At 40.9% G+C, this 72,089-nt stretch overlaps 1 protein-coding gene across 3 annotated transcripts; it reads right to left on the bottom strand.

Moving 5' to 3' along the window:
* Positions 1-22,104: 22,104 nt before the first annotated feature.
* Positions 22,105-47,675, bottom strand: CXXC4 (CXXC finger protein 4). Of its 3 annotated transcripts, XM_087437795.1 has the most exons (4): positions 47,445-47,675; positions 47,254-47,329; positions 43,615-44,854; positions 22,105-26,041 (listed from the first exon to the last, which is right to left on the bottom strand). In XM_087437795.1, exons 3-4 carry the CDS (start codon positions 44,623-44,625, stop codon positions 25,997-25,999), a joined length of 1,056 nt encoding a protein of 351 aa, XP_087293921.1. In that variant the 5' UTR covers positions 44,626-44,854; positions 47,254-47,329; positions 47,445-47,675; the 3' UTR covers positions 22,105-25,996. The 3 variants fall into 3 exon arrangements, with proteins under 3 accessions (XP_087293921.1, XP_087293920.1, XP_087293922.1); XM_087437794.1 differs by lacking the exon at positions 47,254-47,329; XM_087437796.1 differs by lacking the exons at positions 22,105-26,041; positions 47,254-47,329 and adding an exon at positions 26,082-29,222.
* Positions 47,676-72,089: the final 24,414 nt, after the last annotated feature.

Raw genomic sequence — 72,089 nt, 5'->3', positions numbered from 1 at the left:
AAGCTGGGACCAATACTGCTGATTGTGCACAGCTATTATGACATTTGAATGACCGCATATAAATTAAAATGCATATATTGAAAACCTTGAATAATCAGATTAAAAACACACAATTGGACAGATATTTGCCAAGAAATTAAAAGGATTAATATTATACTTAAAAAGTTTTTATAAGCTGTTAAGAAATAGACTGAAAGCCCAGTAGAAAAAGTAGACAAAAAATATGAATTGATACTTAACTAAGTATAAGAGACTGAAGCTGGGGGAAGGTTTTAATCATACTTATAACTAGACAAATGTCAATTAAAATATCTATGAGATATTATTATATCATAAAATTTGTGAATAATAAAATCCAGTATTGAGATGAAGATGTTTTAAACAGAAACACTAACTGTTAGGAGTTTAATCAGTACACTGTCTTCAACTTATTTACAAAAAATTTATGAGCCTTTGATTTTTACATTTTGACTTAGTAAATACCTCTCCAGAAAGCCCATACCATGGCATTCTCAGAAGTCTCCTTTCCTAGGAGAAAATATTAAGTAAAATATGGGGCAATCTTGCCAAGAAATTATGGCCTATGGGATCACAGAGCTAAAATGATTTCATCGCTCATGCCCTTCAGAAAAAAGAGCACTTTGAATCAACACTTAGCGTGCCTTGGTCCCTCTGCATGTGGTAGGTTTACTATGTACAGATCAATTAGGATCCAGCTGTGGAGGTTAGTGCGTTTATATGCATGAAACAAACTCATTTTGTTTAGCAGGTAATCAAGAGAATACTGTTCAAATATGTACTTTAAGCTGGGTTACGAGCTGTCTAGTGAAAAGAGAATATATCCCTGATGTCTGTCCTCAGACCTTTTTGCTGCAATATTCTCAGATAAACTTTTAACATTTAGGGTATTTGCTATTCTTTTACTTTTATTTTTTCACAATTTCTCATTCAATAATTTTAAAATTTAAGATGGTTATTTTTCTGATCCATCTTATTCTGTAGGGTAGCCCCACTCCAACAATTCTTTGAATCCACCACCAATTCAATCTATTAAACGCCCTCATTTTTACTAGCCAGGACCCTCATAACTGGCTTAGATTCAGTGTTACATCATCACAATCACTGCATCACATAAACTTAGCTCCCCGGTACCTCCGTCTCTTCACAGCTCTTTCCCGCTCAACCTAGCTCTCTTTACAGGAGATCACACTCCTCCGGTGAACTCGGATGGAGGAACACTCAATTATGTTGGCAGGTTTGACTCTTGATCAATGATCACAAACTTAAGTGAGGCTTCCGCAGCCGGATAACCTGCTGCATTCCCCAGTCAGTCCATCCCTGTACTCTTGAACTTCTGCTTCTCTGCATCTCCCCTCCTCTCTCTTCCCATCACCAACACCTTCGCTCTCCCTGACTCTCAGGTTACGACTTTGTTTTCTATTTCACTGAGAAAATAGAAGCAATTGGGAAGAGCTTCCTTATCCTCTTCCCACCAAATCTGCATCTAATTTGATGATGGAGGCATTCTGTTGGATTCATTCTTTTCATCTGCAGAGTGAAGCAGGCCCACATGATGAGTCTACTTTTATTCAATCTGTTCTTTAAAGTTAACTTTAAGGCTTCAGCAAATGACTCAGAAATTGCCATTAGGATATGTATAAAGGCTTTTCTGATTAACTGTTTTCCTTTAGTAAATCATGAATCTATGCAACGCTTCCTGTGAAAGTCAGCCATAAATTATTATATCATGGTATCACCTGTCCAACAGGAATATTCCAGTTTATGGGTCATGCTGCATAATGCATAACATTAACATTAACCTAAGGATGCTTATCTTTGCATTTCCCTTCTTAAGGCATTTCCAATTCATAGCCTTAGAGTGCGATTCACGAAACTGCTAGGAAGTGTGAAGCAGGAGCCTGGTACAAATGCCCTTTTCTGTTTCCAAATTAGTTTCAAGACCTATACTCCTGTGTAGTACTGAACTCTACGTTCTGAAGAAGCATGTGCCAGTCTTGAGAGCCCTGTTCCTTTCACTCAGCTACAATGTGCCACACGTAGGAGATAGTCAGACAATAGTGACAAATGCTACCATGCAGTCAGGCGAGTGGAGAAAGGATAAAGTAGGTTCAGGTCAAGGAAGTAAAAACAGGGGCCGCCCCGCGGCTTAGCGGTTAAGTGCGCGCGCTCCACTACTGGCGGCCCGGGTTCGGATCCCAGGTGCGCACCGACGCACCGCTTCTCCAGCCATGCTGAGGCCGCCTCCCACATACAGCAACTAGAAGGATGTGCAACTATGACATGCAACTATCTACTGGGGCTTTGGGGAGAAAAAGGGAAAAAAAAAGGAGGAGGATTGGCACAGATGTTAGCTCAGGGCTGATCTTCCTCACAAAAAAAAAAGTTCTAAAAAAAAAGAAAGTAAAAGCATAAAAACGTTAAACAAGTAAAATTTAAAGCTCAGTTTCCAAATATGTAAAATAAATAAGATTGCATTCCTCAAAACAGAATGTTTTAAACAATGGCACATTCTAGACCACAGCAGCCGTTTCTATCACTAACACCATTTTTATGGATCCCAAGAGGCCCTGGTCTATATTTTTTCCTATTCTTTATTCCTTGCCCTATGTTCATAAATATTGCTCAAAGAAAGTAGTAAGGAAGCAGTGTGATGTACTGGAAAAGAGCTAAAAGGTTTGAATTCCAGCCTCATTTTTACTGGTCTGTGGTGGTGTGACCTTAGCTTAACTCTCTCAGCCAGAGTTTCTTTATTTGTAAAATTAGGAAATTAAGATGTCTATAACCCCGCTGGGTGGTAAAGATCTGATAACATAGACGAGAAACTGTTGAAATGCTTAGCGTACTCTGAATACTCAACAACTGTTTGTTCTTTTTTAATCATTAATTTTGCTGGTAGTGTCCTCGTCCTTCTCCTCTTATTCAGTGAAGCACCTTCCTGAGCAACCTCAGCCATTTCCACAGCAGCAACTCATTTATTTGGTGGCAACACTCAAACCTACGTCACTGGTCCGAGCTCTCTTCTGAACTCCAGGTTCTACACGTGAGTGTCCCACGAAAACTCAACTCCAAAGGGGACTGTCTTTTCTTATTATTTTATCCCAGAACGTGTCCTTCCCTTACGCTGCAAGTCTCCTGAAACGGTGCTGCCAACAGCCGAGCAGAAGCCAGGGCTGTCTTGAGGCTCCTTCCTTGCGCCTCCAATTGCAGTACACGGACGGGTCCCATCAGTTCTGCCTTTTAACATCTCTTCATGTCGTTATAGCTTTCATCAGTCTCTTGCCTCTTCCCCTGTTTCTTTGTTCTTCTCCATGTCTCCGGGCTTGTTCTCCTTCTGGTGAGTTTCACTGTCACCAAAGTGACCTGTCTGAAGACAAACCTTATTTTTCCCCTTTTAGGGTACCAGGTTCTGTGGCTCCCTACAACATACAGAATGAGGTCCACCTTCCACAAGAGGATATATCAGACCCACTAAGATCTGCAGACGTTTCTGGACTCACGAGCTCCTCCTCCCACTATGAGTGCTGGCTGCCGTGAGTCTGCAGTTGTCTACACAGGTGATAATGTCCCGGTTTCCTTGCTTCGCCAGTTATGTTCTCTCGTCCGAGAATGGCCTTCCCGCCCCAGCCCGAGCCCAGTCCTTTCCCCAACCATTGATAACCAGTTCTTCTTTCCAGGCATCACCTAAGCATTACCCCCAAAAAGCCCTCTCTGATGTCTTTTTCCCAGATAGAACAAACCACTTGCTCTCCTGCGAGCTCTCTGTACCTTATACCTGCTTCTAACACCTGTGCTATGATTTGCAACTCGTTTATGTGTAACGTGGTTGACTCCACTTCTACAGTTCAAGTTCCTTAAAGGCAGCGACTGTATCGAATTCTTCATGGGGTACTCAAGGTCTGTATCCATCAGCTCAGAAGACAGAGGCTACACTCAGAGCTTGTGATGTAAGGAGTGTTCAGTCATGAAACTTATTTCAAGGGGTGTGGGCAGGAATCTGGGAGACCAGTAAGGGATAAGTCAGAACTTGGAAGCTAACATAGAGGAAAGCCATACTGAAAGGATAAGGGAGGAAGTAGTTACAGGACACAGAGAGTGTGGTCATATGGAGAGGGCTCCTGTGGCCCATGGGCTGTGGCCTTTCCTACAGGGAAACCGCCAGCCTGAAGCACACCCCACAGGGAGAGAACCGGGGCAGTAAATACTCTTGCCTCACTCTCCTCCCTCTCTGCTAGCTTCTCCCATATTCCAGATCTGACCCAGAAGCCAGAGGAAATGCAGCCCACTGATGCAGTCCATGTGGTTAGCTTGGGGTGGGGGGCGCCCAGAGCACACTGGAATAGCAAAGGAAGCTGTACAGAGCAGGGTCTAAAGGGACTGACAGATCCTAACTGCTTAAAAGGTGTGTACTGAGTGAAAATTCATTGAATGATTATTCATGTGCCATTGCAACTCATACAAAATGGACAGGAAAGAGTTAAACACAAAGGCTCTGAAATAGCATTTCTGCCAGCTTTATACGGGATTATGTTGTGCAGCCACTGAGCTGCTTCAGCAGAGAAATTCTTTAAAGGGAAAGAACAGGAAGCATTGGAGAGAAAGGCTTTGTCGTATTTCCTGGGGGAGAAATGCATTCCTGGTGGTGTTATCCAGAAGGTGGTCCTTTCTGAAAAAATGATGATGTTTATGGAGGATAGATGCAAGAAATTAGGAAGGCCTGCATACAGCCAGAAATGAACAAACAGACACAACAAGAGGGAAGTGTCAAGGATAATGCCACAGCACAGGATGAAGACAAGAGAGTTTCAGTGAGAGGAGGGGAGAGGCAGCAGCAGCATGACTAGAAAGGAATGAGAAAATGGAGAAATAACGTGAGATAATGAGGTTGACTCCAGGGAAGCAGGCAGGAGAATGGGCAGGAAAATGAGACATCTGCAGAAGGAATCTGTAAATCTCCCACAAAACTCACAACAACTGTGAGAGCCGGGGAACAGCACATCTGCCAGCTTGGAAAGATTGTCCAGAAAATGACAGCCGCTCAGCCAGCAGGATCTGCAAGGACAATGTCGGCTCTTAAGGAAGACAAGGACATGGGGCCAAAAGACGAGAAGAAGTAGCTTCAGACCCAGACCATCCAGATCTAAACAAACGCACTCCTGACAACTAGTTAGAGATATTTTTCATTAACTGTACATGTACAAATCAATGCTTTGCTAAACCAATTATCCTTTCTACATTCTGTGTATATGGAACTAGTTTTAAATAAATCAAATAGTTGATTAAGATTCTAATCACGTGGTGTCAAAATATCCTAACCAGGTATTGTCTATGAAAGAAATGTGTGACTTCATCGATGTTAGCAAGGAAAATTTCTACGAGGCAGAGGGACATAGTGCTTAAGAACGTGGACTTCACTTCAGACATAGCTTTATGTCAATTCTGGCTCTACCAACAGGCAGTTATTTAACTTGGTTTCAGTCCTAATTTCTTCTGTAAAATGAGGATAATGCTATTCCCTCCTTCAGAGATTTCTTATGAGGATTAGAAGAGTTGAGACATTTTCAATTATACATAGTTAATGCATGTTAACACAATGCATGGCATATATTATGTGTCCAAATTCTAAACTGTTATTATTTCTAATAGAACTTACTTTTTACTTCATTTGCATGAGATTGAAAGGAAACATAAAAGTTGTTACATTTTGAAGATTGCAAAATATTACACAAATTTAAGATATTTTTATTACACATAATTATTCATAGTATAGGGGAAATGATCTAAACAGTAGTTTGAAAGTAGCAATTTGTAGCATATTGAGACTCCACACCTATATTGGATTGTTGGATTATCATATAGCATTATAATTATAGTGACAGATTAATGCAGAATATTATTCTATGAATTAACTATATGTCAGTCACTAAACTATAATGTCATGAAATGTCCCAGTTTTTAAAATATTTTTCTTGAGTTATATGATTTAAAAAAATAACAGAGAGAGGAGCATGCCATATTTGTATCATTTAAATCTCAGTTTCAAGAGTTATTCCACTTTCAAATAAAGCAACCACTGGTGTATAACACTTAGTAGGTGCTTAAAGAATATTGAGATTTTCTGACTAAATAGGTGAGACTTGTTTCAATAAAAATTATGGTATAAGTTGGGAATCAAACACATGGAAATAAAATCTTCATGATTAATCACTTTTAGCTAAATGAAAGTCTTTGTAAATATAACTGGTGCACCTAACTGAGAAATGAATGGGTTTTAAATATTGAATTAATGAGTTTGAGCCAAGAAAAAACACTTTAACACACTCCACATTCCCAACTACTCCCTCCAACAAATGAAAATTACAGATAAGCCAAAATCCATTCCTGCATAAAGTAATATTTATCATTGTGGAATTTCTTTGCCATAACTTAAAAATTATGATTTTTGAGTTGAAACATTGGATTTTTTTCTCTTCTTTATTTCCATTTTCTCTAGATTTATTGTAGAAAAATGTTCAAAAAATATCACCTTTTTCATCAGAAACCAGCAAAGGAATGGCTTGATTATGGAGTATTTAACTAGGAGTCGTTGAAACTGCAGTGTGCTCAAGAGAGCAGGTGTGCTCCGTGGTAATTTTTCTAGTCCTTGCAACGACACACAGTAGTAAAACAAGAAGAAACAAACAAATTGAGCTATTTTAACCTGGAACTGGACTGCATTTCTTCAGCATCTAGAACATCTGTAAATTAAGTTAAAAACCATTTTTCTGCCCCCACATCCCTGAATCAAACGTCACACTACACTGTCCCCCAGGGCAAGTAACTAAAGTATTGACAGCATTTCTAAAATTGAGGTGTAGGAGGGAAGCCAAACAGACATGTGATCCCCAAATGACCACACTGAGTGTGCTAGGAGAGCAGACCCTTCTTCCGACTGTCTCCCCACTGAGAATCTCGGATGGAAAACAAGGATCTCAATGATGTTCAATGGGAAATACCTCTTATGGAAGCTGGAAAAAAAAGAAAATTATGTTTAATCGTCATAAGCTGAAATTTATTGAGAACTTATCTGTTAAACATACTTTTGAACACCTTAAATGCCTTGCTGCACTTGAAACTCATAACCACACTGAAAGGCGCAATTTCCAGCCTTCAGGTGGAGAGCCCGGGCACAGGGAGAATAAGATTTTAACTGAGATCAGGAGCACGTTAGCATGATGATGGAGCCAAGATTTACACCCTGCTGTCAGGCTGCCAAGCCACACTCTAAACTATGACCCTATGCTGCCCAGAGAAGGTGTTTTGGCTAAAATATAAACAAATCTGATTTTTTTTACATAAAGTATGTAATTTTGTTGCTTTACACCACCACATTTGCGCTGATGCTGCCAAGCCTGTCCATCTACTTCTTTCCTTGCCTGACCGCTGTCCACCCTCTGAGACTCAGCTTGGTCACAGCCTCCTTCAAGACTTCTTTGGGATAAACAAAAGGCATCAGCTCTGTGCTCCGAGAAAATTCACGCAAACTCCATTTGGGTTCTTTATTCATTTCTTCTCCAACAAAGTTGTCACGGCGACCATGAGTCAGGCTCTGTGCTAGACGTGTATGATTTTAATTGCTTGTTTTAGGAATCTCTACTTTGATGGCAAGGTTTACTCAATTTTGCATCTTCCAAGTCTGGTAAAATGGCTGACACACAGTGTGCTTAATATTTTTTTAACTGAAATAAAGATTTATGTTCTATGTATTAATATGTTACATCAATATCAATGATCCATAGCAACAGATAAGGCCTGTTCAGAAGACCATGAAAACATAGGTAGAGATTCAGACAGAATTGTAAGCCTTTGCTAGAATCAGCTTCCTGTAATTTGTTTAATTAATATGTTCAACATTTTTAAGTACTTCTGTGTGTCAAGCCTATGGTAGGTACTGAAGAGAACACAGCTCTCAAAGATGAATGAGGTCTGTTCCCAGCTAATGAGGAGCATGAAGTCTAGCAGGGAAAACGGAGTGTGTACCAGGCCGTTCAAGATAAGTGTGGCAGCATCCACCTGGACGAAATTAGAAGAAGAAAGCAGTTTGGACTGGAGTGATTCAAGAGTGCTTCCAAGGAGAGGAGGAATGCAAATTGCAACTTGAATACAGAATTCTGATTGGTAGCAAAAAGGAATTTCAGGAACAGAGACGAGCCTAAACAGAAACACGGCAGAGGAATGATATTTTGAGATATTAACTAAGATTTGCCTCTTGTAATGCATTTCCTTTTATTCTTTGCCCCCTTCTCTTGTCCTCCTCTCACGTTAGGGGAGAGAGAAAATACCATAATATACAAAGAAAAACCTTTTTATTTCCAAAAACTAAAGCTTTTAAATCTCAAAAGGCAAGGCTTTAGCAATGAAAGAAGCTAAGCCCTGAACCATTCACAGCATAAACAAGGAATAAAAAACCGGACCTCCCCACTCAGACTGCATAAAGATTCCACAGACCAAGGAAAAGGGAAGATAACCCAGGAGGAAGGCAGGGCTTAGATGCTGCTGGTTCCTGAGAAGGGCCCTGTACTCTGCCCTGCCCTGATTTTGGAAGTGTAATTAAACGCTTAGCACTGAGATACCACAAACAGGATGGACCTTTAAAACCCAAGGGTAAGAACAATAAGAGGCAGCCTTGATCAAGCACTTAATATGGCCAGGCATTATTCTTACCAAATTTTGAGACATAACCAGATCATGAGGGATTTACATTATAGTATCACCATTTTACAGGTAACACAGCTAGGTCACAGAGAGGTTAAATAATTTGTCCAGGTCACTCAATTAGAAACGGCAGAGTTGGTATCTGAAGACTGATAGTCTGATTCTACATAGTGCTCATAATTGCTGTGCTGTGTGAGGAAGACACAGAATTACCTAACGCCAGCCAAGATCAGGGGTCAACGTGAAAAGAAGTCTAGTTATAGAAAAAGAAGAAAGTTATATCTTTTTAAATGACAGAGCTGGGGACATAATCATAATAATAACAACAGCTTTTGTGTGAATTATCTCTCTTTTTTTTTTTTTGTGAGGAAGATCAGCCCTCAGCTAACTTCTCTTGCCAATCCTCCTCCTTTTTTTCCCTTTTTCTCCCCAAAGCCGCAGTAGATAGTTGTATGTGATAGTTGCACATCCTTCTAGTTGCTGTATGTGGGACACCGCCTCAGCACGGCCAGAGAAGCGGTGCGTCGGTGCGCGCCCGGGATCCGAACACAGGCACCAGTAGTAGGGCACGGGCACTTAACCACTAAGCCACAGGGCCGGCCCCCTGAACTATCTCTTTTAATCCCTCCAATGGCTCTATGAGTGCAACTACTATCACGAACTTAAGTGTGACAAAGTGGAAGATCCTACATTAACTTGTCCAAGGTACCAGAGTTAGCTGGGGGCCCAGCAGTATTTGGACTCAGGCAACCAGACTCCCAAGTCCATGTCCCAATCGCTGTGTCATCCACCTGTCCAGCAAATGGCACCCATGGTGCCCAGGAAAACGGACCGCATATGTCTCCACTGTGGGAAACTTGGCTGACTTCTAGGTCCACAACCACGTTCCTTCCAACACTGCACCTCCTACTGGCTGCTCCATCCAATGGCTGAGCGTGCAGGGCCACACCTAGGCCTCCCCCGATGTGGATTTTGGCTCAAGGACTCCCACTGGCCAACCAAATCTTCATTGGATCTGCAGCCTGAGACTCTTCCTACCCGATTCCCCTTCCTTGCCTCCCTCCTCCCACAGCTGTCAAACCTACATCACAGTCTGAAGTTTGCCCTCACCTGCTGTTGCTTCTTCCCCAGTAAACTTCTTGCACGTCTCACCCTCTTGTGCATCTGCTGCTCTGTGGATCCCGACTAATGCAAGTGGACCGAGAGTGGTCTGAGAATCCAAGAGGTAAAGGGGGGTTTGGTTATGGCTCTCTGCCCACCCATTCTGAGTGGAAGGTGGGTCACAGAAAGCCCCTGGGACAAGGCCCAGTTGCTGAAGGTTTCATTGGGTGATGACTTGCCTTTCAGGTGTAATGGTTCAGGCTTTTGAGTGACGTGGAGTTGGCTGGTTACTGCTAAATTGTATTAATATTGACACCCTACAGAGGGTGAGACACCGAGGGCCATTAAAAAGTGGTTAATAAGTATCAGAGCCGGAGGGACTCTTGGTGACCTCAAAAGACCTTGTCTCCTGGAATGGAAGAGCAGGACAGCTGAGTAGCAGCCCCAAAATCTGATAGAGTCACAGAGTTCCAGAGACCACAGAATGCTTAGAAAAGCCGGATCTGTTATACCGAACTCACAGACCTGGTTGGGAGAGCCTAGGATCTTGAAACATGGGATGAGGACCTGCAGATGGATGCCCCTGAGAATGTTGACTCTGAACAATACCCTGACCCCTCAGAGCTTGCAGAGGTGGTCTACAGCTTCCTCCCACGTTAGAAGATGCTGCAGAGGCCACTACTCTGCACGGCAACAGGTGTTCCCCTAAGGACCTATCCCCACCTCCTCTCCTGGCTTCCAGGACCATAACTAAAGTTAAACTCCAGAATCACCCAGCTAGCGGTTGCTGGGCTTGATAAGAGGGGAAAAGAACCGTATTCAAATGTACTTGTAAGAATTAGCTAGCATGCACCACCAAGGGCCCGGAAGTAGTCCCGGGATTGCATTTAGAAGTGCTTGATCGAGACGGCCAGATGAGATCCTGGACAAGGGAGAATTCATTGAATTGGGGGGAGGGGTCACTTTCTGCAGAGGTAACCTTCTCCAGATTTAGCCTCCTGACAAGGGCCCTCAGGGAAGGGAGAAGGACCAGCCCAGCAGACGTTTCTCAAGCTGTGTTGCAATCCAGCACTCACCCTCCGCAAGCTCCCACCTGCAGGGTCTTCACACAAGCATCCCATGTCCCCATGTTCTGAAGGCTCTCCCACCTTCGCCTGCGCCTTCCCATCACACCTCTTGCATCTAATCTTGTTTTATCGTCTGCTTCTAGGTGGACCTGTACTAACACGAAAGTATACACAGCCATGGGTTTTATGGGATCAAGATTAGGAAATGAGGCTGGAGAGTCAGGTCTGGAGGATCAGGCACCTTACACGCCAGGCTGAGAAACCCCGTCTTAACTCTCAGCGAGGGGCTGGACTGAGAAACTGAGGGAGGCTTACAGTGCTTAACATAAAGGCTGCTATGAGCGTAATGATGTGGGAGTCAGGGTGAGAAGAAAAAGGATTAGGAATCAAATCAAAAGGATTTGAAAATCACTTAAGTTTTTTTTAAACTTTAGGTAATAGCAGACACACTCTGTGTGGATGGCTGAGACACTTGTGCTAAAACACTTGACTAAGCAGGCACACGTAATGGGGTGTCAGCAAGTCCTTTTCAAGTTTGCCTTGGAGCAGACTCAGGAACCCGAGGACATGCTCCAGGAGCTCTGTCCTTCACCCTCGCTGTGCTCTGGTGAAATGAGCAGGGACAAGGATCCACTTAAGGTAAGAAGTGTCTCCTGATTGTACATGCATGGTCAATACACCTACGAAGGAATCACCACATGTGCTGACGTCTGGTAAACAATCATTAAGTCATAATTAAGAAGGAACTATGTGTCCCTGGAGGAAAGAGCTTCCAGGGCTGAAGGCGCTGGGATGGAGACCTCAATGGAGCAGGCTTCTTTCAAAGTTGCTAAAGTTTGTTTAGTTTAGTTTTTTTCAATAATTTCCATTTCTTGAAATACTTTCCTGCTTACAAAATAGAAAATAATGTATAAAGATTTCAGCCATTCCTTTGAAAAAGCAAAATGAACTAACATTAATGTCATGCCTATACTGACAACATCTAATATAGACAAGGCTTATTAAAATGTACGTTTGATTGGAGTCTGTTTTAACTGTATATTTTTTCAGTGGAAGCTTTTGAGAAGTATAAATATTTTATGTATCTATCTAAGTTTGTGAGCTATTTTTGACATCATGTCTAAGGAGTTCCCACCGTAGGAATGAACAAGGTAGGGGCTCCACTCAGCTGACGTCTGCGTCCTGAAGAAGAGACACGCAGGTGAGTGATGGGCATTGACATAAGGTAGATGTTACAGAACAACAGTAGCAGTAGTTATATTTGAGTTATCCAACATCAAATGACATAAGAATCCTTTCTGTCAACCAGTCAGTCAGGCTTTTAAATATGGGAATTTATCAATGTTGTCAGTGTTGTAAACATAACCATGTCACTTTCAGGATGAATATCACCTCTTTTTAAAAAACCAGTGTTTGTATGTATGTGTATGTATTCTACTAATGATAATTTGAAAATGCATAAATATGGATATAGATTGATTATTAAGTCTAACCACTTATTTTAAATAAGATGTACCAATTAGATAGAAAGCATTCATTGTCATAAATCAAACAAAGCATAATTAAATTTTCTGTGAGCATATTTAAATGTCACACTTCTCAGATTTCACAGCAGTGTCCCTGGATCAAACTTTTCATGTTGATATCTGTAATAAAGTTCTGTCTATTTTAATCCAAAAAATTGTCTCTAACTATTCAAATATAAAGAGAAACAATTCAGGATTTTACAAATTCTTCTTTCTTAGCATTACCTATTTTAGGTGTTTTATTTTTATACATACACATATTTTAGTCCCATGTATATTTTATATAAATATAAAAGGCTAAATTGTCTAAAATTTTACAATTTTTTCTTCTATTCCAAATTAGAGAGCAAGAAGAAAAACCATTTATATATGTACAAGAACCGACTATAAGCTGTATCTTCACAAAGTAAACAATTATCTGAAGAATGTTTTCCATGTTGAATGTTCCATGTTTCCACATTAATGAATAAGAAGAATTGATTGACCAGTATAACTCAAAAGCCCAGTAATAGGCACAGCTGAGCCTGGTTGTTTAGGATATGTGAGCTGTCTTTCCCTATCTGGAGTCTAGGTTTGATTCTGTTTGGGTTCATTTTCAGGCAGATTCCCACCCTCGGGAAAGAGCAACATGGTCAACGGCAGATACAGTCACACCTTTGCAGAAAGAATGTTTCTCCTTCTCCAGTGGTTTCCAAGAGAAAAAAAAAAATCCTGGTCTGGATTGGAGTGGATCTTGACCCTATCCCTTAGTCACCAGTCCATACAATCAAGATGGGCTCATGGGCTCTCTCCCCACCAAGGCTAGGGGTGTGACATCAGCCCACCGGAATCACAGGGACTGAGAGCAGAGCAGGGGTTGTTGGAGCGTGAATTCCAACACTTGGGAAGACTGCCTGTTTCTCTACAAGACCACAGGCCCTGCTGGCTGTGCACCTCTTCCTTCTCCAGCTGGGAGCCTGGAGGGGTTGGTGGTGAGCGCTCCCACCTCCCCATGTGCTGGGCAGTCATTGCATTCGCCCATTCGCCTGCCCTGCATCCACCCCCTTGTTGTGGCTTTGACTCCATGTTTTCTCCACACTGATCCTCCTCTCCTCTCAGCCAGGTTGAGAGTGATACACCTTCTAGCTCTCTATCTTCCCAAGTGAAAACTGGAAGTGCTGAATGCAGGATTTAGACTTCCCTCCTCAACAAGAACAAGCATGTTCAGCTATCACTACCACCCACGGTTCAGCTTCTTCACTTGTGCCAGCTTAGTCTTCACAGCAATGTTGTAACCACCTAAGTATCTTACTACGTATAGTTTCATTATTTGACAAAATAATAGCATAAAACAGGAAATAAGACTTTGCTATTCCAAGGAATAACAAATAAGAATTTTCTCATGAGCACGAAGTAATTGAGTCCAAGATGAAAAGCATTAAGTGTGCTGAAACCAGTAAACCTTTGGCTTCAATCATACTCATTGGGCTGAATACTGAGAAACGCAGGTTCAATGATGAGGCAGCAAATACAATTAAGTAATCTGTGTGAAATGCATGTTAAAGTCGGTGGCTAAAATTTAGTTTGTATTTTGAGATTTTGTGATCTTGTCTCAGTATATAAGCCTATAGCTAGTCTTCTACACAATCAACACTGGTACACATTTATAAGGGATAGAATTTTCCTGGAAAGTCTATAAAACTAATCGTAAATTGTCTTCATCTCAGAAGCAGTGTTGTGCTCGTGTAGACCCAACCAGAGACATAACGGTATTGTATGTGCCTGTGTGTTGTGTGTGTGTGTTTAAGCATACACATGACCAATTAATAAAAATGGATCTTTCAAGTTAACCAAAAAGAGTTATCACACAATTATGTGGAAATTATCCTATTAGAATTCCAGTGAAGATCTCAGTTTCTCTGCCTCCTCCCTCCTGCTGCTTCCCTGACCATTAACCCTTCAATAAGACATAATGTGGTGTTCATTTATCATTTCCCCTTCCTTCTCTCCTCCTTCCCGCCCTCCCTCCTTCCACCCATCTTTCCTTCCTCCCCTTCTTCCTTCCTTCTTTCCCTTCTTCCTTCCCTTCTTCCTTCTCTTCTTCCTTACTTCTATCCTTCCATCCCTCCTTCCTTCCCTCTTTCTTCCCTCCTTTCTTCTCTTCCTCTTACTTTCTCTCTTTCTTCTCTTTCTGCTTCTTCAGTCCTTCCTTGCTTTTTTTCCTTCCTTATATTCATTTTTTTCTACCCAATATCAATTTCCCTTTTTGTTTCTGATAGTCATACCCCGATTTTCCCTGGAGAACTACTATTCTTTCCTTCTCAGTAAATGTGGATGGGAAAGGCTTATCTCCACCTAGATCTTAAGGGTAGGCTAAGATTAAGCAAAGCTTTGCTTATTGTATTTTCATCAGATTAACCAAAACCTTGCTCTTTGTGGTGCCTGGCTCAGTGTTGGGCACATAGTCCAGTTTAGGCCAGGTGGATCCACCAAGAATTAATCCTGGGAGTTTTTCTGGATTTGTCAGGAAAGAAAATTTTTCCCTTTACAGCAATTCCTAGTGATGGAAAATAAATGTTTAGAGGTGCTCAAGGCCACAACGTAAGCAGGTAAAGCCAACTGAGAGGACTATGGGGACAGAATAAGATCAAATAGTATGATCTGTGCTTTGGTCTTTCCTCAGGAATTTTCAGTTTTCTGAGATAACAAATTCCTCTTTTATTGTTTAAGCCGTTGTGAGTAGTTGCACCTTCTGCCTCTGTAAGAAGTAGTAAATGACCAACCATGAAATAAAAGATCCTGGACAATGCCATTAGCAGAGAAACCAGAACTTCATTGACTCTTCTAGAAAACAGGAAGGGTCATTGTACTGAACCTAATCATCTGATTTGGTGATTCCAATGCAGTAACTCAAGAAAAGACTGAGAAAGTTGAGAATAAGGTTATGAAGATACAGATACATTAGTTTTTTTATATTATCTGTTATTTATTTTTTTATCCTTTCCCTGTACAGTGCTGGTATAAATCATAATTTGACTATGAGCATGAAGTAAGGGGTGACACACTTTACCTCTTTTTAAATGCTTTAGGGCTTCTGGTGAAACACCTTTTTCAAACTATAACTTGTCATTTAAAAACTTACTTACTCACTAGTCTCTGAATAAACCAGTAAGTAGTCTACTAAATTAGGCTCACCTAGAACTCATTTTCCACTTACTTCTCTTTTTAAGGTAAGTGGATGAGACAGTCCCCACAAGGCAAGTATCAAAACAATCAAAGGGCCATTAAGGGACCCTGATGGCCTCAATAGTTCACTGTCTTAAAGTTCACAAAGTAAGACATACTATCTTCATCAGGAATAAAATGCAAATTTATCCTCCAATTACAATTGATATTTCAGAGTTTACTATTGGTGGCAGCTGCAGGGACAATTAAAGAATTCTAATTAAAGCTCCTTAAAGCAGATAAAGCCTGTACCAGCGTCTTCCATCTAATTCAGCTTCTATCTTTTAAAGACAGAGAAGGATCAACAGTCATTTTTATTCTAAATCAGGAACAGGTTTATTTACCTATTGCATGCTGCTCCACTAATAGCATAAGGAATGCATACATAGATTATGTAACAGAGAATGTAAATGTACAGCATTGGCAGCCTGCACGATGATTACCGACAAGAATTAATCAGCATTCCCCATGCCATACACAATGCAGCTAGAATAGAAACAGCAAATCTGTTCAAGAAATGCAAACAAGCTGCATACAAGGCTAAACAAGAAAGAGTTTACCCCAGCCATGACTCAGACGGAGCTTCCAATTGGGTGCCAGCTTCCCTTACATTCGCCACTGAAGGCTCTATAGCCTGGAAAGTACTATGACCTCTCAGGTTCCCAATTTTGTTATGGTGTGAGAACACATTTACTAATTCAGCATGTAAATTAACCCTTACTTGATGCAACAGATATGGCGCTGTGGATAATTATGTGATGTTTTTCTTAGTGATGGAATCTGTTGATAAACCTCAGTTGTACAACCATCCATGGTGACAATGTGGCCCAAGCTCCTAAAGAAAAGTGTAGATTGTAACTTTATTGCTAAATTATTTTCGACTCGATTTTTTTTTATTCTTGACATTTCATAAGATTTTCAACATTTTCTACCAAACTGTGAAATCCAGCATTCCAGTTTTTGTTGTGGTCATTGCTTGCTTGTTTTTTTGGTCTGGACATTTTGGGGGTCCTTGGGATTTTAATAGACTGAAATAGTTATCATTCAGTTCTTTCAGGTTTGGAGCTACTCATATTTAGTCCTCAGAACTCTAGTGGTGAGGAGTCAATGGGGAACTTGTGGTATGTAGAGATTTCCATCAAATGGTAGGTTTGAAACTGAAACTTGAGTCGAAGGAAATTCTGGTACAAATTGCTTTCTCTTGCATACAAAATGTAAAGAAACACTTCTCTCCTGACCATGCCCCCTGTAATGCATTTAGGCTATTAATGAAAATGTGCATGACTTACTCTGTAAAGAATCAAGGATAAAGAACAAAGAAATAAATGTTAATAAGTTTGCACTCTAATATTTTTATAGTCATGAGCCAACTCCTTCCCTTGTAAAGGAAAGTTTAGGAAATCTGAAATTATTATTATTCTTTGTGACTGGGAGTCAACAAATCTGAATTTCAATTCTCAATTTGTAGTTATAAAATCTATCCATTCTCTGCTCAAACATTTTAGACCTGAGATGTTAAATAGGAGTTAATGATTTCATATCCTCTAATGGAATTGCCACAAAGAATATAAGAACAGAAAGATCAACTATGTTACAAGTGTGGTAGAATTATGCTTAGTATTTTTAATGCACTAATTCTGGTCAGCATTAAACTTTGAACTTGTTGGAAAGTCAGTCCCCTGTGGGTGAAGGATAATGATTGGGGTCACTAAAGGTCAAAAGAGTGTGGGTCACTGGCAAGAGAGGGAAATGGAAGAAGTCACCTGCAGGACTTCCCTTGGGTTTCCATTTCTTCTCTACCTTGGTCAGGTGGGAGATGGGCACTAATCAAATAATGATCAGCGTGAAGGTGAGAATTCAACAGTTGTAGGTCAGTCCCAGAGATCTGTCCTGGCCCTTCCTCTCCCTATCTATCCACACTCACTCCTTTGATAAGGTCTTTCAGTCTCATTATTTTTAAATACCATCTATATCCCCTGCCTGTAGGTCTACTTGAACTCAAGCCCATATATCTGATTGTATGGCAATTGTATTGACACCTTTACTTGAATGTAACTTAACTTGAATGTAACTTAAGCTTAACTTGGAGCAACTTAAACTTAGTAAGTCCAAAACCAAAATTCAGTGTTCCCCAACTCAGTAAACGGCAACTTCACTTTTCCAGTTATTGACATCAAAAACCCTGGAGTTATTATTCATTCTTCCCTTTCTTATATTCCTAATGCCCTACTTGTCTACAAATTCTATTTCCTCTATTACAAACTATATGCTGAATTCAACCTCTTCAACATCCACTGCTCCCCCTCTGGTTCCACCACTTTCTTTCACTTAGATTACGGCAATGCCCTCCCCAAGCCGGCTCCCTTCCTCCATTCTGTACCTCCTACAGTCTAGTATATTCTCAACATGGCAGCCAAAGTGGTCCTTTTATAACATAAGGTGGATCATGCCTCCCTCCATCACTCCCTCCCAAGATTTCCTTCCCCATTCTGAGTAAGAGTCAAGTCCTCAACATGATACTGCGCACTCTTGTCTCTCCCACTTGTCTAACTCTATTTTCCACTATCCTCTTTCTCACTCACTGTACTCCGGGCTTCTTGATGGTCCTTGACAACTCCAGGCCCATTCTCATCACAAGGTCTTTGTACTTGCTATTCCCTCTGCCGGGTGGCCCTTTCTAAGATATCTGCAGGGCTGACTCACTTACTTGCCTCCTTCGGGTCTTAACCTCAAATGGTACCTTGTCAATTGGGATTTCTTGAATGTCTCATTGAAAATTCCAACTCTCTCTCATCATCTCACCCCACTGGCATTCCTAATCTAATGTCTCCTCCCTAATTGCACCCATAGTATATATGACCACATGACATTTATATTTATTTACTTGTTTATGACCTCTTCCTTTCCAGTAGAATGTAAACTCAATGAAGGCATGATTTTCTTATTTTCTTATGAACATATTCTAGTTCCCTATATGAGTGAAGAGCACACAGCAAATGTGTAATATATATTTACTAAATGAATTAATTCATCAATTCTATTAAGAGGTACGTGTTACTTTGAGAGCCTGTTAAAGGTCAATTTGACATAGTCACAAATGTTAGGGAGAACTTCCTTTTAAAAAGTGAAGCTGTAGCTAAGTTCTGAAGAATGAAGATGCATTATGTAGAAGAGAGAAGGAAAGAAGATTCTAGGTATTAAGAACAACTTGAACAAAATGACCTGAGGTGAGAGGTAAACTCCATGTTGCAAGTGTAAAGATTGGAAGAAAGTTTGAGTGGCTGGAGCATAGAGAGAGAAAGGAATGACATGATATGGGATGAGATTGCAGAGCCAGACCACAAGATCCTTGCAGACCACATTTAGGGTTTTATTCTAAGAGCAATGGGAAATCATTGACAATAAGCATGGAATCACATGAACTTTGTGTGTGTATGTGTGTGTTTTAAAAGGACTACTCAGGCTGCAGCAGAGAAAATGTAAGGAAGACAGACAAGAGTGAAGGGTGGGAGAATATTGTGGTAGCTACTGAAGTCATCCTCGTGAGAAATAACAGAACCTGGGCTAAGGAGGTGATATCTCTCACGTCTTCTGAACTTTCCTCTTTTCCCATTCTGCCATTCCAATCTCTTTGGTTCACTACTTGACCCTCAAGTTTTACATCCCAGGAGTGCACAAGTCTTTTCCTCTTCTCTCCGCTGGGAAGAACTTGAAATTAAACAGCTTTACGCTGTCACCTCTTGCCACTTCTCCACATGATGCCTGCTCCATTCACAACAAACATTTTCCACTGTTTTTGTGTATTTATTTCAACCATTTGATTGAGTTCCATGGTGATGGTCAATGTATCAGGAACCATGTTTTATTCATCTTGATAGTCCCAGTAGTTGGTAAATTGAAGATACACAATAATATTTGTTGAATAAATGAGAAACCAAATCAATTGTTGGTTTGCTAACACAAAAAAATATTCACAATGTTCTTCTCACTGCTGCTCTGTAGACACCAAGAATTTTGGGGGGATAAAGGCCTTTTCCATATGGTCAAAGTGTAAAAGCTATGGATTAAGTCATCTATCAGTGGTTGGACATACACTCAAAGCTCAAATATACATACCTATAAATAGACATCTCAGTAGTATAAAATATACCTAAAATGTTCAAATTATATGAAGATAAATAATGCATTTGGGGAGCAAATTGTATACATAATTTACAACACAATCCCTTAAATGACTGAAAGTAGGACACAGCAAATGGAAGTGTTAACTCATTAAAGAGCACCTAAAAAACCCAAAAGACCCATATAGCTTCCCCAGATTCTGATTCCCAGAGAATAGGTTAAGTATGATAAGATGCTGAGTCATCAAATTCAACTGCAACTGTACAACGGTGACAGAATCTTTTCCACAAAAGATGTTTAACATCTTTTGATCCTTAGCCATTGTGGGGCATGATTTAAACTCTGTTGACTAAAAAAACCACACATGTACGAACACACAGATTGATCACCACCCACACATATTAATAAATAAACGTATAAATATGTATAAATAAATAAAATTATAAGGCAAGATGAGAAACATTCTTGAAGGATATAATGAATAAGAATTTTCAGCTACATATGTTTTATGATGGTATCAAAGGTTAAATAGAACCATTTAAATGTTGTTCTTTTCCAACCTCCCTTCCAACTGTGCAGTTTTCCTGAAGCCACATAATTTTATATAGAAGATCACTTTTCATAAAAGTCATAAGCAGACCATAATTCAAACCAGGCAACCAGATTCCCCTACCGTCTATCTATTAAAGAAGTCACGTAATTCAGTCCTCTATTAAAGATGCTTTCCATGTAGTTTATACAGGATAAGAGTAGCTTTTAGGAGCACTGTTCTTGGAAAGAGATCTTTACACGGCTCCCAATGTGTAAAATTACAACACCTGTTAACCAGAACGATTTTTGTCATAAGTAACATATTGTAAAGAAAGCACAGAGTTAAAGTAAAAAGATAATTTGGTTGACATCTCATTTTGTAGAAATACATTGAAAATAAGAAACATTGACTTAAAAATTGGTCAAAAAATCTGAATTCTAAAGGACACAAAAAGATATTAGAATAAAAGATTAGAAACAAAATTTCCAAATAAGCAAAAATTTCTGATATAACTAGCTACTTATGTAGTGTAGGCAATTACAACCTTAAACTTGTTTTCGTTGTGTTTACTTAAAATAACATTTTTTCTCCATTAGAAAAAGACAAAATAAAGACAAGCGTGGCAATAAAATGGAGAATAGCTTCTGCATAAAACATGTAACAAAAACAATGTTCACCAATAAATACTTAAAAAATATATGATTTTGCAGAAACCATCTGAAATTATTATCTGGCTCAATGTCTACATAAGTTATAGAACTTCTCTCCCATCCCTTTTTGGTTAATCCAAACCATTTTGAAGAATTATCCTCTTATCATCACATGTGAACCGTCAAGTATTTGTATCCTTGAAGATTTCAAGTAAAGAAAGTATTATCCGTGAAAACCAGGTTTAAATTTGTGCCACATCATCACTTACACCAAATACAATGAAGCAGCACAGAGACTCACCTGAAACACTGCTGGGCACCCAGGACCCCAGTAATCAAGTTACCTAGTTCTCCTTTCTCACCCTATGTAATCCAGAGCTGTTGTCATGGCCAAGATATTCTACATTTGCAATATTGCATTAACACAACACATCCTGAAGTTTATAAAACTGCCAAGAGTCTTCTAACGTGCTATTACTTTGTGTGGACACGATCTCTTCCATTGTTCCACGTTTGCGACCATATTGAAGATTTCCAAGATACAAAACCGTGCTCTACGTTTCTTGTAGTTTATGAGGCATCAAAAAAATTAGACCTTCGTTCTGAGAAGCAGTGAAATAAGGATTAAACACGTTCACCATCAAATAATACAGCATGAGTGAACAGCAATATTCCATAAAAATAAGTAACACAATGAAAATGTAATCTCCGAGTACTGGGGGGAACGGCTGGAGACGGAATTCCAGTGCTGCACCCTTATTCATGCCCCTCAGTGCGTCCAAGTGTCATCACAGGACTGCTCACTCAGGGCGCAGCAATTCAGGGGTGCTTTCTCCCGCACACTCATGATTGAGAAGGAAAGAGAGAAGCTTGGATACACTCATTTCTTCCTCTAGTTAGGTAGCATTTTAAAGCTTTCAGCAAAAATATGTTCTTTAGAAATGTGAAAATAATCATATCCTTCTGTTTTCCTTTCTTTAAATATATGAGAAAGACAAAATATATGAGAAAAAACAAAATGAACAAAACTGACATATTTTATGAAAGATTTATATACAGTATTCATTCTGCTGACAAGAGCAAATGTAGAATTATAAACTTTTTTATCATAAACAAGATTAGATTTTCAGGATCATATTTTTATTACTTAAAATCCCACAAATAAAAATCTGTTCATGGAAAAATAGAGATATTTTTGAATACTAAAGTCCTTTATTCAACAACACAGAAATTTCACAAAAACAACTTTACTGGGCAAATTGAATGTGGTCTTTTTTTTTTACTTTTTTTACAGTTTTGTACATGCCCCATAAGTAATTTTCTTTAATAAATACACTTTTCCAAAACTGCTTTTTCATAATTGCACAAGCATACATACACCTTACACAAATATCTATTAGAAAATTTAATAGATAACTGCACAGTTCAGAATAAGAGAACACTGTGAGAGGAGTACATTTGTGGCCTACATGCCTGAAATATCTCCGACTTCCTTGCAATTGTGAAAATGGAATGCCTAACGTTATAGCCATCTTTTATTCACTAGGAATACAGATCTCAGTGTGAAACTGCCAAATTTAATAAAAACAAAATCGGAAACATTTAGCCGTTCCATGAGAGCCGACTGCTTGGTATCACTGTGAATCTCGCCAGGATCAAAGACCCACCATGGCTTTTTGCTGAACATGTTTGACCCACAATGGTGTTTTCATTGAACTGCTTTCCTTTTTATTTGATTACAGATACCATCAGCTTAGACATTTTATGTGCCTTGGTATTCATTGCATAACTTATGTGCCAGGGTTCTAAATGAAGGGAAGGGAGACGTCCTTTCTTTCAGTGATCACTTAATATTACTTCATGGGAAGCCCACATCTCCCGCTCCCTATAAGTGTGTCCAGAAGAAGGAAGCTGGGTGTTGGGAACTAAGCAACCGGGGAGGTGTCTTTACATACTCTTAGACTGGAGGAAGACTGTCACTGTGCTCTCTCCCACGGATGGCTACATTTCGAGTCTGTAAATACGCCTCCAGTTGTACAGACAGGCAGAATCCATCCGAAAGCCACTTTGGTCTAAAGGCCTGGAAACAGACAGGCTTGCATTATGATGCTCTTGTGATGTTAGGGCGCTGAGCTACAGCTGACAAGGAAATTGGTTCACTGCACTGTGTACCAGGACCCCAGTATTCTCCATGCTCTCCCCAAATGCTGACAGAATATGGCATCTCCTTGTCTACCCCTAGAGAAAGCAGGACTCCTGTGCACTTGGACCCCTCCTACAAAGTTCTGTGTTTGGCTTATCTGATGTGTAATTTTTAAGTTGTATAGATAGTCTAGATGATCTATATTCTGATTGCTATATTCTGAATTTTCTTGGTATTGAATATGAAACATACAGTGAGGAATTTTTAAAAGTTACATTTCATTGGTATTTTAGAACCATGAAAAACGTAAACCTTTAAATCACTCCCTCAGGGCTATAATGATGCCCTCTACAAGTTCTCTGTAGATGGACTTAGGGGGAAGAGAACTAGAGGGGGCGGGAAGAGGAATGTCTTCTTTCATGTCACCAATGAGAACTTTATGTGCACCTTACATTATGTAAAGAGAGTTTTACCTAAAACGTAAAAAAATGGATGGTGTAAAAGAAGAGTATCAAGAATAAAAGTATGTAAGAGAACTAAAAAAAAGCCACGTTTCCATTTCAATAATCGGCAGATCTTCTTTCATTTAAAAAATTGAACTGACATGTAAAAACCACATTTTACAATATACAAATTCACTAGTTCTTTAAGAAAGCAAACAAAACAAAAACACATCAAGACCTGCAATATCAGCATGTGTTCTACACTCTCAGGATGCTGCTGTGAGATCTTTATTATATGCCACCGTATGCCTGATGTCGCCTCAGTGGAAGTCTGCTTCACTCTGTAAGGGCAATCATCATTTCCAGAAAGGGAGGAGAGCTCACCATTCAAGCGTCAAAGTAGGTTTTCACTTACTTGCAAGTAATTAGCAAATTGGTTAAAAAATAAGTAAAATAAAATAAAAATGGAACACAAAAGAACTCATACAGCTCTTGTTGGTCCCACAGCAGAAATTCTAACTAGAAACTTTCAAAGGAATACACACCAAGCAGCAGCTCAGAATTAACACCTTGCACGTCTTAGTCTGTGCTCATTCACCTCTCTGCTCTCAACACCGGGCGGCGTCACACAGTGAGTTCTCAGGAAGGCAAGACCGCCTGACCCCGCCTGGACCTCGCACTGACACCCCGGCAGGTGCATCGCACCCCTGTCCACGCCGGCTTCCTGTGGACCTTCTCCCCCCTCCCGCCCAGACTCCAGTGATGAAGCGCTCCTCTTGTGTTTCAAAATCCCCCCTGTCATACTATTTCCCACTCAAATCTACAACCAGCCTTTCAGACTTATTCCTCTGCCAGTCTTCCTAAAACCTAGAGTCCTTTTCATTATCCTTTCTCTTCTCCAGTTATTTTTCTTCACAGGGTCCGTTTTGCTAACATTTTTCAGCAGGCTCATGGATATCATGGGCTAAAACAGCCTCTGGTGGATAAAGAACAGAAAGTAACAGTAATGTGGCAACTTCGATATCCATGTATTTTTGCTAAAGTCCATTGTATTCCTCAAGCTGAAGATAGTCTTTATAATCTGGCAAAAAAACATGACATGAACTTCTTAGGTATCATGTCATCACAAAGAACATTTGTCCTAGGGGGACAGCCTTAGGAACCCTGACTGCCAGAGAGAACCGAACCCCCCTGAGAAGGTGGGGCAGGTCCCACGGAACACTAGATCCTGTCTGGGGGCTGTCTGCATTCAGGACCTCCACAGACTGTGCCCTGTCTTCTCGGGAAGGATGAGACGTTCCACTGAGGGCCACTGGGCCAACTGGGAGGCTCTGAGAAAGGAAGACAAAAGGAGATTTAAAAGCCCCACTTTTGTGAATGTATGTAATTATTAACTTAAAAAAAAACCTAGCCATGCCTCAGTGCAGGAGGCCTTGATGTGTTCAAATTTAAAAACAAAACTACCCATTTAATATCATACACAGAATTAAAATATTTGGATACATTTTATTAAGTGTTTATTTTTCCTACACGAAAAGAGGCAAAAAATAAACAAAAAATACATACAGCTTATGTTGGGCTGGGAAAAAAGTCAGTCATGGATTTCTCCTCCTAAGATCTGATATTTTATTCCGTATCCTAGAAAACACTGTTTTAAAAAAAAAAAATTATACAACTGACTCTGCAAGTTCCAACTACTCTGAGTACTCCGCCTTACAGTGCAACCCCCGACAGGTCAACTACACTAAGATTCGAGCGGCATACCCTCTGTACAGCTCATCTGCAAGCAATCCAAGTGCAAACCACTACTCAACTACGGTGCTGGAAGAGTGACCGAGGCTTTCATGGCATCTCCCTCAGGACACACAGCTGGACGTGACCGCCGGACCGTTGGCATCAAGTCTCTACGGAAAGACGCATTGCAAAACACGCCTCTACTGTGGCTGCTTCTAGAAACAACTGGCAAAAAACATTTAAAGCTACAATTTATTGCTCCAGATTTAACTCGCAGAACCATACTGTTGTGTACAAACTCTAATCTCCATAGATGCTCAGACGTGATTGTCTCCTCGTGCCTAACACACAAAATACAGGCTGCTATCTGTACAGTTTACAGTACCGAGACACAGAGATTTGAGAAGGAAGTATAGATATGTACTTTGCAAAGATACATGATTTTACAGCAGGGGTTTACCCAAACTTATTTTTTACAGCCACTTTAAAATAGACAACGACTTCACTAGAATAGCTAAATTACATCCAAGAAAGAATCAGTGTGTCGAAAGGAAACAGACTGGCCAATTCCCCAAGCTCCCAAATTATTTTTATATGTCTTTTTATTTTCTTTTCCTTTTTTTTTTTTTGAAGAAACTCCTATACATAAAATGAAAATAATATGTGGATATTTTCTTCAGTGCTGGACTAAGCAGGTTCTTAAAACAAGACATTAGTTTGCCCTTCACTTCCAAATGCCTGGAAATAAGATATACTACTGCTTTAAAAGAACCATCGGAATGCTTCAGCGCTGGGAACAGGTGTTCTCTATAAAAAAAGAGCAAGAAAACAAGTTAAGCTTTCTTTCTATGCCAACATAGAATTAGATTTTTCTCCTTTACACTTCAGCAATATTTTTAGTCAACAATACACAACATAATGACTTGTATATTTCAACATTTAATAAAAAAAGAAATGTTCAATCTTAAAATATTACAAAAATTAGGATATTGAATTTAATGCTAATTAACTGAATATAATGATTAAAACACATTGGTCTAAAAAACACAGGAAACAGCCTAGAACAGGGACAGCAGTCAGTCACCTGCACATCCTGTGAAAGGGTGATGGCTAGAAATCAGGAAAGTACTTTCTTTATTCTGGAGAATTTTTTTACATCAAATATTACATCAATATTACCTCTATCGCTTAACACTACTAATGCTAAACATTCCTACATATGATCTAATCAGAAATATTATGACAAAATATAGCACTATTTTAAAGTAAGTCTGTGTTTTCAACAAATTAACGTCATATATAGGAAAAAACTTATACTAACCAATGATACTCAATGGAGCATAAACATCCTTTTGTACCATAAAAATACCACAGTTTTCCAAAGGAGTAATAAGCTAACAATAAAAGTGTGAGCAATCCTTTAAACAAAAGTTTATAGTTACCATGTGTTTTTTTGTTAGATAAACAGTAGTTGAGCTATTGAATTTTCCTCTCTACATTAGCATTACAGTAATTCATCATACCACACTCTTCATTATAAAACAGAATCACATGAGTACATACTGGTACATAAGGTACATAAGAAACAAGCTAAGAGTAAATTTTCCTATGGGGCAAATGAGAAAGAGTTGACTTTATTCCTTAGACCAGTCCAACAAGCCATGTAGACTATAAGATGGATGCTAAAAATAAATAAGTACATAAATTGGTATATTGAATGTCACCGAAATATTGAGTAGGTATAGAGGAACATGTACACACACACACATCTTGTAAACACAGAGACAGTGTCAACAGCACTTGAATTTCACATTTCAGAAAATACATGAAAAAGTCAACTACAAACACTCTTCAATAATTGAGGTTAGCTTTTATTTACTTTCTCACATATGACTTATTTGGTTGACACAGTCCTACTGTAGAAATGTTGTCTAAAAATAAAAGTGTACTAATTGATTAAGATGTCAATTGAAATTTAAATGAATAATACAACCATTTCTGAAAGCAAAGCTGGTTTCAGAATCTGCACTAAAAAGAATTTTTAAATAATTGTCCTCACAGTCAACATAAATTTCAAAATGACTGTGCTAAGAACTAATGATATCTGATCTACGTTTGTATACACGTATATACAAAAATACTTAACTTGTGAAGTATTTTCTAAAAGCACAAACAAAAAGGTCCATTATTCCCATAAAAACAGTACTTATTAATATTTTACTCCTCACTCCTCTGATCTCATCTGTTTTCTTCTCTCCAGCTCACTGTGCTACTTGGATCCCCATCATCTGATTTGGTTGGTGAGAAAAACCCCTTTAACACATTCTAAAATTAACTTCTGAATGATAAATTTAATAATCAGATATGCTCATTACACTTATTTAACAATTATTAAAGGAATTATATGAATAAGAAACATGTTCATTCTAACATTCATGTTTGACACACACACGCACACAAGCAATAAATGAAAACTTAAAAGTTTATACCAGATGCTAACTTTCTGCCTGCTGCCAACTAAGAATAAATTTCATCTAAGTAGGCATACTTATATAAACGCAGTCGTTTTTAACAAGATAGTTAGGTCCAAGCGTATCCGTGCAATTACAGATTCACGTACGAAAAATAAACATGTGCACGTACATTCGTAGCTATTCACATTTACGTGTGGAGTATATGACACAGACATGCCAAGCTCTTCTCAGATGCCAACTGGAAACAAGACTGCAAGTATATACTTACATAATTTTGTATCGTGATGAACATACATGTTTATGAAGATAAACAGAAAAAGTATACGAGGTCCTTTTTTTAAATGAGATGAACTCCTTATGTCTTAGACACATTTTTAAATTTCTTTTCCAGCTCTTTGCTCTTCATGTGCCCCCTTCACTACTCAGCGTTATTTTCAATATTCCGAAAAAGCAGGCTTTATAAAATGCCACCTGAGATCAAAGGTCATTGTTGTAAGGAAAAAGATAATCACTTCTCAATGCTTGTTAGCACAAAAAATTAATTATATAATGCAAATGCAAGAAAAGCAGAGAGCTGGTTTTCTACTAACATGATCTGTAAAAAACAGCACATGATGTGTACGTGTCACTCTGTACACGTTGAGACCAGCGGTATGTCCACATACAAGGCTATGGACAAGCCACTGCTGTAGGGTGACAAGCAGGGAAGTATTTTTCAAAAATTATTTCTCTCTTTTATTAAGATCTTTGAGATCATGAAGCCTAAAAATGATTAGTTGGGAAAGCATCTAAAATATGTAAGAAAAGTTAGAAAAACCACTGGTGCACTAATTAGAACAAATTATCAAGGGATTCACCAGAAATTTGAAGAGAGCTTTCTCTAACAGTTTTATTTCCGGGTTAAAAAAGTAACAAAACTCCTTAGTTCCCACAGGCCACATGAAACTCACGATGCACAGCCAACCTCCGGCCCAGTTTTCATCAGGCTCACCAGAAGTCTACGTTAGGCCTGGTCTAAGTTCTTTTCAAGATGGGTGAAGCAACACTGTTTTCACAGGTAACGTATTGGGCTAAATTACAGGTTTTGATTAAGTCTGTATTAACTTGGGGGCATATCTTCTGTAATTTTGTTAACGAATGAGGTCGTCTTTGTAAGAGGTCCTCTGTTTTAAAGGGCTCGGGAGCTCAGCACGCCAGCACGGGCTCTAAACACCTGACCAGCTACCTTTGGGTTATATAAATTCAAGAGTCCCAGCCGGGGAATCAGCTCCTGATGAGATTATAGTGACTGGATCTCAATGATGCTCGCAGGAAGTCGTTATCCTGAGTGACGGGAAGGGAAGGGGATGGAGGAAAAGGACAGAACTGAGTCGCTCAGCAGTGTGTAAGGCGGCCTTCACTGCTCCTGCAGGTGTAGACACAACACAGCGGCCTGCTCCCCGAGGCCCAGGGGAAGCCTGCAGCCCCGCTCTCCTTCCGGCTGCTGGAAAGCATGGCGTCCAGAGAATTCATCCCTACATGAGCCAGATACAAGACGTCAAGCTTAAAGGAATGCCTTCTGTTTCTCTCCTAACTTTAAAAAGGGAGGGTATTTCCTTGAATAAAAGAATGATATAATCCAAGCCCAAGCAAATTTTACATTTACTTTTTAAAGAAATGAATACAAAAATTATCAACGTCTTTGGCAGAAATGTATCTCAGTTTTTCATTAAATCAGCAATGAAGAAATAAACAACCTACAATAAGTAAGAATCCCAAAAGCTACCACCTTAAAATTTGAGCATAACTTGCCCTTTTGTGGAGCCTGCTAAGCAGTCCGGGACTGTGCTACCCTCAGGGTGAGCAGGAGTCTACATGCTCCTGTTAAAATGAGTCAAGTCTAAAACAAACTCACCTCCTAAAAGCTGAAAATGGGCTATCTATAACCCTGTCCATATGAAGACGTGTGGGACTGGCTACTGATATCTAGATACAAGATATAAAATGTAGCAGTATTCAGGACACTAAACAAAAACTAATCATTTCTAATAAAGCTAGACATGAGTTTTCAAAGAGCAAATTAAAGGCAACTCCATGCTGAAATTTACTTCAGAATGCGTAAAGTTATAAATCGAGATAATAATGATGACACTAGCAGATTCTGTAACTAAAGTTAAATATATCTTTCTAATATTTATTCCTATAGTTTCTAATCCAAAAATCTCAGTGATTCACCTAGGCCTTCAGATTCTACTGTGAAACAGGACGACTCTAACACACTGATTCCCAAGATGAAGTCAGTATTTTGGGATACCATTATTCTTACACTAATGAAAAGATAATTTCCTGCTTTTCCATTTATTGTTAATTAAAGAAACATTGGTCATCCAATCCTTTTCTGATTCCAATATAATGATGTGAAAATGCTTTTTCCAACCAAAGCAAAGCAATTCTGAGCTGCAGCTCTCGTGGACTCTTCTGAATTCCTGCTCCACTGCGAGGAGCCTACCGCCCTGTGCTGACTGCTGGCCACCTCAGGCCTTGAAATCAGACCCCTCCCTGCAACCGATCGACCTCTTCACACGAGAACTCGAAAATCTTAATGAACCACTGAAATTCTGCAGTAGAAAGTATGTGAATAAATAAACAAAAGATAATAGAGGGTCTCATTGTTTGCCTTTAGATATTCGATTATATTTTGTTTCAGCTTCATATTAAACTTTCAATCTTCGGGGTGTTTGGGATGAACAAAAGGAAAAACATTCCTCCTTGGAGAAATGGAAAATTGTATCATATACAATGTTGTGAATGTGAGTACACACATGTACATTAATACAAATCTTTGTATAACTAATAATTATTGTCTAAAATGATATCCATAAAATGTTAGAGACTCCTCAAAATGTTTTTAGCAGAAATATTTTTCTATGTCCTATTTATAAATAACATATTTTAAAAATCGTAGTCGACTAACTATAATAGAATTATTAGCAATCACAGGTATAGCCTAGGTTAATAAGTCTGAGAGAACAATTAACATATGATAAATGATCATCTCACACTCCAATGATACACTATTAGTATAATCAAAACAACTTCATATTTTAATAATACCTCAATTTAAAAATATGTGGATTAACATGTGTAAGTATACACTGTTTCCACTTTTTACTTTCTTATTGTCTCCTTCTGTCCTGTTCTAATATGTATGTATCATGCACATCAGATAGGTCAGATTAATTTTTCCTCGTAATTCACATTCATTCATCATATACCTGCAGAAGTCTCTGCTAGACTCACATCTTATTTTGGCCATTATCCAGACGTAAACTAAAAACATCTATCAATATTACCACTAACTGGAATATTAGACCCCTCTTTAAAGGAAAGAAAGCACCAAATAAGTAACTGGATAACATTTGGGACCCAATTTTTTAGAGGTCTTAAATATGATTATAAGGAGCATTCCACGTTTTTGGTTTCCAAGTGGACATTTGTGGCCAGGATTTCTCTGATCAATGGTGGAGAACTGGAGACGGCTGTTTCTCGAGCATCAACTTTCTGTGGGCTGTTGCTCCTGCTGCCTAGAACTCGAGGGCTCCTCCTCTCCCCACCCTTCCTCACAACACACCACCCTCCCCACGGCCACTGTGATGCCCTGACTTTAGAGGGTAAACCTGGCTCACTTCTGTAAACGGAAAGATGAGGTCATAAATTGCATCGTAAAAGTGCTAAGTCTATCAACATGGTGGTCGAGCCAGTTGGGAAAACAGCTGTCCAAAGGGGAATCTGTGTCTGGGGTGGGAGACATCATGTAGGGAGGTAAGCAACACTGAACACCAGGACGCATGCTGGTCCAGAAGTGACCAAGGGCACCCGCTCTCAGCCCTGGTCTCTAATGTCGCCACTTGATGTAAGCAGGTCCCCTGACTAAGGCTATAGGAGATTATATTTCAAGTAATTTTGGGAAAAACACTTCAACCCACATTATTCCAACAATTAAGTAAATTTATTGTATTATAAATGGGTAGTTTGGTGATTAAAATGTCCTTGGACATATAAAAATAAACTATAATAGGATGGTAGCAGGGTAAGCCAAAAGAGGAAAAATTTTCAATGATCCACAAATTAAAATGGTGTTTTTGAAAAATTATTTTCTATAGTATTTCTAACCTTATGTATAAGAGGAATTGTGAAAGGAAATTAAAAGTAAAATTGAGATCAAAAAAGCAAAAATGAGGTTAATAAAATCAATACTATACTGTCAAGAATGATTAAAATATTTGGAGTTCAGTTTATTTATATTTGTTTGTATGTTTATGTGTCATTTATGAATATATATACAGATATAAGTGGTTATGTGATAAATGAATCTGAATGAATATATATATATGGCAGAGACAAAAGTTAAATAAAAAGTCACTCCACTAATTCCTGTTGAACACAGGAATACCTCCAGGTGAGATCATACTAATCAACTATCGAAAAACAACTGGCATTGTTTTCATGACCAAGTTGCTGGACAATTTTGAAAATTTTGGTTAATTCTAAAGCAGACAGCGAACTGTCTCATTCTTGTATTGGAGAGAAGAAGAACCATTCATGTAAAATGTGAGGAAATGAGAGGTCATTTAAAAATACTAAGAGGTGATTTTTAGAACTATCCAAGCTGTGATTTGGATAGCCTCTAACTTATGTTTAAATAAAATACAACAGTTACACCTAACCTCTATAAGCAATTCAAATTACGGTGCTTCTCTTTGATTATTATAGATCTGAGAATTTGAGAAATATTCATTTTTTCTATATGATATAAAAAGTGAAAATAAGTTTAACAGAATTTTTTCTCTTCACCTAAGTTCTGTAACATGGTGGACGCAGTCACTGAACCTCATTTTGTTCAGAACCTTCTGTCACAAAAGTCCAACCACTGAGACAGACCCAACCTTGAAACCAAAGCACGTTTTATGTCCACGAAGTACGTAGAGGAATTTAGAGAAAATCCCAAACATTTCAGTCAATTAGATGTTATCATCAAAACAAGGCGCTTGGTTAAAACTATACTTCTAAGAACAATATGTAGCTTTTGGAGTATTTCCTTTTTAAATTGTTTTTAATAACTACAATTGCCATTACAAGGAATGCTAAGATTCATAACCATTCTGACTTTTCGGTCTCTCTCCTTAATTTTGTTTTTAAATAAAAGTAAAAGGTACATAGTCAACAATTGCTAGAATTTTATCAATTACACGTTATCTAGCTCTTTAGAAATAGATGCTGGTTAGTTTCCCTCATTAAGAGGACAGACACCCCCCAGCAGTGTCCACTACGAGACATCAGCATGTCTGGTGCTGGAGCAAACCTGAGGACTTAGACTCAAGTTCTCCTCAGGGAACGTCCACGTACTTCTCCTTTTTCCCTAGGTATCACGTGCTCCATCTTTGTGCAAACATGGTCACTTTCACACAGTTAACTAACCGGCACAGTAAATTAATAAGCCTAACTTTTTTGGGGCACAGAATTTACAAGATGTGGTGATTAATATTCTTCTCATCATTTTTCTGGAGTCTTTTCTATATGTGCAATTCTATATTTTCCAGGAAGACCTCCTTACAAGCACTTAAAAATTACACTGATATTTTTCAACAATTAGTTGTTCACGGTTGCTGGGTGGCTTCTATCTCCATAGACACCATCATTAACGTGGAGCATCAGTTTTCCCATCCCGGCCTTTCTACGTTTCTAATTACAGACTTGAAAGAATTACTCTTAAAAAGGAATTAGAAGGAAAAAAAACTAGTGAGTTTTTCTGAAAATATTTTTTCCACTATGGTAAATGAAAAGAAACAATACTGAATGCTTCCATCAGGTCTAAAGCCAGACTCATGGCATCTTTCCAGAAATTTTGAGACATTAACCATTTCTACTCATTTCTTGTTTAAACCAGATTCAAGAAGATGACCTTGAGCATGACAATCCTTCCTGCCAACATCTCCTTCCTGATTTCCCTCTAATATATAACACTACTCTAGTCTGCCCACCCGCCCTCCCTTCCTTCCTTCGTGCCTTCCTTCCTTTACTTCTTTGTTTCAATAAAGCCCCTTCTCTTATTCAAGTCAAACAATGGTTTCCAGTACTCTATAAAATATGCTTGATATAACAAGTCATACTGTTGATTCTCACTACGTTCAAATGTTCAAGGCAAGTACTTTTTTTTTTCTCATTCCTTCAAAAATTCTGGAATACTAATAGAAAACACTACTACACCACATAACAACATGAGGTAGCCAGGCAGAGATCAGAGACAGCGGCCTGTACTTCTTATCTGGATCTGGGGAAGAACTCAGCCAAGAGCTCATCAAGGCATCCCAAGGCTTTTAAATCGGTGTGAGATTCCTCCCTGGGTTTCCCAAAATTTCAATTATATCATTTTAAATGTGTGCATTTCTTGGACTGTGAATTAAGGTGTAAGTAGTATCTTGGATGAAGGACTTAGATGTAGAGTCAGGGAATTACATGAGTATTGAAAAAAGGCAGTTCAGGAATAAAGAGAAGTTTGAGTTCCTTAAAGCCAAGGAGTGTGTGTGTGTGTGTGTGTGTGTGTGTATCCATGGAGCACTTACTACAAGTCTTAGAGAATAACAGTACGTACCTCAAGATTTGTTAAATTGAATTGAAATGATCAGGGGTTGACTATGTGCTTAGTGATACACCATGTATTCACGAATGTACAGAATAGGTATAGACCTGCCTAGGAGAAGGACAGACTCTATTCATAGAAAAACTTTTAAATTTTACTCTATCTTGTTAACATCATTCCGTTTACAAATATAATTTCTTTCCTCACTGCAGACTTGTTCAATATTGCTGTTGCTGTCCCTAAGCTAGTGTTTTTCAAACTTTTTTGACCGCAATCAGCAATTAGAAATATTCTACACAGCAGCCTAGTCGACGCATACATGTACATTTATGTGCACACACGCACATTTGTGTACACTGTGTACGAAACTGAAACAGGTCAACCACATGTACTCTTACTGCACGGGATGCACTCACATGCTTTCTGTTCCACTCTGTTCCATCCTACTCTCTAAACACCCTGGTTGTGAGCCCAAGCACTGGCTTCATGTACCACTAATGTGCTCTCACCTATAGTTTGAAAACAAAGCTCCACGTCGTACAATTAACATATTCACGTGAAGAAAATCACAGGAGGAAAATCCAAAACCATTCCACTTCATGATGAATTTAACCTCTACATAGCAGCCTTACAGAGAGGATCCAATATGTATTTTCTTTCGGATGGAAAAGGCCAGTGTTCTCTACTTTGCTTTTCATGAATGAAAATCAGAGCACATAGTATTCAGTGTTTACTAGCAGATTCCACATCTTCTCACTTCTCATCTTTCTACACACCACTGAGAATTTCATCTCTTTTCCCCATTCTCGACTCCACTGAAACCACCACTGATCTCATCTAACCTACAAACAAGAACACTCCCCCGAGAAGCCTTTCCCCAGCACAATTATTTTTCTGCCACTGATTCACCATCACTTATAATCACCATTTCCATACAATTAAATTTATATAGTCTATTATTCTTTTAAAAATTTATTTCATCTCTTTTCACTCTGTGAACTTTTGGAGAAAACACATCTTCTCCAGAATCTGCCAGATTTGCTGAAACACACAGACACACCCACGACTCTTCCTGATCTGTAAACGTGCACCCCTTCTCTTCTCGTCCTCCTTGCTCTCTGTCCTTGGGATACTACCAATCAGCCAGGTTTGGTTTTTCAAGTCCTTGAGCAAGAAAAGGCACTTTCAGCACAGTTTTCCCCATAGTTTGACACTTTTCTTCACTTTCTCAGAATGTCCTCTAAAATGTGAATTTAGATGCTGACGAGACCCATCTTGGAAGTGTTCTCCTTTAGTTATACTTTGGAATAATTCTACCAAATGTTTCAAAGGTGTAAGCAAAACAATAATGTCAGCTGTAACAATCTGTCTCCTTGTCTCTGATTCAGCCCTGACTCCACTGAGCGTGACCCTCAGCTCTGGCAGCCAAACCAGGTATTGAGTCGAGGCATGGAAATGTTATCCCCCCTCTTTTTATAGTTTCCTCTCTCTGCAAAACTTCTGTAACTGTTGAAGCAAAGCAGATATCCATTCCTGTCTGACCAAGTTCCTCCTGGACACTGCATTGCGTCCTAGCTCTAACAGTCCTTTCTCCTTTGTTTTCAATGCTATCTGGGTTAGCATTTCAAATCTTTTAGGGCTTATCACTATTTTATCCCCAAAAAACTCTAGTCTTTTCTATTATTTCTCACTTTCTTCATTTCATAAATATTCTCTTATTAAAAAGAAAAAAGAAAGCTCTGCTTAGTCACTTTATTTTTTATCTCAAAACGCATACTACCTGTTTTATTTCCCACACACACCCACGCATATCTTCCAAAACAAAAGTACCTCTACAATTTTACAATATTTGTTAAATATGTCCTCCAACTAGAATTCACGATAAGCATTTAACCATTTCTCTCTTACAATGATTTTCTTGAACTCACTAACTCACATTTATAACAACTCACTGTGTCTGTCCAAATCAAGAAAATAGCAGCTAAACAAAGGTGTAGAGTTAGTGAAACGCACACACACACTCGATTAAAAGATACGGAAACCAGTGGTGGTGGTGTGCCTCTGGTGAGGAAGGGGAGGAGCACCGACTCATCTGCACTGGCTCAGCACAGTCACCGACTCCACCAGGAACGCGCCACAGTTTTCCAGGCACAAGAACAAGGAAAACTTGTTTCTCAGGTTCATCTCTTTCTAAGTGAAATCAAGCCAAATCTTTGGTAAACTGTCTGATTAAAAACAAATATTCAGAAAACACAAGCCACAAAATAGTCTACGTGGGCTTTAATTTCTGAAAACTATAAGTACCTGTTGGTGTACTGAATTATCTGTAAATATAACTATCTTCTCTACTTTTTATTGATGATTTTAAAATAGGAATGAGAAATTGCACAGCATCTTTCAGTATGCAGAGAACATTAACCTGCATACAACATTTAAAAGTTGTATGGTAGGGTAATATCACCATCCCCATTTTATGGATGAGAAAATAAAATTCAGAGAAGTTATGCTGATGGACCTAACGTTACTCAACCGGTCAGTTACCCAACACAAGCAGCTCTTCCCACAACTTGGCATCTAAATGTGGCCACTTGGCCCAAATATAATTTTTAATTATAAAAGAAATGAAAAGCCAAGAAACTAGTGGTATATTTTCTGAAGATAATTTATATTTGGTTGAAATCAGCCCCAAAAATACATCTTTAGTATTAGTTCTTTAAAAAAGTAATTGTTTGCTTTGCCATTTTCTTTCAAGTAAGAAATGCAATGTGAAATAGATGGGTTAAATATTAAGAAATAGAAAAACAGAAAAAATGTAATAGGCTCCCTCTCATACCTGGCTATGGATTCTCATGCTCTTAAAATAAATTAAGAGAAAGCCCTGAAGTTTCACAGAGGAAAAAATACTTCTCATAATGTTTTAGAGCAGAAGTTAACAAGCCTGCTGGGACCCTCTTAGCCCCCACAGAGCTCTGTCTCCACATTATTAAATGGCTGTCGCATCTGAGGGATGGTGCAACATAACTCAATAAACAACAGAAAACATATGATGCTGAATGGAGGGAGGCTTTTCGATTACCCTGCAGAATAATTCAATTTCAGGACAGGTGTTTGCATGTGAGGGAATGAGATCTGACTGAAGGATAGAACCAGCCTGTGCCCCTCCCCATATTTTGAAACACCTAAGGAGAAGAGAAGGATGCTGGATGAAAAGGCAGTCAGGAAGGAGCAGAAGGACGGCAGCACGATGAAGGCACACAGGTAGGCACACACAAAATCTTCAAAATTTACACTGATTACAAAAAAATACTTTCTTGAAAACAACTTTTTGTAAAAAATGATCTTTTCTAGAGTGCTCTGCTTCCCGAGCCAAGATCATCTCATTCCAATCAGTGACTGAAAATCACAATTATACAAATGAAGGATTTTACCATTACTTTGGGTTCATTTTTGCTTTTTAAAAACTAATTTAAAAATAAGAAGAAAACTAAAAGAGAAGTAGTTCTTTCTCCAATTTGTGTATTTACATGGCGCTTTCAATAAATCTTGAATTTAACCTATTAATGTAATTAAATATTTTTACATGATGAATACCAATTTATTTTTAATATTTTGTATAATGTGATTAAAATAAATTAAGAAACGGAAGCATTTCCACTCTTGTGAAATTTATTAGATAGAAGGACATTTTGTTATGCTTTTCCAAAGCAAAATTAAAAAGTGAGTTGTTTTCTGGTAAAAGTGAGCTACATCTGTAGATAATCTGACAGCTGAGGTCGAGCAGCAAGTTCTAAGAGCAGCAGTTACTTCAGACTCCAACCTGCTCCTGGGGACACTCAGAGAGTTCTATGTTTTACTTTGTATCCAGAAAGAATATTCTAGCAGTGATTCCAGGGTCACCCCACATAGATCTTCAGTCTACAGCCTGGTAAACTGGAACAAAAATGATGAAATGCCCATCCTGTTTGCACACCTCTCAACGTTTAGTCTTACAGGCTAATTTATTAAACTGTTCTGTATCTATCACTCTCCAAGTCTTACCATGCAAAACTCCTAACTGTTCACCCAGGAAAACATCTGGCTCAGACTAACCAAAATATGCAGCAATACATCAGCAATCAATTCATTAAAAAGTTTAAAAATCAAGTAACTCTTATTTCCTTTATCACAGACACACTTTCCATTCTTATTTAAAATATCCAAATATTTTTATCTGACTAAAGTCTAAAGTTTGTTGTTGTTGATTTGTTCTGATTGTTTATTTGTTTGCATTTTGTTTGATGATGGCTGAATTTCAAACATTCTTATAGAACAATTTACAAATGGATTTTAACTGCTTTTATTTTACTATTCCTAATTGCCATCCAAAAGATTGCTTAGAACTTACATGATATTTGGATGGTTGGGGGTATTATTTTCATTTAGGAATTACTAAAAATATATGGTTCTTTTAAAAACAGCGTTGACTACCTTGTATTAAATCCAGCGACGGAAAGAGAATCTCACTGGACTTGTATTATTACACTTTGATGTCTTGGCTACAGATCTATTTTCTGACTTTAGTCAAAGCTGAACTTTTCTGAGCTTTTTTCTTACCATTTATGAAATTCAGGACCTTTTTCCTACATTATTTCTATGTTACATTCTAGTGTTAATACACTATCATTTGGTTTGAATTTATTGAAAAGTTTCCTCTTTCCCTTTGATAGTTATATATTTGCACTTTCAGACTAAAACAAAAATTTAAATTTTTATATTGGCATGTTTTTGATTCTTGAAACTAAAAGTTGAAAACTAATTTTTAAATTATGATATGAAACGACAAACTAGTAGATGTTTTAATTTAAGATAGGGAACATTTGTATTTTACCTACAAATTTTTTAAAAGTCATCAAACTCCAAAAACTTATGACATGTTCAATCATTGACTGGTTTCATTATGTAACTACACAGACTCTGAGTTTGAGTGACACACGATTTTATGTATCGTCTACAAATGAATGTCCTCAGGAAGTGGGTGCCATCTTCCTGCACAAACTGCAGACAACGCTTTGTCCAGAATTTTACAATTGCCATTTGGGTGGCTGGGCTCTTAGAACTTAACAGCATATATAAGAAATGTGTCCCTCCTCCCCCCTAAACCTCTTCTAAATCAAGTTATCAAGTTTGGGGCACTATCTGTGTGTTTTCCACCAAATCCATTAGAAGCTCAACCTAACATGTGTAAAATTATTTGTTGGCCTGCTCATTCCGCAGATAAATTTTAAAAAGAGAGAGAAGAAAAGAAAACGAATGGAACCATCCTTGTTCCTGACTTTCCGGTTTCTCAGTCTCTCCCCTGTAATGTGCCCCTGTCTAGTCCCTCCTCCGCTCACAGGAAGCCTGGGTGGTGGCAGTGTGCACACTGGCAGCAAAGCCAAGAGTGGGGGCAGGGAAACCTCCTGAGGCACTGCTTACTAATGTAATTCCATAAATCAGCTAATGGAAGAAAAACCAGAGCTGTGTGGTCTCTAATGCTGTCCCACAGAGATCAATCACATCACCTGAACAATGTTCAGGGACTAAGAGGCTGGGGTTGCCCATGGGACAATTTTATCCCATGAGCCATATCAGGCTGGGATATTTTAAAAAGTTAGATCTTAGTATCAGAAATGTAACTGCTTTGAACATAAAAACTGAAGGATTACCTTTGTATGAGACAAAGTACTATTATATAATTTATCATCATAATATAGAACCATATTTCTTAAATAGCTCAAAACTTAATATTGATCATTTAGGATACAAGTTTTTCAGATAAGTTTTGTCACACAAGGGGCATACAGCATTTGTAATAACTGCTTTGAATAATTAGTGACGATTTTTTAATATAGTAATTGACTAAATGAACAGTGTTACATGCAAATATACAATGTACAATATCATAGAAAAACCAAATTTGTTTTATATGCATTGTTATCATATGAAATATTATCAAGGGGGTGATTTTATAAACATATTTCTAAGGCTTTAAGATGTTCTTAACACGAGACTAAGCATGAAAATGTGGAAATAAGTAAAGCAGTTTTAAAAGGAATACTAGAGGGGAGGTTTTAAAAATGTAGGCAATCCATGTGAGTCTGTCTTAATTTCAGTTAACTCACCCTGAAAATCTGATTATGCTTCCAGACTTTGGAATGAGAATAAATCAAAGGAAAGAAGGGCACATAAGGTTTGAAGTGATAAATAAGAATGTAAGTCCTTATTATGATCCAGGTATTAAATAGTGTCTATAATTTACAGCCAACAAATCTTAACTAGTGAACTTACATCTGAAATCCACAGGTAACATCCACAACGAAGCCCCATCACTCCCCTCAGCTAAGGTGTCTCTCTGATCTCGGAAGCATCTCCACAGATGATGACTTACAGGAACAATGAGAGAGGGAAGCAGGGCAGCCAGGGGACTCTCCGCTGACCCGCAACCACTGTCTCCGCTCTGGTTCAGTCATGTAAACCCTGCCCCTGACAGGCGTCCAGCTGGTTTCCTCCATCCACAGCCATGCGGTTACACGTGCGCTTAAGGGAAACAGGCTGCCATGCCTTTTTTAAATGGCCTAGACAGAATCTTAGCCAATTACAGAAGAAAAACAAAAATTTTTTCTTTCTTTCTGCCAAATAGCATTCCACTAATAAAATTAGCCCTCAGGACCCATTCTCTGGGAGGAAGAGGTATGTTGTTAGAACATCTTCTGAGAGATCTACAGAGAGAAATGTGTTTCCCTTCCCATCCACACATCACCTTCTGAAGATAAACAGAACTTCTGTACACATGGAGTTTAAAAAAAAAAAAGAGAGGCCACCCCGTGGCGTAGTGGTTAAGTGCGAGCGCTGTGCTACTGGTGGCCTTGGTTTGGATCCCGGGTGCGCACTGACGCACTGCTTATCCCGCCATGCTGAGACGGGGTCCCACATACAGCAACTAGAAGGATGTGAGACTATGACATACAACTATCTACTGTGGCTTTGGGGAGAAAAAGGGGAAAAAAAGGAGGAGGATTGACAATAGATGTTAGCTCAGGGCCGGTCTTCCTCAGCAAAAAGAGGAGGATTAGAATGGATGTTAGCTCAGGGCTGATCTTCCTCACAAAAAAGAAAACCCAATACTATGGGATCATATGTGGTCAAAATGCCTAAGGAATTTAAACATCACAAGAAGTTTGTGGGAAAACTATCAAAAGGCAAAAAAAAAAAAATTTATGAAATTTGTTTAGACTGACAAGTCAGCATAGAAACTTGTGCAGAAAACCTATTGGTACTCATGTGAAGCTCCTTAAGGAGGTTATTTACTGAATAAATCATAACTATTCAGTGGTCCTGTCCACTACATAGCCTAGAGTGGGACACAGCCAGTGCCCTGGCTCTAGCCAAAGACGAGGTCTATCAGCAACACCAAATCTACAATGCTAGACAATTGCTGACACTATCCTCCAAGAGGAAAAATGACACTGTAGTCCTTACCAACTGGGCATTACCAGGAAATTTCAGTATGAATTGAATTTTAATCTCCCATGAGCCTTAGAGACCTAAAGAAGTTACAATAAATTAATCCAGAAAAGAGAATTCAAAAGCTAAAAACTAATTTTTGCTACCTAGGAAAATACATGGACCTGCATTTTCATAATGGTTATCCTCTTTGCTTAAGCAGAGTTGCCAAAGGAAATGTAATAAAGCGCCCCAGAGTCAAGTCCAACTTTGGACAGAGAGATGGATGAATAAATGCAATATTTTGATGGAACTGATCACAATCAATAATGATATCAATACAATAACTGATTTTTTTGGAATCCCAACGTGCTATTTGCTTTGATTTAAATTAATAAAACAAAAAAAATCTGTATCTTATTTGTGTTCACACTTGCAACAAAGATCTTTGAGTCTTCTATTTCACACTTTTAAAGACCAGACCTTTAAAGCCAGTGTCTCATGGAGAAAAGTCCTGTAAGCAGTGCTCACAATTTTTTTAAGAATGTGCAAGTGCCTCTCTGATGATAACTAAGAGCCACTCTCACCCAGCCATGCAGCCCACAGAACAATCCCAAACGCTAAATCCACCACCTACATTCTCATGTACATAGGAACATCTAGCTGCCCACTCTAAATTTTATCAGGGGGCTGAATATAGTTACTTGTCCATATTTCTTTGCTAAATATTCCACCAAAACCATTTACTTGTGATTTTCCATTTTTTTTCTTTTTGTTTTGATCAGGTTACCATATGAAACTTCCAGCAAGCACATGGATCTTTGTATTTAACATAAGAAAGAGCCTAATTTAACAAGAACTTTAGAGATAATCTGTACATTGTCCGTTTTAGGGACATATAGGAAAAAGAAAGCATTATTGACCATATAGAGGATCAACCAAGACTGTGCTTGCTGTATAATTTTGTGGACCACAAACAATTTTGTGGTCACAAAATTGTTACTTTGTGAAATGCAGAGCCCAAAGGAACTATTTTTTGGTAAAGTTTTAGGAATCATTCGTTTCTGAAACTATGTAAACAATTCTTAAATAAATTTACCATCACCTGCCCGAAGTGAACTAATAGTATCCTTTTATTCCAAGTCACATCTCCTTAAAAACTGCAGGTGGTGTTCAGCTTTCCACACTATTTCTGCTTTCTCAAAAAATGCTAGATATGCAGAAAATAAAATGGGAAACAGAAACAGTTTATCATGATGAGAAGAAAAACTATTCTAGAAGGGAGTAGAAAATCCCCTTTTGAATCCATGTATTTCAGCCTCAATGCTTACTCTGTGTGCCCGTGTGCGTGTGTGCGCGAGCGCGCGCGCTTGAATGGGAACACAGGCTTGTGTGCACACACTGTGTCCTCACTGTTGTAACCGGGCCACTAAGAAGTCCCTCTTAACCAATAAAGGTATAGAGAACGTTATGTGTGCAATACTTCGGGCAGAGATGCTTTTAAAAATAGTAAGGGGGCGGGGGGCATTTCAACCACCAAGGGAAATGGTTGACCATATTGACCGTGAAACTTGTGATTTTTCAAACCAATTACATTAGTTCTCCTCCGAGGTTAAAAGGCGGGGAGGGCGTTCCCCGCCCAGCGCACCGGGGCGGGCGGCGGGAGGCCGTGCCCCTGCAACCTAGAGCTATGCCTCACCCCCTGCGGGAGGCTGCAGGAAGGGGCACTGCGTCTTGAAGGCCGACAAGAAGCCCTGGAGGGGAGGGGAGAGGGGGGTGAGGAGGGAGGGGGGCAGACTGGGAAACAAGAAATCATCTCCTCTGACCTCTAGCGAAGTGCCGGGTTTTTTCTTTAGCTCTTCGCATTTCCTAAATTTGCAGATCTGGTGTCCCGTTTTGCGGTTCCTGCAGCTGCTGCAGACGCCGCAGTTGATGAGCCTCTTGCAGGGCACGCAGACCCCGCAGCGCTTCCTCTTCTTCTTGGCGGGGTTGGCCCCGCCGGCGCCCCCCGACGACGACGACGACGACGACGAGTGGCTCTGCGGGCAGTCCGCCAGGTTGGCGATCTGGAACGCGCTGTCCGAGACGGCGGCCGAGGCGGCGGCGGGGGAGGGGAGCGCCGTCATGACGATGACGCCCGGGGGCAGCGAGAGGCCCCCCAGGGCCGGCAGGGCGGAGAAGGTGCCCACGCGCTCGGGCAGGTTCATGATCTCGGCCTCGGCCGCGCCGCACTTGAGCTTGTTCATGCACTCGCCGGCCAGCGGCCTGCAGTGCTCAGGGGACAGGCCGGAGAGGAAGTTCGTGTTCGCCATCTGCAGCGCCGGCTCGGGCGCGCAGCCCGCCTTGCCCAGCCGCGGGGAGTCGTTCCGGTGGTGCACGGGGGTCCGGCCGCCCCCGCCGCCCGCGCCGCCCCCGCCGCCGCCCCCGCCCGCCGGGAGCCCCGCGGAGGAGGCGGCGGGGGCGGCGGCGGCGGAGGAGGAGGACTTCCTGCCCGCGCCCGCGCCCCCGCCCCCCCCGCTGCCCCAGAGCATGGCGGTGGCGGCGGCGGCGGTGGCCGCGTTGTCGCAGCTCCAGGGGGACATGCCGATGCGCGCGGCGGCCGCGGCGGCGGCGGCGCTGCCTGGGAAGATGGGGGTGGTGATGCGCGCAATCTTGGCGGCCTGCGGGAAGGCGCCCCCGCCCGTCTTGTAGAAGGAGCTGGCGAAGGAGCGGTAGCGCTCCATCTCCGAGTTGTAATCCACAAGGCTGTTGAGGGCCCCCTCGGGCAGGTGGCTGTCCTTGGGGAGGCCCGGCGCCTCCGGGCTCGGCCCGGGCTCCACGCAGACGTTGGTGTTCATGGCGCAGGGCGGGAAGAAGGGGTGCAGGGTGGAGGTGGGTACCGCCCGGGCCGACACCTGGGTGGGGGCGGGGCGGGGAGGGGGCGATGGTGTGGGGGCGAGGCGGGAGGGGGCGGGTCCCGGGGGGACCGCAAGGCGAGGAGTGTTTTATTCCTCTCTGGGGCGCATTTCCACAGACGGAGAATTCCCAGGCTGCGTCTTCTTTTGCATTATCCTCCAACTGTTACAACTAAAATAAAGAAAGTCATTCCAACGAGCTGCACGAGGAAGAAGATTACAAATAAACAGCCTCCGCAGTCCCCCCCGCAGACGCCGAGAGCTCCCACATTCTTCCTCGGCTCGTTTGCATAACAATCCAGACGTGACCCCCTTCCCTCCCCCCACGCTCCAGCCCCGCTCCCTCCCTCCCACGGCTCCCCACAGCTCCTCCCCCTATTCTTATAGCCCTCCTGAGAAAATGTATTAATAGCCGGGATACCCGGGGAAAGAGGAAAGACGGGGTGCCCGAGGCCGAGCGAAAAGGGCAGTTGGAACGCTAAAGACATGCAAATCAGGGGTTCGAGGGCGATACCACTGATCGCAGAGGGCAGCTAAACATTATGAAATGTGTGAGCAAGTGCTGCCCGGGCATGCAAATACTGCAAAGTGGGAATAGCAATGGCCCTATGAGGAAAATGAACAGGAAATTAGCAAATGAAGTCCTGAGAAAGTCCACAATACATCCGAGGATAAACTGCAAGCACACACAATACCACCGAGAGCTGAGCGCGGCCCACAGACAATCCCAACTAAAGAGCAGGGAGAAAAGAACGACCAGCTGCCACAGTGTCCTTCTGTGTCTGCGGTCATTAGTGTGGATCCCGGCACAGCTGGCTCTGTTAGGGTCTTAATTCAATGGACCAAGGACAGGTCTCAATTGGACAAGCCATTTGGTGGTGGGGCTTGGTGGGGGCCAGAGGGTGGTGTTCTTGTTTAAAAGAAAGAAAGATGGACTAGATAAAAAATTTTTTAAATACTACAATGTTACAGGTTTTAAACCAAGTGCCTGCAGCCTCTGTAAGAATATTCCCAGTAATTCCTAATGGAGACTCCTGTCTCGTCCCCAAACAAGAGGAAAGCATGGAGTTTATTTTTTTTAAGGATCTTTCATAGTCACTTGTTTTTACATTGAATAAAAGGGGGAGGGGGTCCCTTAAGGTGCTGTTTACCTGAAGAAATAATCATTAAAACGATTTTTTTCTTTTGCTCTTTTTAGGACGAAAGTCTAATGTTAACTGGGTATTTGCATTCATCCCTTTGCTTACAGGCCATTATTATGCTTTAGGAAGGGGTATTTTAGTTGTTTATTACAGAGGGAGAGGTACATCACAGCCTTTTAAGAAGTAAAGCAAAGACATAAAGTGTATATTAACCTAAAAAACCAGTTTCTTTGTTTCCAGATTTTTTGGGGCCAGAATATCTTTTTGTGACATCTTTTGAAGCCCACATATTGGTCTAGAATGTGGAGTTCAGGGGCTTCTAAATGGGGGCCTAGTAGTCTCAAATATTCATTTCAAAATGGATATCAATTATCGTAATTATGCTTATAATTAGATTAATGAACCATTTATGCCCAAACTCCAAGTGCAGAAACTTCAAGACCTGCTGATGAGGTGCCCTAAGAAGAGGGGTTTATGTAAACAAATGCCTATTAGGCACAGTAAATCAAGATAAGGAACCTCACCCCAGGCTGGATTAGAAGCTGGCAGGCACCTTTCAATCACAGCCAGTCCCTAATCACTCAGGAGCCTCCTCTGTGGTTCGCAGGAGGGAAAACTGCTCCCTCAGAGGTCTAGTGGCAATACAAAGGGTGCCCCCAAAATGCTCCCCGCTAAATATTCTTGATGCTCGGGAGGGGGAGGGGGAAGATACAGCAAGAATATGCATATAGCTTCAGTTTCTGCGAATCACATTGTAACTGCAAGACCATCATAACTGCTACTCAGTAAAAACTAGTTACCCCAACCATGCATTAAGAGTCATCACACTGAGTGCAGGGAAAAATTTCAACATTGTAATCTTTTGACCTTGTTCCAAATAAAGAAAGAATTTATGTCCCTTTTCAGAGTATTAGAGTGGTGTTTCCAGACAGAAGCTTTCCTTGCTTTTCTTATTGCCATCACCTCCCCCTTCCTCCCTCAAGGTTTAATGCCACCAGAAACTGTAGAAAATGATTGTGTCCAGTATCCAGGTCATTATTGTTTAATCAATGCTTCTCTGGAGCATGAACCAGGTACCTAGGCCACAGCTATTGTTTGGATTTTCTTTAAAAGACAAAATAAAACACACACAAATAACTATAGTCCTATTCCAAAGCTAAATTAGACGTCCATACTTCATGATCCTGGTTTGCCTGCAGACAATGTGACTGTACATGCCTAATATTGTACGTCTGGTCTACCAGAGACACAGAGATCAAAGGTCATATTTAACATTCAGGAGGAGGGGCGGTGCAGATTAATTAATAAATTAATACAGCGACGCCTTTTATTGCTGGAGTCCATCATTAATAATCTACTTTTACAATCCCAACGGACAGCAAACATTTAAGAGAAAAAAGCCAGAGAAAGAGAAAGAACAATCACTTACCAGTCTCTTTTTATTTGGGGAGCCTTAGAATTTGCAGACGCTGCCAGTCTGCCTTTAATTAGTTGCACATCACCCCCTAACACAAAGAAACACAAATCCAGATGTGTCTTGGCAGCTCCCCATTACAACTTTAATACTTGTAAACAAACTGTGGGGGGGATAAATAAATATGCAGATCAAAAAAAAAATACCTGTAAATGGCTTTTTTTTCTTGTTGCAGAGAGGAGGAGGAGGAGATGGTGTTAGTGGTGGGGGTGGAGGAGGAGGAGGTGGGGAGAGGAGCCGCTGTGGGTGTGTGTGCGAGCGGCTGCTCTCGGTGGTCTCTGCTCTCCCAGCGCGCTGCTCGCCGTCCGCCCGCAGTCGCCGTGTGCGCGGAGGGAGGGAGGGCGCCGAGTCTCCCCTCGCTCCCTCCCGCTCCCTGTTTGTGTGTGTGTGTGTGTGTGTGTGTGTGTCTGTGTGTGTGTGTGTGTGCGCGCGCGGGGGTGCGCGCGGGGTGCGCGCGCGGTGCGGGGGAGGGGCGAGGGGCCCGGGCGGGGTGGCGCCGAGGTGAGGACGCAGGACGCGGACACCTGCCGACGATTGGCTGCGGATCCCGGGGACCGCGGGAGGCGCCCCCACATCCTCAGGCGCGGAGGCCCGACTCCCGCCCCTGCCCCGCGCCCCCGCCCGCGCGCAAAGCTGGGATCAGGTCCTTCTGCGCGCGGAGATAATTGTTTGCAAGGGATGGAAAGAGGGCGTTTCCGCCACTCTGCCTGCGTGCGTGGGGGTGTGAATAAACTCGGCGGGGTTCTGGCTGGGTTGAGAAGAGCAGCACAAGAGACGGAGGAAAGGTCGTGTGTGCTTGAAGAAAGCTCTGAGTTCGCACCCGACCGCGTGGCTCTTCAGTGATTTTCCTGGTGTGCCCAGGAAGACTTAAGGAAACCATTCTCAGTGAGGTCTTCAAAGCAAGGGAGGACGGCTCGCTGCTCTGGTTGTCCAGATCTTTTAAATATTGTTGTGCCAGAATGCGAAGAATTGGTGACGTGATGCTTGACTGACCTCAGAAGCAACCTTACTCTCTCTCCTCCAGCCCCTTCTCTTACCAATCCCACCGGGTGGTTCCAGGGATTAATTAGGTGTTTAACTCACTGCCCTATTTTTAATTCCAAACTTTGCTTAACAAAAACTACTTTTATATTTACATTAATCTATTTTATACTACTATGACTTCTTGACATTTGGGAAAAATAGTTTAATAATTGAAAGATAAATCTTTTTGCCACTGGTCGAATATAGACAAAACTCACTTATGAATTCGGCTATGAATTAACTACTTCACTGCCGCCTTAAAGAAAGTGACATATGCCAGGATGCGTGCTATGCTACTATTGAAAAGAAGCATGCTCCAGTGGAAATGGTTATGAAACAAGATATAAAAATATAAATCTTTTTGGATAATTTTTTTCTAAGAGAAATTCCTTTCTAAAAGAAAAAAAATATATCGTAGCTAATGATAAGCTACAGAAGTAGAGAAGAAGAGAATTTTCAGATTGTTTAACACGAAGTCGAGGTTTTGTATTAAAACTCTATATTGTAGAATAATATGATAGTATAATTTCAGAGAAGGAAGAAAAGCATCATAATGAGTTTTCTTTTATAATAATAAAATGCTGAAAAGACTTTTTAACCATTTTGTATTTGAATTTTCAAAAGATTGACCTTGACCACATCAAGATTCTGCCAGCTATGGAGGATCTGTTATTGACAACGTGTTAAGGATGGTGATGTGCCTGCACACCTGAGCTGCTGCAAGAACCAGCAACTACTGAAACGGGGCAGGTTGTTTGTGACTCATTGATTATTTTGGTCATTTTTTTAAAACATAGTATAAGTTTGGTTATAAAATCAGTAAAACTGGTTATTTGGCATTTAAAGACAAAATCACTAGATGGTTAATAATTATTTAAGTTAATAAGGTATTTTTGTATTTTTGTTAGTGCCTTGTAAGAGTAAGGAAAGGAATTTTCCATTTGCTTTTTTTTTTTTTTTTTGAGCAGAGCATCATTGGAAATTTATCAGCAAAACGTAGGTACTTGTAATAAGTGAGAAGATACTGGAAAGATGATAGATTCTTCAACATCTTTTCAAAATATTTAAAATATCAGTCCATTGATAAAGTTTTGAAGTTTTTAAATAAATAATTTTTTAAATCAAATAAAGACATGCTTTCTTGTGCCAAATTTATTTTCCTTTTCAGAATACTTCAAGCTTACTTTCAAAATGAAACCTTACACAAATAAGAGAAAATAAGCTCTCAAGTCCAAAGAATTTTATTTTCTAGCTTATAAAGGAAAAACTATACAACATTTAGTCTGAATAATTAATAATAAGAGCTACCACTAATGACTCATCTGTGTCCGACACTGTACTAAGTAATTTGCAGGTATTTTATCTTATCCTTGCAATAGCCCTGTGAGGTTTGTTGTTTTCGGTGCCGTGGAGTGGATTCTGACTCCCGGCGCCCCTGTGCACAGCAGAGGGGAACCTGCTCCGTCTTCCTGCTCCATCCTCTCCCCTTCCAGTGCCGTGTCAGACAATGCTCTGCTGCTATTCGTAGGGTTTTCGTGGCCATTTTTTTCCAAAGGGGATGGCCAAATCCTTCTTCCTAGTCTGTCTTAGTCTGGAAGCTCCACTGACACCTGTCGACCACGGGTGACCCTGCTGGTGCCTGAAATCCTGGCGGCACAGCTGTCAGCGTCACAGCAACAGGCAGCCCCCACAGTGTGACCACCGACAGGTGGGTGGTTGCTTCCCTGACGGGGAATGGAACTGGAACCATGGCAGTGAGAGTAGTGGATCTTAACCCCTAGACCACAGAGGCTAACCCTGTAAGGTAGTTACTATTATTTTCATTTTTACAAATGAGGAAGTTGAGGCCCATAGAAATTAGACAGCCTAGATTGGGCCATAAAGTTAGTATGTAGCAGGGCTGAAATTCATTCCCAATCCTGTCTATCTCCAAAGCCTTATGCTTATAACCTCTACCCTAGTCTCCCTATCAATAATTAATCAATAAACCCCCTCTTCCTACTAGAACTTAGACCCCTCAGTAATATGACAGTAATTGAACATATGGAACAAATTATAAACATTGTAACTCATGGCTCAGATGTAACATCCATTGCTTTTCTACTAGGGAATTGATCACATCCTTAGCCAAAGGTAGTGAAGGGAAATATCCCTTTTCTGGTCTACCTCGTATCCTTTATTTTCTTGTACTAGTTTTGCCACTTGCATATCTGCCATGTCTCACACGACCCTGTGTCCTAGGTGGTCTTCTCCATGATGACGTGTCAGAGTTTTTGTAACAATTGCCGAGAACACTTAGCCCTCTGTTAATGTTCCTTCAGAGTCCACAGTTCTGTAAAGTACTAAAGTTAAGGTTGGTTCCCGTGCAGAATGCCTGCTACAGCTTCCATCTCCCTGGAAGCAGTTGGTGCCTTTACTCTGCTTTGTGTGTTCTGTGATCTGAAGTAGGAGTGCAGGATATTTGATATTTGATATTTTCATTGAAAATAAAAAATGCCAACTTGAGTACCACCTGAAAAAGTATCTTCTACTCTACAGAAATTTTGGGTTGTGGGATGAAGTATCTTTAAATCACTGCTACTTTCCATCATGATCAATATCCTCATCATTATCCCGGAATCTCGAAGAGCGTAGTTTATCTGTTGTAGCAAGTGGACTCTAAAATGTAACAACACAAAAGCTGTAGAGGTATATTTTTTGCTCATGTGACAATCCAGGGTGGGATTTTGATCAGAGGATGCTCTCCTCTATGAGTGATGCATGGATCCAGTTTCCATCCATCTTGGGACTTCGCCATTCCCAAGGGTCTGCTCATTGACTACATCAAGCTGGCAGAAGGGTGAGGAGGAGGCATCCTTGGTCTTGACGTGGCCCCTGGCGCTGCGGCTCACATGCCACAAGTAGCTGCAGGATTGCTGGGCAGTCACCTCCTAGATGCAGTTTTTCCTAGAGAAACAATTTTGGTGGACAGCTGGCAGCCTCCCCCACAGAGTAACACTGGGAGGGGATAGCGTGCTGGAGAGGTTAGGTGGACCACACAGCTCTGAATCCACCTTGAGATGGGATTCCTCCTCCACTGGGAGCATTTTTGCTGATTACTACCCTTAGAGATTACCTGTAAACGTAGTCTAAATGACTTTGGGGAAAGTGTGGCAACTATGAATAAATTATGCTTTCTTAAATACTTGTAGGACAGCCAAGCTATGGTTAAAATATTCAGACAAGAATTTACTAAAGAATAAATAAAGCAGAAGAAACACAAGCAGAGGAAATATCAATCTAAGATAAACTGACTTAGAAATACATCTTAGGTATTGGTAGCTTGTCTGCTGGTGTTTTCAAAACCCTGATGTAACCTTTAACCCCTCCAGCAATAAGGTGTCCCTACGAGTCGCAAAATCTGCCCACTATCTGGATTAGGAAAGGTGTGTAGACCCCTCTCACCTAAGGTCCTAAAACCCGCCTTCCCAGTTCCTGTCCGCAGCCTCTGAGGACCACGTCTTTCCATGGTAATTCATACTGGGAATAATAACAAAATAACCATGTCCTTCATAGAAGAAAGAGGCCAAAAAAACAAATAGGAACAATTTCTTTAACTCTTCTTGGACTTCCTGGGGTTTTTATTAATCTGTCTTTACCAGAATTTGAGATCCTGGACGTCAGGGAGAGTTGACTTATTCAGCTTTGAGTCCCACCTCGTACACTGCCTGGCGCGTGGCAGGACCTAACATTCAGTGCTGTGCACATTGAAGGACGTAACATATGTAAAATGTGGAAGTAAGTTCCCCACTGTCTGTAGGATAAAAATGCAAAATTCGTCAAATGGCATTCAAAGCCCTTCTCCAATTGGCCCCATCTTTGGAATCGCACCTCTTATTATACCTTTGCAAGAACTCTGCTCCAGCAGATCCACATCTCCCAGAAAACATCCTTCACCTGACCATTACCGGATGAAAAAAAGTCTTTAATTAATAAAGAACCATAAGCTAAGATGAAGGTACTGTTATTTACATAAAAGATACTCTTTGCTTATAATGAATTATTATATTATAATGAAATAATATTTTTAAATCTCTTAAGTGAACGTTTTTCCTTAAAAATTTTTCACAGATTTTCTTGGTGATTTAGCAAGCAGAATTTGATGAAATTAGTTTTTAAAATCCGTATGCTGCACACCTGTTGTTTTCTTTCAGTTCTAGTTAAATATCGATACATCATTATCACAATGCCGACCTTCATATTTGAAGCTGGTACTCTTCACCCGCCAACAGCAGGTCGTGTGCTTTGAGCTGTTTTCCAGCAGTAACAAATTTGTCTTAAGCTCTCTACACTCTCTTGCCTTGTCTTTCTAATGACTAATAGGATGCATTTATGGAATGGCTGGCCACCGTTAAGGATAAAATCTGTGACTTTTGAGGATAATAAAAATAATGAGTTCACAGGGTTAGAACCATTACCTTGGCCTCATTAGCACCATGTTCAAATCAACTACAGCAATCAAGTACACACATTCACCTGTTTTTACATACAGTTTGGACACTAGACAAACACGTGCCAAACACTTTCCTGAACATTAATTGTTAGAATTGTTCTTTGCAAGACCTAAGACCTAAGACCTCTTTGGTCTAGGCCCATCCTTATTTCCTCATGGCACTCCTTCTTGTTATATAAATTCTCATTTTTATAAAATTACATCTTTGATACTACATGGCAGTATAATAAGAGATGTCCCCAAACACAGAACCCCATGCGAATAAAATGACCACAAGCTAGAAAAGGAGGTCCTAGAAGAACACTTCTTCCATCGGCTCCCTGACTTGGCCTGGCTCCTTGCACTTTACCATGAACATTTGGTATGCTTGGTTCACTGGACTATTAGAAAACCCAAGCAATAACATTCCAGATTTTTTTGAAGTATTTACTCATGGAGGAAATAATGGGTCAATTTTGGTGCAAAACACCATGTCATGGTAAGTAGCTTCCAGACACTAACAGCTCTAAACACAAATTTGCAATCTGAGCCCCAAGTTGCTCTTGGGGGTCTCTCTTTTCCTGTCTGGCAGCATCAAGGTACCCTTCATTGGCCTTTCTCCCAGGAAAATTGCCTTAAACGTGGAGCTACCTGTATGCTTTCTTGAAATTGTGTGTTATTTACGATAGATACATAATGATGAAGTAAGATGAAGTTTGGAAATCTTGTGAAACTGGCGATTCTGAGCTGACCAGAAGACACTTGGTACAGCTCTGTGGGTAAGCACAGCCCCAGCGGCCCATGTTTCCTGGACAGCAGTGCAGAATGTGGCAGCTTTGGTCCTGTTGCTGTCAGCCGTTCTCTTCTGCACACACGTCTTATCAGACAGGATTTGCAGGACGCTGGAAAGCAAGCAACAGAGCCCCTCTCTCAAGCCCTCTCCTTATTCTCAGTCTAAACCTCAAACCCCATAACCCAGGTAATTAATGTTCTCCTTAGCTCAAAGGCAAGAGGTGGACTTTTGTTTAAAATAAGCTTATGTACAGAAACTGTGAATAAGCTTCTGAATCTTCAAATTACCAAACAGAACTTGCTCAATTATTCTAAATAAACAAAAAATCTCTGAGAGTTTTAATAATAAGGTTATTTCTAAAATTCACTTTTTAAAGATATAAAATTAGGCTTATAAAAGTCATACATTTTAAGCTCTGTAAAACTTTGAAATTAAATTTATTTTAAACTATTATGTATTAAATAATGTTGATTGAAATCACCATTTTTCAATTTGCCATTTTTAAATACAATGAAGAAATTTTTCATGCAATGTTTGCGATTTTAATTTTTTTCTCCTGAACTTGAGATTTCTGACTTCTGTCATAACCTGGATATCCCCATTTGCAAAAGCACAGGTTTCTGATATTAGTCTCAATATTATATTTCAAATCAAAACGATTTTTATGCTTGATTTTCAAATGTATGTTTCCATTGTTTAATTTATCTTCTAGTAAACCTTTTTAAAATAAAAGACTATTATCTTTCTTTGTTGAGAGGAAGAATTCAGGATAATATGCATGAGTCCTTAACGTTCAATCCAGGAAGGTTGTTGTCTTTTTTTTTCCCAGGGCTGACCTTTGTTCCGCTGTAGTTATAGCAACAAGAAGAGGTCCTTCTGTCTGTCTGCTCTGCTCTTTCCAGAGAACGACAGTCTTTTCTAGGCTGTTGTGTAGTATGGAGATGCTGTACGTGCATTGATTTCTTGATTTACTGATGCATTTAGCTAAACCAGCAACTTAAATGGAAATATTTTAAATAAATGCAGTTAATTGAAATGGAATTTGCATATTATATATGTTTAAGGAATATGGATCATTCATTTAGATATTTTTCCATATTGTCTTTAAGCTTCCCTAATCAACCTGCAGTTTAACTTCTCAGTGATCAAGTTTATTTATCCTGTCATTATATCTTCTTAATCTAAACATTGGGAGCATGAACGAGAGCTGAGGGAGCTGGGAGAGCCCTTTCAGGGGAGTGACGTGCTGTAAGAACACGCAGTTTGCCAAACTGGGCCACACACTCTCACTATGACCTTGGGCATTCTAAGTCTCATTTTACTGATCGGGAATATCACTTTAATTATAGTAATTACCTATCTCACAGGGTTTGTGAGGTTTAATTAATGTTAGCAAAGTGTTGGAGCTATTTAGCAGAACAGTACTGTAAGAGGCAACTCCCTGGAAACCACAGCTCCCTCCTCCCTACACCGTCCTGACTTCACACACTCCTTTTCTTTCTTCTTCAGAGCGACATAACGTGTATTGCTGTCTTCTCTCCCTTCCCTATCCATCTCGACGCTCTCTCCTACCCAAGACTTACCTCAGATGAAAATATGGCCTCTGCCCGGCTTCCCTCAGTCGCACCGTCACCCCCAGGAGCTCAGACATCCCTGACCCCACAGGATGGGTGAACAGGACGAGTGTGACCTCCCAGTCAGCAGCTGTGGCCATGCGCTTTCCTTAAGTCAGAGTCACAAACTGCCCATCCACAGTTTGAATTTGGGCCTCAAACACCTTTTGTTTGGGTCTGTGGTATTAAATAAATCGAATTAGACTTCCAGCCTCTTTCAAAACTTGGGAGATTGAAAATGCTGCTTTCCATCCCCTCCAGGAAGAGGCAGCTGGAGCTGCTATTAGAGGGTGTCTCTGGTTGGCCGGGGCCCTTAGCACCCCTATTATCTGATGCCTGTCCACCTAAGCACTGGAATTTGCGACTCAGGGCCTGTGAGTCCATTTGTGCCAGACATTCACTGCACGACAATGCCTGGCCAAGTAGGCACATAGCGGCTGGAATCCAGCCCATTGCTCTGCTTGCCAAGCCGTGTGCTAGTGGGTCTAATTTGCACAAAGGCATTCTAGGGGCCAGAAATAGCCTGGTCCGTATCCCAGCTATAAGTCAATTAAATAGAGCAGGGAAAGTCACAACCACCTTAATTAGTATTAAAAAATTAGCATCCCATCTTTGAAATTATATCCCATAAGACCATATCTAGATTAAGCTTAAAATCATATTCAATTTTATCTTTACTCCTTTTTTGGGGACTCATTTTTGCCTAAAATTCATTCTAATATGAACTACTTTTCTGATAGGATGTAAATAATATGAAAATTTTAATTGTGTTAACTCATTGCAGCTGAAACAAGAGCTATATATAATTGAAAACTAACAGAATGACTAAAAGAATAATGTGGATAGTTGCAATAATGTTACATTTCTTTCTTTGGGGACGACCACTCTCTGAAGCAGGAGCCACTGTTCACACCCCGTCTCTCTCTGTCAACTGCTAACATTTGTAACGGTAGCTCTGCTTGAAAGAGCAGTGGTTTTTACCTATGTGTAACTTGGCTCTTTTAAAATGCATGATGATTTGATGGCATTTCCTTTTTGAGGCTTTCTATTTTTAAAGCTATTCTATTCCTGTAACTTTGGCTACCTTATATTAGTGAAAAAGAAACAATTATGTTACCCAATGGAAACAATAATTGATTTACACCTCTTTCTTTACCAAATTTCAGAAGTCCAAAATTTGAAGAATGCCCAAAGAAATCTAACCTCTAGAGATTTTGTTGACCACTAATCTACTTTCAAAAGAAATCCAGATAGATCCTTTCCTTACATAAAACATAACTTCTTTCTTCAACCATACAGATTACTGCTGACATGTACAGATTACATGTAAGAGAAAAATGCTCAAACTGGCTTAAATGATGAGGTTCCAGGTAGGGAAGTCTCCAGGCGAACAACAACCTGTGGCTTTGGTATGTTGTGGGGGATTGGGTTCTTCCCAGCTCATCACCCAGTCATGCCCACCATCTTGGCTCTTCCCTCAGGCAGGTTTTCCTCACAGTCACTGTTGTAGTGGTTCCAGTCTTCATATGCAGGCATAAAAAGCATTCAAAGAAAGAAAAGGACTGTCTTTTTGGGGTCTATCTCTTTAGAGTGATAAAATCTCCTAGAAGAACCAAGGCTGACTTCTGCTAAGATCTCATTGGCCAAAGTTAGCTCATATGCCCACACCTAAACCAACCACTCTCAGAGAGCATGAGGTTGACATAGTCTTTTGGGTACTGCTATCCCCAGAGCTAGAAATGGGATCATCCTGAAGCACATGGCAGTGTGGAGGACAGGAACTATCTGAACACAATCCTGGATCAATTAAGAAAGAGGAAGAAGGAGGCAGGGTGTTGGACGGATGTTGGTGGGATAAGTATCAGTATCTGTGTTGCCGTCCGTAGCTCCATCACTTCATTCCTGCTCTCTCAGAAAACCTAACCAGCCCTACATCTCTTGAACCATGCCAGATTACACATGAGAAGAGGAGTTCAGTTTGTGGATGCCAGCTCTTCATCACGAATGAGTTAGTGAATTATAATTTCAGTTATGATGTCTATAAAGAGAGCTTGTTTTTAGCAACTTTGTGGCTGTCTCAGCCTATCCTTATTGATCCCTCTTATGTTCATCATCTCAGAACGTTTGTGTTGTGCTACACAAATCAGGGCGCATCTGAGCTTGAGATACGAGGAATTGGGCTAAATACTCTGGATATGAGGAGGAAGCAACAAGAACGAGGAAGTCAAAAGAAATTAAATTAAGAGAAATGGTAGAAATTTTATGGTATGGCACATTTATTTCCATAATTAATGCATCATGAATAATTTCCTTTCATACCTTCTGCTGGCCCTTAAAACCATGACTTTAACAATTTGCAAGGTATCAGAAGCAAAGTAAATAGCCAGTCTTTTAAAATTTCAAGTTGATCCCCAAACTGACTCAAATTTGCAAAAATCTGGCATAATTTAAAAGTAAATAAATAGAAGCAACACTTAGCAGAAGGTTCCTAGCATAAACAAAGCTGTGCACGTTTTGTTTATTTATGGGATCCATGCAAAGTGTCATATTCATTTAAAATATTCAGCACAAGAGTGATTGATTTTAAAAATTGAATAAAATTAAGGAGCATAAGCATTCCTTAAACCTATAAGTTTGGTAAAAGTAAGAATGACTATGTTTTGTAACATTATACTCGGGAAAACATTTTTCTCTTTTATATCTGTTCAGATTTTTTTAAAAGGTTGACTGTGAGAAAAAAAGCCACCATTTCTCAAAAGTGTATTTGAATTGGGATGTGATAAACCCCACTCTTCTTATAATACCCATATGTTGTTTATGGCTACATGTTGAAATATAAGTGTGAAATCTCCTATATAATTCTTCTTTATTCGTTGAATTTTTACAGCACTCCCAAAAGACAAAGCAGTTTAAAATCCCTGTCCTCGTGGAACTCGCATTCTACTGTCATCTTATTCAGCTGATGGCCATTCACTCTTCCTTCTGGCCTGGAATCTTTCCCATCACATTTTTTTGTGTGTGTGTGAGGAAGGATCGGCCCTGAGCTAACATCTGCCAATCCTCCTCTTTTTTGCTGAGGAAGACTGGCCCTGGGCTAACATCCATGCCCACCTTCCTCCACTTTATATGGGATGCCACCACAGCATGGCTTGACAAGCAGTGCGTTGGTGCACGCCTGGGATCCGAACCAGCGAACCCCAGGCCACCGCAGCAGAGCACGTGCACTTAACCCCTTGTGCCACCGGGCCGGCCCCTCTCATCATATTTTAATTGAACAAACATTTCTTAGACACCAGCTATGTGCACGCCATGGTGTGAGGTACTGAGGGAACAAGAAGCTGCCCTGGAGAAACTGATGATCCAGGAGAGCCGCTCAGACAGGGAAGAAACACACACGCAGATCCGAGGACAATCATCACACTTCCTTTTTAAAAAGGAGAATTTAAATGAACAAGCAAAGTGTAACAAAAAACAGAATCTGAAATCCTCCTTTTTGAAGTCTAAATAGAACTCAGTGACAGCAAACAGGAAGGACCGGACAATTCAGAGGATTGGGATGCTACTCAGAAAAGAAGTCTGCAATGGAAGGACTAACAAGTGGAGAAGAGGACAAAGAATGTTTGTCGTAAAGGGGATGGCGTGAGCAAAAGCCCAGGGGACACAGGTGTTGATCAGAGCCCACAAATGAGTGCAGTAGATGTGGTTGCAGTAAAGGCATGCCAAGAAAAGAAAAAGTGATGGGAAATGAAACCCAGGAAGAACAGGATCAAACTTTGTACAACGTTGAATGCTATGCTGCGGAAAAAAAAACTTGCTTAACAATAAACAGAGGCCATTGAATGTTTTGAGCATAGGATGTTTACCATCAGGTTTTTTTTTTTGAAAGGATTCCTTGGACTTACATTGGCGATGATGATGATTTGGAGGAAGAAGAGATGTTATGTCCCTTAAAGGCATTTTCTTTTTTTTTTTTAAAGATTTTTATTTATTTATTTTCCCCCCCAAAGCCCCAGTAGATAGTTGTATGTCATAGTTGCACATCCTTCTAGTTGTTGTATGTGGGACTCGGCCTCAGCATGGCCGGAGAAGCGGTGCCTCGGTGCGCGCCCGGGATCCAAACCGGGGCCACCAGCAGCAGAGCACGAGCACTTAACCGCCAAGCCACGGGACTGGCCCTTTTTTTTTTTTTTAAACAAAGGCAGAGTTTATATATATATATATATGAGTCTCTATTTATGATCTCATCAAGGAAACTCAAGCAGAGCCTTCCACTCTGGAGCAAATATTGTAAGATCCATCCATTCAGTTTCATTTATTTATTTATTTTTTCCCCAAAACCCCAGTAGATAGTTGTATGTTATAGTTGCACATCCTTCTAGTTGCTGTATGTGGGACGTGGCCTCAGCATAGTGGGAGAAGCGGTGCGTCGCTACGCGCCCGGGATCCGAACCCGGGCCGCCAGCAGCGGAGCATGCGAACTTAACCGCTAAGCCACGGGGTGGCCCCCTTAAAGGCATTTTTGATTCAGATCCCTGCTACAGAATGGAACAGGAAGGAGACTGCATAGAAAATTCTAGGAATGCATACAGTCTATTTAAGGGACAGATGAGCTTCAAAGGCAGGGAAGGTGACTCAGAAAGAGTCATCAGGAAAGGAGATAGTGACAGGAAATCCAAAAGGAAGGGTAGTCCTAAATTGCTGAGTGGTCCACAGAAATTATGATACTGAAAGGTCCAGAAAGTCTTGAAAGAAGCCACACAGGGCAATCCTGGGGTATTAGTCAGAGCATGTGTATTTTCACCACTTATTGGTTTCATAGGAGGTGGTAGACACCCATTACGCTATTGCTCTGACATAACCACACAATGGCTTCTGTTCATTCATGTGCCCAAACTGGTTATTTATTTTATGGGAAACTATTATATTATTTTATGGGAAACTAGAGGTACCCACTAAATGTTTGAACTTGCCCCATATGGAAGCCAACAAATTTGGCCGTAAGAAGGACTTTTTGCCATTAAGAGAAGAGTTTCCAAGGCTGTACAATTACAGGAACAACTGTGCAGTTAGGATCATCCCTTTTCTGGTACCCACACCTCCATCAAGATGATGGAAAGAGGTTCATGATTCTAACCTTTGCATATTTCGCGACACTCACCTCCTCCGTGGTTGGCCAGAGATCGTCAGGATTCATCTCTTTATGCACTGTCACTACTTTTGTCACACACGACCAGAAACCCTGGACCCCCAGGACATAGTTCATTTTGCATATTGTCATTTCCATGCAGCTCTGTACATCAACCTTTCAGTAGCAGTCTCCCTGACTTCTGAGACCGATTGTCTATCATTAGCAAAATCTCCCACATCCTCAACAGCTTCTCTGAACTCACCTTGCTCTTACTGAAAAGTGGTTCCTTTAGAGGCACTGTAAGCCCCGCAGCTCTCTCAAAGGGTGAAGATAGGGAAGGTTCATCCTTGCTCCTCATTGCCACGTACAGACTCTTCTATGCTCCCCAACACCTCCCTCCCCTCTTTCACATTAATGTCATCACACTACCCCCCTACTTCTGGTCCTTAGTTAAGTCATCTAAAGGACTGAAGGGTTCTCCTCAATTTTGAAAAATTTAGCTTTAGCTCTTGGCTCACTCACCACAGCTCTTTCCTTGATTCTGAGTGATTTCACTATTTAGGTATATAATTCCTTCAGTCTTGTTGCCCTGACTATCTCCCTACAGTGATGGTTTCTCCCACCTTACTTCAGTCACTGAACTCTGTGGTCACACTCCAGGTCCACTGTCTACTCATCACCTCCTGTCTTTCTAGACCACCTCCTCAAATCCTTGGCTCCCAAATGTCCTTAGCCCTGCGTCCCACCAGACTTACAATCCGTTGATCTTACCACCATTTTCCTCACCCCTCATGCCTTCCCTGCCCTACATACTCAGCTTGGTCAATCACTGTAATCACTTCCTTTCAAACATTCTCAATTTTCCCTGATCAATCATGTTCAACACTCCCTTTCACAGACTTCAACTCGGCTTTCTCTTGGCTAAACTTGGTACGAAAAACCATTTCCCTGGTTGAGCACAGCTCTATATTTCATTTATTCCTGTACTGAACAGCTAAATGTGGCTGGAAAAAAATTTACAAATCTGTCTCACCTTAACCTCATGACCACTACTCAAGTGGGCATTTAACATTGCAGAGCATTATGTTACTGTTAATCTTCTTTCTTCTCTTTTTGGCTCTTGTCAAGATGTCCAACGACTTGTACCTGGTTAAATCCAAAGATCAGTTGCAGTCTTCCTCTGATTTGACCCATCAGCAGCGTATGACGTTTTCTTCGCACGGCTTTTAGGAAACTGCTTTCCTGGTTCACCCGACCTAGCTAACCTCCTGACACTGAAGTGACCAGGGCTTAGAGTTTAGAATGCTTTTCTACACTGACTACACTGTCCTACTGACTCTCTTGCTGATCCCTTCCCATCTCATGGCTTTAAATTCCATCTGTATCCTAAAGACTCCATATGCAAGTCTCCAATCTGGACTTTTGTATCTAACTATTTGAAAATCCTACTTAAATTATCTAACACTGAACACCTCTTTTCCTAACGCCATCAAAACCAACCCTCAGTTAATGGTAACTCCATCATTCCAGTTGCTCAGATCAGAAATTCCGGTGTCATTGTTGACTCTTCTTTGTCTCTCACAATCCACATATAACTCATTAGCAAATCCTATTTGCCTTGCTATCAAAGTTCATCAAGAATCAGACCACTTCTCTCACCTCAGCTGCTGACACCCAGGTTCATTCCACCACATCTCTCACCTAGAGAGTCTCGTGACTGCTCTGCTCCCTTCCCCTTCTCTCCTACAGTCTGTCGTCAGCACTACAGCTACAGTGATGCTCCTAAACAAGTCAGATTTTTCACGCCATTATGTGGAAACCCCGGTGGCTCTCTGTTTCCCTCAGAGTAAAAGCCACCATCCCTATAGTGGCTAAAAGGGGCCATATGATCTGGCTACTTTTCACCGTCCTGCCTCGTTTCCTCCGTGATTAGCGCTCCAGTCTCCTGGCTGTTCCAGAACAGCTCAGATTTGATCCACCTGAGACCAGGCAGAGTCATTCCCTCTGCCTTCTTGCTCTCCCCACATCCACCTGGACACCCACTCCCTTTGTGCTCTTATTCAAGTGACCCCTTCTCAGTGAAGACTTACCCTGGCACTCCCTAATTTTATATGTCATCCTGACAGGGCCACAGGACACCCAGTTATTTGGCTAAATGTCATTTCTGGGTGTGTCTGTGAGGGTGTTTCTGGATGAGATGAGCACTTCAATCTGTAGACTGAATAAAGCAGATGGCCCTCCCTAATGTGGGTGGGCCTCATCCAATCCCTTGAGGTTCTGAAGAGAACAAAAAGGAAGAGGAAGGAGAATTGGCTCTCTCTGCTTGACTGTTTTCAAGCCGGGACATCAACCTTCAGAAGTGACTAGAACTTACACCATTGATTTTCCTGGCTCTCAGGCCTTCAGACTTGGGCTGGAACCACAGACCAGCCCACTTGGGTCTCCAGTAGCAGATGGCAGTTTGTGGGAGGGCTTATCCTCTGCAACAGTGTGAGCTAATTCCTTACTTTACTTTACATGTCTGTCTCCTATTGGTCTCTTTCTCTGGAGAACTCTCACTAATACACTACTTTATTTTCCTTAATAGTATTTATCCCCCCTAACAGTATATAAACAACATATTTTTAAAACTTGTCTCCTCACAGAAGGTAAGCTATATGGGAATAGGGACATTGTTTTGTTCAAAGCTGTGCATAATGCAGGGCATGTAGTAGTAACGATAAAAAACATACGAATAAATGAGAGTAATATAAAATATATGTGAGAGAATAATTAATATATGAAGTTACCAATGGAAATTTAAAAATTGAGTGAGAAGCCCAAATGATAGAACCAGCCTTGGAAATGAGTAAAGACAATTTCTTCTGGGGAAAAAAAGGAGCAAAGAGGGAGAATGTAGTGAAGAGGAGAATTGAGGGAATATAAAGACAAATTCTGAGGCAGTGAAGGGGGGATGAAAAGAGAGGTCTCAAGTCTGACCACCTCTCCTGTCTCACTGAGGCAGGAGGTAAGCAACATCTGGGAAAAGGGAGGGAGTGAAGGCAGATGTGGGCATAAAATCAGTGGTAAATATTTGAAATATTAACTCAGGAAGCAAGGACAGGAATCCAGGATTTAACAGATATCTGGGACACATAAAATGCTCAATGATGAGTTGACTTGAATTCAATTAAGTAGCTAGAGAAAGGTAAATTGGTTGCAACCAATACTGACAGTTCAACCCAGAAGGAATAAATTTGTATCTTTGCAGTGGACTTGTAGCTGCCCAGGAGCAGAGCAGAGGATGTGTGCATGGGCTGATGCACAGTGGATGGTTGGCATGGTGAGTGTGGCCAGACTTGATGAAGATGATAGAATTAAAGGCCTGCAAAGAATGTCTTTGAAACCGTTTCTGTTTTTTAAAAAGTATTTTGAAATAAGCCATGATAAGGCTGGTAGCTTGGAAGAATTAGGTTGGGTAGGATCAAGGGAATTGATGATAAAAGAGCAAGTTTAATTACACAAATTACCACTAGGATCTGTGCTGCCCACATCTGGCGTATCTATTGACTTTTCTCTCTTTTTGTTATGAAATCTATCAAGTATATTAAAATGTATAGGAGTAACATAATACCATAGTTTTAACAACATCAATAATATTCTTTCTGTTTTTGAAGGTTATTAATTATTGATTCAATTTATTTAATATAAATAAGCCTATTCAGATTGTTAATTTCTTCTTGTGTGAGTTTTGGCAACTTGTGTTTTTCAAGGAATTGATCTATTTCATCTAGGTCATCCAATTTGTGGGCATGGACTTGTTCATAGTCTTCCTTGATTATTCTTTTAGCATCCACAGGATCTGTGATGATGCTCCTTCTTCATTTCTGATGAGTAATTTGTGTCCTCTCTCTTTTTTTCTTAGTTAGCCTGGCTATAGGTTTATCAATTTTATTGATCTTTTCAAAGAACTAGCTTTTGATTTCATTGACTTTCTCTACTGATTTCCTATTTTCAATTTCATTGATTTTTTGTACTAATTCTCATTATTTCTTTTCTTCTGCTTACTTTGAGTTTAATTTGCTGTTCTTAGGGTGGAAACTTAGGTTATTGATTTTAGATTTTTGTTCTAATATACGAATTCAATGCTATAAATTTTCCTCTAAGCACTGCTTTCACTGCATCCCACAAATTTTGCTAAGTTGTACTTTCATTTTCATTTAGTTCAAAATAATTTTTAATTTCGCTTGAGATTTCTTCTTTGACTGATATTTGTTTAGGAGTGTGTTGCTTAATCTCCATATATTTTGGTATTTTCCAGTTATCTTTCTGTTATTGATTTAGGCACTCTGATCTTCCTCACGTAATTGCTCTATTTTTTCCCTATAAAGTGTATCAACTTTTCTGTTAAAATTTGCTGCCCTGCCTAGAATTTACCTCCACTCCCCTTGTAAGAGTCGCTCATTCCTCCAGGGTTGGTGCTGGCTTATGATCCTAAGCTGAATTCCTCTCCAACAATTGCCCTCAACGAAGAGTGCAGCTTCCCTCAGGGCGATGTCACTCCTAGGGGCAGCCCACATACAGTGACCAGTCAGTTCAAAGGGCCCCGAGGTCTGTCCCGTGCGTCAAGTCGGTACAACTGTGAAGGGTCAGCCAAACTCTAGAACTCCCTGTGGGGGCAGCTGAGTCCTCTGTTGCAGCTACGTCACACTTCAGCTTCTTCTCTCATCCTTCACAACCGCCACTGCTGAGACCTCTACCCAATACTCCTCTGCACACAAACATCAGAGTCTCATGAAATTTGACCTATGACAGCTGTACTGGAATTGCTCCTGGGAAGCAAAGTCTAAAATGAGATGTTTGGAGCTGGACCAGACAAATTTGGAGCCAGACAATTGGCAATAAAAACGTCCCCAATAGGAGTAGATGGAACACGGTTAAGTCCAGGCATCTGACTGTGGTGAAACTGTTAAAATGTTCAATGGTGCAGAACTGGGAACAGGTAGACATTAAAAGGAACTCACTGGGAAGTATGATTTCTCAGGAGTTGGAGGATTTCAGAGATAATAGGAATCTTAAGAACTTTGGAATTGGATAACTATATCTGGGGGCCATTAATAAGTTGGAGGCAAGGAAAGTCTGAGGGTGATTAATCACTAATATAAGTAGCAGTAGGAAACTCAGAGGGTCTCCCGTGGCCAGTGAAGAGTGAAAGTTGAAAATTCAGAATTTAATTAAAGGAGTAGAGCTCTTTAGCGAGTGGAATCCTCAACCCCAAGGGGTCTGCTCAGCCAGGGTCAGGTCCCAGATGGGGAGGAGTAGAATTCTGACCTGGGATGTAGGTGTCTGGGTTGCAGAACTTCTAAACTTTGAATCTGCAGATCCTCCTCAACCCTTGTAAATGTCAAAGTGACGTACTCCTCCTGTTAGTTAGTGGGCTAGCCTACCTTTTCTTGAGGTGTCCTCACTGCAAGAGCAAATGTGCTCTTCTCAGGATATGCCCTCACTTCTCCCCCTCTGCTGGACATTAAGCCAGTAACTAGGGTGAAGTCACAACCTAACTCCTCTGGGGAAGTGCTGATCTGCTACAGTCGCAAGGATTGTAAGCTGGAGGAAAAGCTAGCCAGCATATACTGGCTGGAGCCAGGAGACAACTCAGGGGGCTATATTCTGAGAGTGTGGATAAAAGAGAGTTCACTGATGTGAGAGCACCCTCCCAGGTTACAGGATTTACAACCAGCGCAGAGTCCCTGGGAGAGGAGCAGACAAGGTGCTGGGACGGCTCCTGGAAGTTTGGAGAGAGGGCGGGCCTGAGCTCTGTGAGGCAGAAGTGCTGGAACTGCTGTAGCTTACAGCTGAGGAGGGTCCACGCACTCACAGACATGGGATGCCGGGGAGGACACGCTAAGCAGGTCAGAAAGCCTACCAGACCACCACAATCCAGGAGAGGAAATTCCACTTACCCGAGGAACAAGGAGCACGTAGGGGAGAGGGGCATGGGCACTATGAGAATTCCAGCGGGGGCCCTCCTCTAGAGCAGGGGTGACAGCAGGAGACACTGCTAACAACTGGGATCACTGCCAGCAGTGGGACTCTCGGGATCTCCAATTAACAGAGGCGAGTGGCAGTGCGGACCCGTCAGAAACCAGCTGGAGCAATTAGAGTGGACAGCAACCTCAGAGTGGCAGCCGGAGAGGAGGTCCTGGGTAAGACGCCTGGGCAGCCAACAAAGGGTGCTGCTCAATCTGTACAGCCAACTAAAGGACAGACGACCAGGAGGTGAGGGCGGTTACCCCACACCGCATACTGAAGTTTCAAGCTCTTACCCAGATTCCAGACCTGAGCTGGTTTTCAGACCTGGGAATTGTTGATAGAAGGAGAGACTTGTACCTCAGAAGGAAGAAACCTGCAACGCCACAGCCCGGGACATGTCACGATCCCCCAGTTCCTCCCAAGGGAGCCTGCCATCTACTTGGGTGATTTTACACTAGTGTGAGGGAGGAAGCCCAAACATTTTGAGATCTCTTAGACACAGGGCCCAAGCTGACATAGATAGCTGGAGGCCCAAAGCGTCATTATGGCACTCCTGTTCGAGGAGGGAGTCGGAGGACTTAAGTGAATCCCACATGTGGCTCACTGTGGGGTCACTGGGACCACTGGGTTTGCAGACTCTCTTGGTCTCTAAATGCACAACTGAAATAGACATAACTAGCTTTTGAAAATACACCCATTGGCTGCTTGGCATGCAGGTTAGGAGCCATCACAGTGGACAGGCAGAGACAGAGGCTCTGAAACGTGCCCCTCACCTTGGTCTTGGGCATGTTAGTGTTGGAAACAGGGCAGAGTAAGCAAAGGTTACTGCCACTATTAAAGACACAATGGATGCAGGAGCAGTGGCCCTCATTCGATCTCCACTTAATTACCAGCTGGGCCCTGCAAAGCCCAGGTGGATCCTGCGTCCTGCAGAAATGCCAGGGACACTTGCTGTGCTGGGTGTGGGCTCTGCCAGAGCCAGTTTCCACACAGGGGCATGTGCACAGTAAGTGTTCTTTTCCACCCCTCAGAAAAGAGGGCAGGAAACTGTCTGTGTCCACTTCAAATGGACAGCCGCACACTGTCACAGTCTTGGTTCAGACCATGTTGACCCCCCTGCTCTGAATCCAGATACAGTCTGGGCACCTCAACTGTGGGTTCTACAAGCCTCATGGACGAGTTCCCAGAGGGAGACTGCTTCTAACAGGAGCCCGGTGAGCGTCCTTCACCTTTAAGCTCTGGCCACCACAGGTCACTGTGGACTCCCTGTGCCTATTCCCCTCCCCCCGTAGCTGTTCTTCCCAAGAGCATTCTCCAAAAAACTGAATGCAAACTGCAGCTTCTGACAGTCTGTTTCCCTGGGACCTGGCCTTCAACAGCTTTTCACCTGCCACAGAATTTACTCATTTATTATTCTTATTGCTCATTGTCTCTTTCTTCCCTACAGAAGGTGAGACCCACGAGGGCAGGAATTTTCATTTGCTTTCTTTCCAGATGTCACCCAACATCCTAGAACAGGCCCTGGCTGGTTGAAAGCTCTCCAGAAGTATTTAAATCAATGCGTGTTGCACATGAAGGCTTGATTTATTGACTTTGACTCTTGGGGATCATGACTGGTTTGCAGCTCCAATGCCCCTAGTACCATCTTGCCTTTTAGAGTATCTTGCTGTGTGATCTAAACCTTACCTTCCGAAAACTTAAGGCCTTGTTTTAAGTTTATCTAGTGATCACCTAATTGCTATTAATTTTCAGATAGCTTCATAATTTTTCAAATTAGCCCAATAATAAAGGTTTATTTTTACTCATATAGCACAGGAAAGCACAATGGAAGGGTAACGTTACTACCCAGAGATAAATACTACTATTAGGTGATGGTCTTCTAATAGTTCTCTCTAAGCACTACATAAATATATTTTTAATTTTACCTAAATAAGATATTATATCTTACTTTTTTATTAATATTTTTACCTTTGCCTTGTTTTGATTTCTTGTGCTACCTCCAGACCAATTGTTTTCCCCATCACCAAGGATTCCAGTCTACTTCTCTCCATGTACATGTGATCATTTACAAATGTGTTTACACTTTTGAGTTTGGGCATAACCTGCTTCAGGAATGTGATGGACAGAGGCACCACCAGGACCCCCCTTCCAGGAGGACTGGAAGCCAGGAGAGCTGTCAGCAGATGCCCTCGGCTCTCAGTCCCCCCGGGGTGGCCTCAGCTGCAGAAGGCCACTTCCTCCAAAGCCACATCACTTCCTGAGCACCACACACCTTGCAGGTCAGAGTAGGACTCACTGGCCATTTTGGTCCAATGCAAGGACATTCTGACAACTCATTTTAGCCCTAACCTGCCCCATCGGGTCAGCCAAGATTCTCCTCAGGTCTGTTTCACAGTTCAGTTTCACCCTCAGCCCAGTCTTGCTTTTTTATCCTCCACTCCACTCCCCAGATGTAGATTCTAAAACACTCCCTATTAAATATCCTAAAGTCTAAAGTCCATCTTGGATCCTGCTTCCTGGAGAATCCACCTGAGCAAGGGATTATGTGATGTGTTTATCTCTGCGTCTGGCTTTTTCCCTCGCTGTAACCCTGGACTCTGCCCCACAAGTGACAGCGATCCAATGTTTTCTTTAGGATGACTCTGTAGCTCTCCGGGGTTCTCATGTGTCACAATTTGTTCAATTTTCAGTACAAGAGAACATTCTAGTATTTTCCAAATTTTACTTTTAACCATACAAATTTCTGAAATAAATGTCCCTGTCATAGACCAATTTAAATTCAAAATTACATGATTACCTGAAAGTTCCTATGACTTTTTTCACTAATCAGTTCGCCTTTATTTCTTTAATGAAGTCCTCAGTAGTCCGCTTCTATCTTCATCTACTTTCTGAGAGTTCCAGTATTGGCAGCACAGGCCCATAGTTTAAGGAATTCATGGCTGACATCAGTATAATTAAAGTCCTCCAGAATTCCTCAGTCATTCTTAGCTTTGTGAAATGTATGGAAGTGGCACCATCAGTATTCTTCTTTAGCGGGGAGGAATCACTCCCATAAAAGTAACAATGCCACCTTTACTCTTCTCTTAATCTAATCCACATGCAGTGAAAAAAATATTAAAATATTAACACCTCTAAATTTTGAAATCACAAAAGAGGTTGGAATCCCGGCTATGCAAACATTGCACGTCCAATAAACAAGTTACTCAAACCTCCCAACTTCAGTTTCCTAGTCTATAAAATGTACCTGCCTTACCAAGTTTTAGTGATCTGTAATCTGTACAGTACTAAAGATGCTATAGGTTCACCCTCTGGCAAAGGTGAAGAGGTATAGAGAAGATGGTCTATAAAACGTTATAATTATTTTCTTCATATTCTTGGATTTTCATGCAAGTGTGTGTGTGTGTGTGTGAGAGAGAGAGAGAGTGTGTAAATGCTATACTCACATTTTTTTCTAGAAGTTATTTCTTTTGAAAGAAATCCACTTTTGTTCTGTTTAATGAGACTAAGGAACACTATCCCGTGTGGCCTTTGTGATATCTAATTAGATGCATTTACCTCCTCGTAAAATTTCAGGTTCACTGTCCGAAGCCATCACAGTATAGTTCATTGCCCACATGAAAAAGCAGAATTGGATAGAACAAGTTTACGGACTTTGTAAATTGAGTCAGACTTTCAGTTTCAAAACAGAAAAACAAAACCCCAATACCACAGGCTCAAGGAGCCAGGTCAGACCTCAACCAGGAGGCTCAGAAGCCTTGGCCCGGAGTCAGCAGGGTCCTCCCTCCTCTCTGCTCCGGCATTGGGAGCAGGTTTCCTCCACGGGGGTGCCCGGGAGCCTCCGAGTGCACAGAGAACAGGATGCCGCCCTTCCCCCAGATGATCCTGATCTGTGTTATAGGTAGCATGCATCCTGTTATGTAGCACCAGTAGTTCAAATTTTCCTTTCCCTTCTGTTTTGTGACATATTCTCTATTTGGTGACATTTTATCCTTGGCTTTTATTCCTTTGACCTCCTAGCTTTCTTCCTGGATTATTTCTTCCATCCCACCTAGCAATTTTAGTAATCCAGGTGTATAGAAACTTTGCTCAAGATCTTTCATCTCTTCTCAAGTGAAATGTGACTCAGCTCAATCCAGAATCTCTCGCCTGTTGGGGCCTAGGTACTTAAACCTGGAGTTGGAGAACTGAGGATACAGTAGAAGAACAGAGAACCTCTGAGAGAAAACACAAGCAGGCAAAAAACTCTCTTTGAGAGAAATCTCTCTAAATCTTGACCCAGAGTTTGTGGCAGCAGAGAGTGAATCCAAGAGGGAGCCAGACCCCCACGTTCATATAGAGCTTTGTGAAATATCACAGAGCAAGAGCTGCCCTCCAGTTAAGGGAGTGTAACAAAGTAACATTTTAGGACGAGCTATTAGAAGATCCAGTGTAAAACAAGTATTCACTTAGGGAAATCTTATTAAAAGTATCTATAATGACTTTATGAAATGTTTTACTTAGTGGTTCACAATCCGGGGTGTTACCTGTCCCCCTCTGAAGCATCTGAAAATACGTGGGGGCATTTCAGATCATCAGACTGGCTGAGGAGTATTACTTGCTTATCACTGGCAGTGACCAAGGATGTAAACATTCTATGGATATTCCTGGAAATCCAGCCCAATAAAGAATTGGTTTATACAAAATGTCTCTGATACTCCAGTGGAAGATACAACAGCCTAGATACAGATACGCTGCAAGGCCAGTTGTAACGTCACTGATTCATGTGTCACCAAGCAGGACTCAGTCTGTGACACGGTAGTTGCTCCTGCACCATCACCTCTGACTCTGGCTACATACATCCGTTCTACAGTACTTGAGCTGGCCTATCCCTTATCAGGGATAAAAAGTCAAAATAGTCTCTTGCTATGGAAAATCAGAAAAAATAAAAAGCCTAGCAGATGGGATCTCACTCCCTTCTAGGATATACTTCTCATCAGCTGAGGACTCTTGTTTTCGAGAAAATATGCACAACTAAGAAAACAAGCTGCTCATACTCAGAGAACAAGTCTCACCCAGGATGAAGGTTCCTAAGCACACGCAGATACACAGGTGCATACAGATACAGAGCTGTACACACACAACTCGTCAGGAAAATTAGCAAAGACCAAGACAGGCTATGTTTACTAAAAGAAAAATTCTCTGAGATGGAGAGTTTTAATAAAAATGTAAATGATAGTCCACAGGAATGATATTGGGCATCCTCGAGATACAGATAATGATGGCTAAGAGATGCATAATCATATCACAATGGAAATAGTAGGACTCATGACAATTTCCCAACCTGGTAAGAAAATCTGCGGGCTGAAAATGTTTCTAGCTCTTTGTCGAAGTGCTCTTGTAGTGGGACAGAGGTTCGTACATTTGCATCATCACGTGGAGAAAGTTACACTTGCCTGGGTTAACAGCTGTAGCACAATTCTTCTGATCAGCATTGAGGGGTCAGAAATGACTACAGCATAGAAAATGACTGAGGACAATCAGGATGATCCCCTCTTCCTTCTGATGTGCATATTTGAATGAGTACACGGTTTTTCTTTGCAACATCTGAGTCAACAGTTCTTTTAAAGATCTTATTGCAAAGTGACTAGTTAATTAGAGATTTTACTTAATATCTGAATAATTTTCATCAAGGAAAGATTTTGAAGGGCAATTCTTGTTTAGAAATCCACATAAATGGATACAAGTGCCTCCTTGCTCCTAGGGCCAGGTTCT

This window comes from Ceratotherium simum, chromosome 12 (assembly GCF_057802395.1).
Source record: "Ceratotherium simum simum isolate JZ-2026a chromosome 12, ASM5780239v1, whole genome shotgun sequence".
In the NCBI taxonomy this organism is placed as follows: domain Eukaryota; kingdom Metazoa; phylum Chordata; class Mammalia; order Perissodactyla; family Rhinocerotidae; genus Ceratotherium; species Ceratotherium simum.
This window is presented reverse-complemented; position numbering and strand designations above follow the sequence as displayed.

What these genes read in the sequence shown, in the direction of transcription:
- CXXC4 (XM_087437795.1), bottom strand. Translation starts at nt 44,625, where the DNA reads ATGAACACCAACGTCTGCGTGGAGCCCGGGCCGAGCCCGGAGGCGCCG. An exon ending in AACCCGGCACTTCGCTAGAG is followed by an intron (nt 26,042 to 43,614) that starts GTCAGAGGAGAT and finishes CTTTTTTTATAG; the next exon opens with AGAACACCTGTTCCCAGCGC.